This window comes from Vipera ursinii, assembly GCF_947247035.1.
Source record: "Vipera ursinii genome assembly, chromosome: 12".
NCBI classification, from domain to species: domain Eukaryota; kingdom Metazoa; phylum Chordata; class Lepidosauria; order Squamata; family Viperidae; genus Vipera; species Vipera ursinii.
The window spans coordinates 11250620-11322259 of record NC_139525.1 but is presented as its reverse complement, the minus strand read 5'-3'; the positions used below and the strand labels follow the sequence as shown (position 1 = coordinate 11322259).

General features: G+C 43.9%; 2 protein-coding genes across 3 annotated transcripts in view; both read right to left on the bottom strand.

Annotated features, from left to right (window-relative positions):
• LOC310646019 (syntaxin-3-like) overlaps positions 1-3325 on the bottom strand; it is a 4342-nt gene extending 1017 nt beyond the window's left edge. The window contains exon 1 of the mRNA XM_083372186.1: positions 1-3325. This exon is cut by the window's left edge and continues 1017 nt beyond it. Within this exon, the coding sequence (XP_083228312.1) occupies positions 873-1772 (900 nt within the window). The 5' untranslated portion in view covers positions 1773-3325 and the 3' untranslated portion in view covers positions 1-872.
• Positions 3326-23977: 20652 nt separating this feature from the next.
• BRWD3 (bromodomain and WD repeat domain containing 3) lies at positions 23978-71357 on the bottom strand. Of its 2 annotated transcripts, XR_014493628.1 has the most exons (41): positions 71117-71357; positions 70955-71013; positions 70816-70845; positions 69629-69688; positions 63026-63176; positions 62480-62578; positions 60496-60656; positions 59359-59580; positions 58026-58126; positions 56790-56860; positions 55433-55533; positions 54698-54738; positions 53955-54059; positions 53325-53478; positions 52394-52528; positions 51539-51667; positions 49079-49304; positions 47203-47370; positions 45930-46113; positions 45123-45216; positions 44493-44642; positions 43649-43725; positions 42877-43054; positions 42593-42709; positions 40569-40676; positions 39661-39785; positions 38332-38414; positions 37829-37940; positions 36861-36922; positions 35069-35224; positions 34040-34160; positions 32662-32787; positions 32284-32365; positions 31921-31977; positions 30262-30402; positions 29718-29870; positions 28576-28748; positions 27183-27280; positions 26146-26301; positions 25523-25718; positions 25156-25392 (listed from the first exon to the last, which is right to left on the bottom strand). XR_014493628.1 is itself a non-coding variant. In XM_083372175.1 (40 exons), the coding sequence occupies exons 1-40, from the start codon at positions 71145-71147 to the stop codon at positions 24650-24652; spliced, it is 5340 nt and encodes a 1779-aa protein (XP_083228301.1). In that variant the 5' UTR covers positions 71148-71357; the 3' UTR covers positions 23978-24649. The 2 variants fall into 2 exon arrangements, 1 of the variants encoding a protein (XP_083228301.1); XM_083372175.1 differs by lacking the exon at positions 25523-25718 and having other exon boundaries at positions 23978-25392.
• Positions 71358-71640: the final 283 nt, after the last annotated feature.

Below are 71640 nucleotides of genomic sequence, written 5' to 3'. Positions count from 1 at the left end.
TGTGTTAATCCTCAGCATTTCAGGGAAGTCAGAAATCAGCACAGTGTTGACACAGAACCTGTTTTGCAGCTCAAGGCATGTTCTTACTTCTCGGGTGTCCTTTGTCATCTGCTAAAAGCAGCACTCGTAAAATTTTGCTGAAGCATTTAGACTCCGTGAAATACGCTTGGTCTGAATGACACCCCTGAAGCAGCTTTCTTCAATCCTCGGCCTGTTCTGGAAACAAGGTCTTATTTTTGGAACACACAAAAGCATCCAAGATCGGAGAGTGCATCTGAGCTTGTGCAGAGGAACTTTTCTTTCACGTATCCAGCACTGTCAAAGGTTCTTCACAATAAATTTGGGCTTCTCACCTGCTGCAGCCCAAGTGAACCGTCCAGGAACTGATGAGACAACAGCTTTGTCGTTGCCCGGATGACTTAGTGACAAACCTCAGTCCTAAAACAGAAAACCAGAAGAACAGATCTGTTTGCTACAGTTCGCTACAGATGTAGCCCCAAAAAGAATCTCTTGGCGTAGAAGGCAGTTGAATCCTAGTAGTTAAAACCTACAACTGGAGCATGGGATCAGGACAGCCTCCAGTAATCCAGTAGCATAGTCAAATGCTGCTAGAAGCAAAAATGAAGCTGACCTCTGCTGAACTTATGGTCCTATTTCAGTAAGTCTTTTATTTTTTTCTGCTTTGCAAAAAAAAAAAAGCAAAATATTCCACTCAACTCAGGCCAAAAACTGCCTTTTTGGAAGCACCCATCAGCCCCCTTGATCCAGACTGACTTCTTCTCAGGTGTCCATCCAACGCTCTGTGATGTTCTTGGTCGTCAAGGGTTTCTCCTTCTCCTCGAAAGGAACAGTTTTCTCTCGCTTTTTTTTGTTCAGCGCAACACGCTTGGAGTTGCCATGCACGACAGGCATGTACAACAGGCACAAAGGCCTAGGAGTGCTGACAAGATGGCGGACAACCGGGAATGGCGCTCGTATTTGATGGCTTTCTTGACCTCCTCGTTGGACTGGGAAATGTAATCAATGGTGTGCAGGATGTTGTACTCAATACTGTCCAGGACCTCCTGTTGTTCCAGAACCAGGATCTCCAAGTGCAAGAAGAGGGAGTGGAGCTCACTGATCTGGGCCTCCAGGTCGAGCAGCTGCTGGTGGCGCACCTGGGCCATGGCGAGGTGCTGCTTGGCTTTGAGCACTTCCAGGTCTCTGCCCACGATGCGCGGCATTGTCAGGCTCTCCACCAGTTGCTTGATGTCCTCCTCTTGGAGATGCAAGCCTGCCAATTCCGTCTGTCTCTGGATTTGCTCCTTCAGCTTCTCCACATAGTGGATTTCCTTGGCATAATGGCGGTTGATGATCTCACGGTAGCGGTTGACCAACACCGAGAACTGGCTGTAGCGAATGCGGCTAATGGCCAGACTCTTAGGGCTGTCCTTGGCCAGGCTCTCCTGGATGCTATTGAGCCTTGGCTGGAGAGCCATAGCCTCCCGGGTGAAAATGTCCTTCATGGTGCTAAGCTCTTTTTTCTCCTCACCGATGCTTTCTTCCGTGGTGCAGCAGAGCACCTGTTGCTGCTTCTTATCGATGTCCTCAGATGATTGCTCCAAGTTATTCAGAGCCGAGGAGAGGCTGCTGATTTCCTGGAGAACTTTGCTCATCGGACTGCTCTCGTCTTCTTGAAAAGCAGGGTTGTCAAACGAGAAGGTCTCCTCCAGATCCAGAGAGTCCCCATTCTCATACATGCGTCTCCTCAGTTCCTCCAGCCTGTCCTTCATCTTCAGCTCTCTTTGATGCTCGAAACATTTGCAGGAAAGGAGCTGAGCAAGACCCACCCATCGGCTTTGAGAAACATTTTAAGCAACTCCAGAAACTTTTGCGTCAATCTGAGCTGCTGGGGCTGGGAAGCCGGGAGAAAAAGAAAATAATTTAAAAAAGAAAAAAGAAAAAAAAAGCTCTTCCCTCCCTCCAGGCTACTGCAAATATTGACCATGGCAAACAGCTTCTAAGCCAGCATTTACCCGGGATCACATGGCCAACTCCGACCGGCTAGACAACATTCCATGCCAAGGGTGGGTGGCACAAAGCCCAACAGTATAATAGGAGCTGCCAAAAGGAATCTTCGGAGAACGGTTGGGAGAAATGGTAACCGAAAGGAGATGTTTTGAAGCAGGGGAAGCCAACTCCAGAGGTGACCCTATTTAACTCCCCTTGTCCACATCAGATTTTGACCCTCCAGCTTGACTGGCATGTGCAGTGCATGCGACTGATTATGCCGAAGGGTGTTCCTTTTGGTTGAATATATCAGGTTTTTAAAACCGAATAGGCTTTGCTTGCTTTAAACCAAAACCCCAAAATCAAAACAAAGCAAAAATCCAACCCCAAACAAGTGGTTAGCTCTTAAGACCCTTTGGGAGAAAGAAACTAGATACAGGGGGGACATGATAGCAGTCTTCCAGTATTTGAGGGGCTGCCACCAAGAAGAGGGGGTCACGTTAGTCACCAAACCACCAGAAGGCAGGACAAGAAACAAAGGTTGGAAACTGACCAAACACAGAAGCAACCTGGAATTAACGAGAAACTTCCTAACGGTGAGGACAATTAACCAGTGGAATAATCTTGTCTCCAGAAATTGTGGGCGCTCCATCACTGGAGGTTTTTAAGAAGAGGCTAGACGGTCGCTTGTCTGAGATGGTATAGTTCTCCTGCTTGAGCGGAGGGCTGGACTAGAAGACCTCCAAGATCCCTTCCAGCTCTATTCTATTCCTTGCCCACATCTAAAATTTGTGCAACCTGCCCTCTCCCAATCAACTGGCAAATAGCTGGGCCTCATTCAACCAAGGGGTACAATGATTAAGATACAGAGAGTCCTCGACTTAACAATCACACCTGAGCCCAAAGCTTTGGCTGCCAAGTGAGATATTTGGTAAGTAAATTTTGCCCCATTTTACGACCTTTCTTGCCACAGTTGTTAAGTGAATCACAGCAGTTCTTAAGCTAGTGACAAGGTTGTTAAGTGAATCTGGTTTTCCCACTGACTTTGCTTGTCAGAAGGTCGCAAAACCCCGGGATGCACATAACCCCGGGATGCACAATGTGAGTTAGCTGCCTACCGTCTGAATTTTGATCAGATGGAGATGCTGCAACGGTCATAAGAGTGAAAAACGGTCATAAGTCCCTTTTTTCAGTGCCACTGTGACTTCAGTCACTAAAGGATCTGTTGTAACTCAAGGATTACCTGCACTAGATTAGGACTGGAAAGTTGTAATTTAGCCATGAAAACATGCTGGGTGACTTTGGGCCAGCTATTCTTCAAACCAGGATGGTTGCCCTAGGGCAGGGGTCGGCAACCTCGGCTCTTTTATGACTTGTGGACTTCAACTCCCAGAATTCCTGAGCCAGCTGCTCAGGAATTCTGGGAGTTGAAGTCCACGAGTCATAAAAGAGCCGAGGTTGCCGACCCCTGCCCTAGGGGTAACATGAAGGGGAAATCCCACACTGCCTTCTGCTAAAGGGGGAAAGATGGGATATACAGTACATCTTAATAGCAGTGTAAATGGAAGAGTGTCAACATCCAGCTGGAGGATTCAAATAAAGCTCCAGGTTCATTCCGTTTCTGAAAATCTTACTGTTTATTGAATACACGGCATAGTAATGTTGAAGCAAAATTAACTCTGAGGTTCCAGTTCATTTTTCCAGCCAAACCCTCACCCTCACACGTAGTCCATGTAAAGAATTTCACTGTGTTATGGGAACCGTCTGTTTTCCCTCCACACCTGCTGCAGTGTCCTTGGAAAGGTTTCAGGGTCTCAGGGTCTTCAGCGGAATCGTAGTTTCATTTCTCTATTTAAACCATTCTAAAGCAACACCTCTTACTCTAATGGCAAGTTAAAACAAAGAGGCAAGTAGCTGCTAAAGTTCCATTCCTGACAAAGAGCTTTTGAAAGGGTGTTGCTCCCTTAGTTTTGCTTTGACTTAGGGTGAAATGTACATGGAACCCCTGTGCTTTGTGAACAACGGTTTGTGGTGTAGCATTATGTGTGAACCCCCCCCTGCATGGCTTGTTCAAGAAGTCATCACCCAATCTCAACTCAGTGGAACAATCAATCTCATTCAAGGAATTCACAAAAGTGCAGTGCACGCCGGAAATGGGAAGATCGTTATTGCCCAAACAGGAAGCTTTTTCAAATATTCCTGGACAGCATGGTCCAATGGTAATGGTCAGTCTGTAAATACAGGACTGATGCAGAGTCACTATTGGGAAGAAATTGAAGATGGTGTCTCAATTACTTCCAGCAGCTGGCAATTGGCAAATTTAGCTCTGAAGGCTTCAGGCCCCTGGGCGACGTCTAGCACAGCTATGAGTAATATTCCACAATTAGCTTGCAACAATTCAGATTAGCCCCTGGTAGCACCAAGGAGGGAGCTCTGTAATCGTAATTGGAGGTGACCTTAGGAAAAAGGAAGAAGGGCTTCAGCCTAGACCTTGGCTCTTTTATGGTTTGTGGAATTCTGGGAGTTGAAGTCCACAAGTCATAAAAGAGCCAAGGTCCCCCACCCCTGGCCTAGACCATGGACAGATAAGAGGCAGCTGAGCCCTCAGTAGGAATGGAAGTGTGGCCAATGTCTCAGAAGGGACTCTCCTTGCTTGGATTGTAAAGGTGAAGCGGAAAGACATCTACTTTTAAATCTACTGGTGGTCCTTGACTTAGACCACAACTGAGCCCAAAATTTCAATTGCTAAGCAAGACCGCCATTAAGTGAGTTTTGCCCCATTTTACGGCCTTTCTTGCCACAGTTGTTAAGTGAATCACGGCAGTTGTTAACGTAGTCACACGGTGGCTAGCTGAATCCGGCTTCCCCCACTGAATTTGCTTGTCAGAAGGGTGCCAAAGGCGATCATGTGACCTCCCAGGGGGACACTGCGACCGTCATCAATGTCAACCAGTTGCCACATTTTGACCTTGATTTTTGACGACGTTTGGATTTTGAACGAAGCAAAAGTTCTAATTATAAAGTTAGAGCTTTTAATGGGGACTACTTGCCAGACCGACACATCAACCTGGGCTGTGAATTGTTGCAGCCTGACCGACGGGTCATCGGGAAACCACGCCCAACCCCATTGCCAGCAATGGCGAAAAAGCTCTGATACGTTGTGCGACGTCACATGATGTCACGAGTTTGACATGTCTGGTATAGGTTCTCGAGCAGGGGATTGGTCTAGATGACCTCCAAGGTCTCTTCTAACTATTCTTTTCTTTTCTATTCTATTCTGTTCTGTTCTATTCTTAAAAAAAAAAGATGAAAAAAGCCACTGTTGCTTTAAGAAGCTAAAAAGCTGAAAAGGGATTGTCAAGGATGGACTGATGGCCGATGAGATGTTTCCAAAAGGCCTTTTCTCGGGTCCAAAGGGAAGGGAGGAGGAGAACCTGGGGACGTCTGCTTTCTTTCAAAGGCTTCCGTGAAGAAAAAATCTGCCCATTCCCTTTTTCAACCCTAAGAGAGGTGGATTAGATTCCAAAAGGTCAGGTGTGAAGGCCATGCAGCCATTCAGATGTGACCAGGTGGCAACTCACGCCGGGCTCACCTCTGGCTGTGTTGGCTGGAGTGGCTGGACCCCTGGGTCCTCCCCGATTGGAACCTCGAAGGAATATATACAAACTGTCACCACAAAGCAAACAGGTTGCTTTTCCCACCTGACGTAAGATCGCATGACAGGAGCCAGCTTCCTCTTCGGAATTGGTTTCCTCTGCTTATCTAAATGTGCGTAATGGCCACAAGGAACAATGTGCAGCCATTCATTTCCAGAGTGCCACTAAGTCCCGGAACAAAATGTTGGCAGATTTCCAGTTGTTCAAACTCTTTAAATCCCAAACTGTGATTTCCTTTTAGGGCAAAGAGGGATTCTCTCCTTGTTAATGATGCAGTGGTGGAGCAGTGGGCTAATGCCTCCTTAAGTAACACCAGCTGCCTGCAATTAGTGCAGGTTCGCGTCCCACCAGGCTCAAGGTTGACTCAGCCTTCCATCCTTCCGAGGTAGGTAAAATGAGGACCCAGATTGTTGGGGGCAATTAAGCTGACTTTGTAATAATGCCACTTGGGTGGGGGGGGGGCGAAAGCCCTAATAAGCAGGCATAGACATAGAATGAAGGCTACTGCTAAGCTTGTAAGCCGCCCTGAGTCTTCGGAGAAGGGCGGGATATAAATGGAATTAAAATAAAATAAAAATAAAAATAAATTTAGCGCACCATAGGATTGCTCTCTCTTTCTCTCTCTCCTCCCTCCCAAGTGGTACAGGTACTCCTCGAGACCACAACTGAGCCCAAACTATAAGCGAGAAATGTGAGTTTTGCCCCATTTTATGACTTTTCTTCCCACATTTGTTAAGTGCCCCCCCACCTCAATAGCTATGGCCTGCTTAAAATGCTTTTGTGATAAAAAAAATATTCACAGCAAACTAAATCGGCCCTGAGTGTGTTTAGGGCCAGTAAATTTTCTTTCTGGTTTTTGCTTCGCGGTTTTCCTAAACCTTGCCGGATGCCTCTTTCAAACTCTGTAAAGTTTCTCTTTTCATTCCCCCTGTTGATTTCAACTATCAGTTCTACAGCCCGTTGTCCTCTTTTGGAACGTATAACTAATTCAAAGGGGAAAAAAATAATAATCCCAAAGCACTTGTAGTTTAATTAGGTCACCTGCTCTGGAAAAAGTGCAGGTAAATCATTGACAGGAACTCAGAATGACTGAGTCACGCTCTGACATCACTCGGAACAAGTGGGCAAGTGGAGAACTTACTGATCCGGAACACAAAGCATTTTGTCCGTCAGGTCTGGAATACATACAAGGAACAAGAATACCGAAACATTTGTTAAATGGCAAATCTTTAACGAGATGAAAGATTGAAATTCCTTCATGGTTGTATGCACTGTGCCTTCCACTGGCTTTTCCCCCAAGAGCAAATAGCTTTTAGTTCTGCTGACAGTGGTCCATTCTGGCTACTTTTGATTTCACTGCTGACTCTATGTGGCGACCGGTCCTTCTTGTATCCCTAAAAAATTCCTATAGAAGAAAGAAAGAAGGAAAGAGAGAGAGAGAGAGAGAGAGAGAGAGAGAGAGAGAGAAGACAGAAAGAAAGAAAAAGAAAGAAGAGAGAAGAAGAAAGAGAATGGGAAGGAAGGAAGGAAGGAAGGAAGGAAGGAAGGAAGGAAGGAAGGAAGGAAGGAAGGAAGGAAGGAAGGAAGGAAGGAAGGCTCACTTGCCTCGTAATGAAGCTGAGTGCAATTTTTCAGAATAAGCATTAGCTACAGAAGTACATAAGAAGTGAAAGATTGGAAGAATCGGGGGCCATTAAAAAGAATAATGGTGTCACGAATTGCATCTGAATTTGCCCACTGAACCTACGGAAGGGCTGAGAGGAGAAAACATGCTTAGCGGACAGGAGGGCTCAACAGTTCAGCTCTGAGCAAACCAGCGGTTGGAAAGGCCAGCCCTTAAATATGACTCTGTCTTTGTTACAAAGCAATTAGCTGGAGTGTTTATGGAAAGTAGCTTTTCAAGTCAAGGCCAGATGGAAGAGACAGGATGTCAGAGGTCCAGGAAATCGGCACTGGTTTCTGCCTTGGGGCTGCAGTTTCTGCCTTGGGGCTCAGGAAGATTCAGGCTTCACGGCAATGCAGCTATCTCCAGAATGAATCATATTCGGTAACACGCAGCCTGGGAAAGCTGATACGAGCAAAGGGTTTAGGCAGACTGCAGACGACGTAGGAAACCCCCGAGGGTAGCATGTGAAGGAGAAACTCAAACCAGCAATCTTCTCCATTTAATCTTCAGGGCCTGTTGGGCAACTGAATCTTCTCTCTGCGGTCCTCAGGAAAATGTGCAGAAAAGCCCTTCTGCCTCTTTCTCTCTTCCCCCCACCCCCCTTCTGTTTTTTCCTTCCACTTGACGAAAGGCAATTTGCTTTTGAAAATGTCTTTTGGAAGGAAATCCCAGTGAAATTCTTCTGGCCGGAGTTGCTTTGCATGTGTTGGGACGTAAATAGAATAAATAAATAGGACTGCCTTCTGTTTGGCTTTGGCCATTTGGTGATCCAGCCCAGTCCTGTTGATTTTATGAAACGGTGGCTTGACATCCAATAAATGATTAGGATTGCTAAGTCCTCAGAGTTAACTTGATGGTACGATAGGGATGGCCAATAAATTGTATAGAAAGGTAGATTAGAGATTGAGACTGCCAGACAGGCAGACAAAAATAAACCCACAACTGGGTAGATTTGCACCACTTGCAAAGTGCAAGGAAATCCTAGTAGGGCTTCATGAAATCTACTCACTGGGGAGGTCTCCGGGATTTCCACTGGAAATTGACATTTTTTTAGGATACCTCCTCTGAACAAAGGAGATATTCCAATTGGCATCCCTGCCATGTTTGTATAAGCTAATCAGACATCCAGATGGCCTTTCTGACGCACCCAAACTGCAGGGTGGAAAAACTGATTCCGATCAGTGTCAACCTTAAAAAGGTAAAGGTAAAGGTTCCCCCGCACATGCATGCTAGTCGTTTCCGACTCTAGGGGCCAGTGCTCATCTCCGTTTCAAAGCCGAAGAGCCAGCGCTTGTCTGAGGACGTCTCCGTGGTCATGTGGCCGGCATGACTAGACGCCAAAGGCGCACGGAACGCTGTTACCTTCCCACCAGAGTGATCCCTATTTTTCTACTTGCATTTTTACGTGCTTCCGAACTGCTAGGTTGGCAGAAGCTGGGACGAGTAACAGGCGCTCACTCTGTTACGCGGCACTCGGGATTCGACCTGCCAAACTGCTGACCTTCTGATCGACAAGCTCAGCATCCTAACCCACTGAGCCACCGCGTCCCTCTCAGTGTCAACCTTGTTCTTGGTTATTTCTGGATTTCTACTGCCTTGAAATCCAGAATATTTTTTTAAAAAGGTAAGGTTACCAATAATCATCCCTCTCCCATGTTCTCAGGCAAAATGGGAAGCCCTTGAACAAATATAAGCATTACATGGTGAGCCTGAAACTCACTTAAGGCAAGGACACTGAACAAGTAGTACTCAAAGGGAGGGAGGATGGATAGAAGGGCTGTGATGCTTCACAATATTTGTGTGTGTGTGTGTGTGTGTGTGTGTGTGTGTGTGTGTGTGTGTGTGTGTGTGTGAAGTTCTTTGGATGTCTATGGAAATTCTCAGTCATCCTGGTCATGGTTGTCCCAAAGATGCTGTCTTTCAAAAGCCAACTTGGACTTTCTTGTTTTGCTGCAAGATGTTTCGCTTCTCATCCAAGAAGCTTCTTCGGTTCTGACTGAATGGCGGAGAATGCAAGGGTTTATATTCCTTGCCAGTCATCTGATCATTAGAGCTCTTTTTCAGAGTCGCTGAGGCTTCGTTCTTTGGATGTCACGCAAAAGCAGCACTTCCCTGCCATTCAGCTACAGCTTCATTTTTGCATCTACTTTCCATCTGAGACAGACCTGAATCAAGCCCCTCTAATAGCACTTAGACTTATATACCGCTTCATAATCCTTTACAGCCCTAAGTGGTTTACAGAGTCAGCCTCTTGCCCCCAACAATCTGGTTCCTCATTTTACCGACCTCGGAAGGATGGAAGGCTGAGTCAACCTTGATCCCATCAGGATCGAACTGCTGGCAGTCAGCAGAATTAGCCTGCAGGAGTGCCTTGTAACCACTGCACATCTAATGGGTCTCCTCAGCTGATATGACAGCAGAGTTGCCAACAGGAAGGCCACCTCTGGGAGCACCATTTTAATCTCACACAATCCCCTTAGTCTAACAACATTTTAGAGAAAGACGAGGAAATCAAGGGATCAACTGGGAATCATCTGCCCGAGATCGATTGGGAGACCAGTTTGAGCCTTTTCTTTTTAAACTGGGCCCAGTGCAGGTTCTGAGATTTTAGGATGTATGACAGACACCAGCTCTGTCTTTGAGATTTGCAACTGCCTGGATAGAAAAAGACCCGTAGGCTGTGTACACGTGTGTGTTTTCCCCCAGAGGGTGTAGCCATCATCCTGACCTCAAGTGTGTGTGTGCCTGCGGAAAAGGTAGCCCGGTTCTATTTTTTAAACTTGAGTCTTGAGGTGTTGCTGATTTTGTTAAGTAGAAATTTTTCCTGCCCATCCGTTTCTCCCAACTGTTGCATGTCACGGTGTCATCAACAGGAATATAAATGGCTCCGTCCTAATCTCCTTGGATGCAGCCTGCGCAAGGGGTGGATTAGGTTTGAGGAAGCTCATTGTGTACCTAAAAAGCAACAAGAAAAACTTGCTATTCCCCTCCAGGCCCACCCTCTTCCCCATTAAGCCTTCTGAGAATCGGTAACGGGTGTCATGTTAACTGCGCTTCCAAAGTACATTCGCTTGAGGAGTTACGTCCTTTTAGTTTGCAGGCATATACATAGAATGAAGGCTACTGCTAAGCTTGTAAGCCGCCCTGAGTCTTCGGAGAAGGGCGGGATATAAATGGAATTAAAATAAATAAATAAAATAAAAATACAGGTGTTTGGTTGACTCTTTAAATGACCTTTCTCTGCTTCCCTTCTCTTGAGGTGGAGAAATATAGTCTGGCTTTGCGTACCTGCCGGGATGGGCTACGGAAATAGGGGGCTCATTTTTACAATGTCCTTGAGTGCTCAAATGCTAGATGCGTTTCACCAGTGAAAGTCAGTGTCAAATGAAGAGCACAGGCAGTCCTTGACTTACAACAGTACAATAGTGGCAAATATCTGTAGCTCAGGTGTAGGATGAGGGTGGAGGTGCGTTCTCCGAGCTTGAGGGTTGGTTTCTGAATGTTTTGTTACCAGGCTATGTAACATCTTCAGCAGAGTTTAGGGGATGTTTCCAAACTGGAAATTGGAAGCAACTCTTGTCTTAGAAGAAAGGTCCAGGTTAATGGCTTGGAATGTAGAAATGAAAATGCCGAAGGAGAAGCCAAAGAGGGTCTTCGAGAACAGTTAAAACATGTAGCAAAATTAATGGCCAATAACAAATTTGCATCCCTGTGAACATCCCTTGAACAGCTCAGATCTCTCTTAGGGATTAGCCTCTTTACCACCTCAAGCAACTGCAAGTCAAAATAGGTTGGCTGACTGCAAATCTTCAGGAGCTTGAATTGTCAAAGCTGAGTTCTCTTGAACTTTCAATCACAGGAGGAAATTGAGTCAATTCTGCATGGCCTGTCAGTAGAGGAAAAGGAACTCAGCAAAAGAGCACAGGGCCATGTTTGGAACCGCCACAAACACATCCTGAAAGTCTTCAGATTTATTTATTTATTTTTTTAGGTATGCACCCATCGCAGCTATGATTCAGCCACTCCTATGTGGAAAGATTGTCTTTGAAAAACAGCTCTCTCTCAGCCTCAGATCTGACTGCAAAGGAGACAGGTGCCCTGGGGTCATAATGGAGAGCTTGTGTAAAGTGACAGCTCAGGGGTAGAAAGACAAGAATAATAAATGGGGTGCCCCAAAGGTGCTTTTTCAAGAGGCAACTGAACTTCCTTGTTTTTTCTTTGAAAACGTTTCACGCCTCCTCATCCAAGAATTCTTTGGGACAACCTTGACCTGGATGACAGAGAATCTCCATAAACGATAAATGGGGTGGGAAGCGTAGAAACAAAGCTGAAACGACACAGCCACCCCCCAAAAAACATGGCTTGTTTTGACATTCGAAAGACATCTCCAAATGGAGCTCCAAATCTCAATGGCTAGCAGTAAAAAAGCAAGCAGGTACAAAGGAGGGAATTTTGTAATCACGAAATCAATAAAACAACAGGAAGAAAGCAGCACAGCACGGACCCAAGCAGATAAAAGCAGCAGTAGCAGAAATGACAACTCGATAATAGCAACATCAGTTTCACTGCAAATCTGTGAATAATGCGTACCCACTGAGATTAACAGACTCAACTCTACTAAGCTTCCTCTTAAGAGATCCTGCTAATAGGTAAACGCTGGAGAGACGGAACTAAGAGGAACAATTTCCACATTGTAGCTGGCATGCGCAAGTATTTAAACTGTTAGATCAGACATGTCAAACACAAGGCCCGGGGCCCAGATCCGGCTCGTGAAGTGGTTTCATGCGGCCCGCGAAGCCATCCTGGAAACAGTGAGGGAACGGCCCCCACTGCCTTGGCCCTGGCCCAGAGACCCTCCTTCCGCCAGAGACCCTCAGATCTGTCCCACTCCTGCCCGGGCCCCCATAGGCACCCTTGATGCGAACGATGTAGAGCTGGCCACACCCACCCAGTAGGCCATACACACTCTAGCCACGCCCACCCAGTAGGCCACGCCCACCCAGGCCACACCCACCCGGCCCCCTGAGGGCAACCGCAATGCTGATGCGGCCCTCAATGAAATTGAGTTTGACACCCCTGTGTTAGATTGTAAATGACTAAAATAATTGGTTCAGATCTGTTGTAGTGTTGAATCTGGTAGTTGAGACCCAGCTTCAAATCCCTGCCACCCATGAAGTCTCCATGACAGCCACTTCTCCCACCAGGGAATTGGGACTAGGGGACCTCCAAGGTCCCTTCCAACTGTGTTATTCAGCATTCTGTAGACTTTCCTAACCCTTAGGTTAAGCAGAAATCTGCCGCTCGCCTGGTATCACGGAAGCAAAGTCTTCTCTCTCTCTCTCATCTTGCCTGTGCAGCCAGCTGCAATTTAGCAGCCTCCTGATATTATGAAGCTCACCCTACCCTGACAGGATAACAGGTACGTGATTTCCTGAGCATCCCGAAGAATGGGTGGGACAAAGGTGTCTCCAAAATGGACGAGGAGAGTCTACCTCTTGTGGAAGTCAAGACAGTTGAGGTAGTACTTGATTCTTATGGCCCATCAAGTCATCCCTGAGGGCTAGTGAGACAGGACCAAGTTCCTGCACTTTTTCAGAAGCAGTTTATTCTTACCTTCTTCTTTCTAGGGACAAAGAGAAAGTAATCCAGCTGGCTTGCTCCCTAAGCCAAGATTGGCTCTCCCAGTTTCCGTCCCGGTGCCTTAACCATTACACCAAACTACCCTGGAACACATCTTTGAGTCAAGTCTTAACTCTTAGCAACTATGGCAGTTTGGTAGGCAAGGTTTTTCGGAAGTGGGTTTGCCCTTGCCTCCTTCTTGCTAGAGGCTGAGAGAGGGAGAATGGCCCAAACTCACCAAGCTGGTTTCTTGTCTAAGGCAGGATTAGAATTCATAAACTCTTGGTTTATAATCTTGGACTTTCAACCAGTAGAAGCCAGCTATCTCATGCAGTCTTGGACTTTAGCTATTAGGAGATGACTCAGAGTGAATCAGGAAGGGCACTCAGCAATAACGAGCTATCAAAGGGAGTGTATCCCTCGTTTAAAATAACCACACACACACACACACACAAAACAATGTACACCAAGCTAGTACATCGAGGAGAATGCCAGATTACAATTATTTCCTCTCTGTGTAGTAAACAAACATGTAAAACACTTACCTGTTTTGTTGGAAGAAACTGGAAATATTGTGCCTTATGATTTTTTTCTGCGAGTACTTGATTCACTCAGTATGTAAACGGAAATGTAACAGTAAGGGAAAAACACACAGAAGATACGGAGAACCGCGCACAGGGCGGAGGGGAGTCGACGCCGGCAGCAGGTGGTCCTCGAGGTATCGCGGACCCATGCCATGTAGGGACTTAAAGATCATAACCAAAACCTTGAACCTTACCCGGAAGACAACTGGCAACCAATGCAGCTCACGGAGCAAAGGTGTAACATGGGAGTACCGGGAAACTCCCAAGACAACTCTCGCGGCCGCATTCTGTACCAGTTGGAGCCTCCGAGTAGTCTTCAAGGGAAGTCCCATGTAGAGAGCGTTACAGTAGTCTAGGCGAGAGGTCACGAGCGCATGAGTGACCGTACACAAGGCCTCCCGATCCAGATAGGGCCGCAACTGGCGCACCAGGCGAACCTGGGCAAAAGCCCCCCTAGTCACGGCCACTATGTGATCCTCCAAAGTGAGTCGTGAATCTAGGAGGACTCCCAAGTTGCGAGCCCTATCCACAGGGGGTAAAAGCTCACCCCCCATAGAAAGAGGTGGAACATCCCAGGTGTCTCGGGAAGCCGGAATGTACAGCCACTCAGTCTTGTCAGGGTTGAGTTGAAGTCTGTTCCTCCCCATCCAGACCCGAACCGCCTCCAGGCAACGGGACATCACAGCGAGGGCATCACTGGGGTGGTTTGGGGTCGAAATAAAAAGTTGGGTATCATCAGCATATTGATGATACCCAACTCCAAAACCACGAATGATCTCACCCAGCGGCTTCATATAGATGTTGAACAGGAGAGGCGAGAGGACCGACCCCTGAGGAACTCCACAAGCGAGAGTCCTAGGGGTCGACCTCTGCCCCCCTGCCAACACCGACTGCGAGCGTCCCAGGAGATAGGAGGAGAACCACTGAAAAACCGTGCCTCCCACTCCCAATCCCCTGAGACGCTGCAGCAGGATACCATGGTCGATGGTATCAAAAGCCGCCGAGAGGTCTAATAGGACTAGGACAGAGGAATACCCCCTATCCCGAGCCCTCCAGAGATCATTCACCAGAGCGACCAATGCCGTCTCCGTGCTGTGCCCGGGCCTGAAACCCGATTGGTAAGGGTCCAGATAATCCGCTTCATCCAGGACCAGAGGGAGCTGATGCGCCACCACACTCTCAACAACCTTCGCAAGAAAGCGAAGGTTGGAGACTGGACGGAAGTTGTTCAATACAGCTGGGTCCAAGGCAGGCTTCTTGAGGAGAGGTCTCACCACCGCCTCCTTCAAGACGGTGGGGAAATAACCCTCACTCAAAGAAGCAGATATAACCGCCTGGAGCCAGCCTCGTGTCCTCTCCCTAGCTGCGTAAACCAGCCAAGAAGGGCACGGGTCCAATAAGCATGTGGTGGAACTCAGCTTCCCCATAATCCTGTCCACTTCATCAGGGGTCACAGAATCGAACTCCTCCCAGATAACATTGACAAGACCGCCCGTGTCCTGATCGTCAGACTCTGCCCAGCTGGAGTCCAAACCGGTCCGAATCCGAGCGATTTTATCCAACAGATGTTGACCAAACTCCTCGGCACGACCCTGCAAGGGATCCTCCCTCACCTCCTGATTAAGAAGGGAGCGAGTCACCCTAAACAAGGCGGCCGGGCGATTGTCTGCGGACGCGATGAGGGTAGAGAAGTAATTACACCTCGCCTCCCTCATCGCAGCGAGATAAGACCTAATATAGGTTCTTAACCGCAATCGGTCGGGTTCAGATCGGCTGGACCTCCAGCAGCTCTCTAGGCCCCGTTTCCGCCGCTTCATCTCCCGGAGCTCCGCGGAGAACCATGGAGCTCGCTGGGATCTGCGCCGGGTCAGGGGCCGCAAGGGTACAACCCGGTCGAGTGCCTCAGTGGCTGCCCTTTCCCAGGCTTCCACTAAGGCATCCGCCGAGCTGTGAGCAATGGAGGCAGGTGGAGACCCCAGCGCCGCTTGGAATCTCTCAGGATCCATTAGGCGTCTGGGGCGGTACCATCTAATTGGCTCCGTACCTCCACGGCGAGGGGTGGCAAAATGGAAGACCAGCCGCAGGAGGTGATGATCGGTCCATGACAGGGGCATAGTAAGTGGAAAGCCCCCACCAAGATCATCCAACCACCGTCCAGATAAGAAAATCAGGTCAAGGGTGTGGCCTCCCTCATGAGTTGGCTCAGAAATTACCTGCGTCAGGTCCATGGCCGTCATGGAAGCCATGAACTCCCGAGCAAGCTCAGATGAACCTCCCAGGGATGGTAGGTTGACGTCTCCCAAAACTATAAGTTTGGGGAACTCAACCACCAACCCTGAGAGGACATCGAGCAGCTCGGGCAGGGCTGCCGCTACGCGACTAGGCGAAATGTACACGAGCAGCAAGCCCAACTGCGCCCCAGAGCCAAATCTCATAAAGAGAGACTCACACCCGACTATCTGAGGAACGGTGGTCTCCCGCGGACATAAGGTCTCCCTAACGATCACCGCCACTCCCCCACCCCTACCCTGAGCTCGAGGCTGGTGTAGCACCCGGAAGCCTGGTGGGCAAAGGGTGCCTCCTGTCAAGGAATGTCGACTGGTGGCCCCCAGGGGGAGGGCCTTCTCTGTGGGTGCTCCGGCGTTATGGAATCAACTGCCGGTCGAGCTCCGGATGGCATCAGACCTCCGATCCTTCCGTCGCGGGTTGAAGACCCATTTATTTGAACTAGCGGGTCTGGCCTGATGGGGGTACTTGGGTTTTTTATTGGTTTGTTTTAGTATTCTGGTTTTAACTTGGGCATTAATTTAATTATTTTTTAATGTTTGTATTGGTGTTTATATTTATGCCCTGTGAACCGCCCTGAGTCCCTTTGGGAGAAGGGCGGTATAAAAATCTCAATAAATTAAATTAAATTAAATTAAACCTACATTAAAAATCAGGACCACCAATCATATAGTCTCAGAAATCCAAAATGATACCATTAAAAGGTCTGTCCGTTCGTCTGTCCATCCATCCATCCTTTATTTTCACTTCTTTAGCTACCTGTCTCCCTTAGAGTCCTTTGCTTCAAATATCCCCTTGTGTTTCCCATAAAACTCATTTTTTCCCCCGGAGAGAAAGTAGAGTATCCAAGGGGATGCAATTTGAGCTAAGACCCCTGGCTCACTTTAGCCCTTATTTCTAGTGAAAGCTGCTCTTGCAAATCATTCGTCTGAAATCAAAGCCCCTTTTGTGGGTCAAAGGACACATTTGGCTGTGATGCTACAGAAACCACTCCTCCGCTCCCAGCTTTTATACAAGCTTCCTGAATCACTAGCTGCTAAATCTAATTTCCTCTATTGTGCAGATTAATTAGAATATTGATTTCCCCCCCACACACACAAATTGAATGATTGTCCTCAGTTAAGAGTAAGGATTTCTGGTGGTTTCCTTTATTTCTGGGCAAAATGTTCCAAAGAAACACCTGAGGATTAGAGCAATTTACAGCAGGGGTCTTCAAACTTGGCCCTTTTATGACTTGTGGACTTCAACTCCCAGAATTCCTCAGCCAGCTTTGCTGGCTGAGGAATTCTGGGAGTTGAAGTCCACAAGTCATAAAAGGGCCAAGTTTGAAGACCCCTGATTTACAGGGTAAAAGCTCCAATCTCAACTGAGGTTGTAAATTGAGAACTCTCTGTAGGACTTTCTGTGTCTCCAAAAAAAAAAAAAAAAAAACCAGTTCTCACACTTTTTGGCTTTTTGTGAGATTCTCCCATACCCTGAACTGACCGCAAATAAGAGACATTTTCAGGAGTGGCATGTTTTAACGTAAATTACCATCATTACGAAGGGACGCGGTGGCTCAGTGGGTTAGGACGCTGAGCTTGTCGATCAGAAGGTCGGCAGTTTGGCGGGTCGAATCCCGAGTGCCGCGTAACAGAGTGAGCGCCTGTTACTCGTCCCAGCTTCTGCCAACCTAGTAGTTCGAAAGCACGTAAAAATGCAAGTAGAGAAATAGGGACCACTGCGGTGGGAAGGTAACAGCGTTCCGTGCGCCTTTGGCGTCTAGTCATGCCGGCCACAGGACCACGGAGACGTCCTCGGACAAGCGCTGGCTCTTCGGCTATGAAACGGAGATGAGCACTGGCCCCTAGAGTTGGAAACGACTAGCACGCATGTGCGGGGGAACCTTTACCTTTACCTTTTACCATCATTACCTTTCTTTTGTATTCTAGCGTAACAAAATACAAGAAAGCAAAATCCAAAGAATGAGATGATTTTTTTTTATTAAGGTAATCCCAGAGCTGGAAAAATGAAACATCCTAAATTACAATGTGACATTCCTCGCCCACCCAATTCATTCCCACCCCATCTTTTACCCACCCCCAGGGGGGGAAAAAAACTCTAGGGGAAAAAAATCTTTACAAATTTACATTTTTTACAATACAAAAAAAACAAAAACAAACCACCACTAATATTTCATTGCATATAAATATTACATTTGGTCTGCCATTCTCAAGTGGCATTAAAAATCCCTGAAGCGTTTATAATTTTAAAGGGACCTGAGATAGTGGATGTAAAGGTATGAACTTTTTAGGAACCAACCCCTAAAATCAAGACGGAAAAAAAGCAAACAGAATCCGTTTCAATCATGCGCACCTTCTATTTTTTTTTAGGGGGATTGGCAAAAATATTTCACAAAGTCAAGAACACAGCATCTACGCAGGAGATCCGTCCATACAAGTCAAAAGTCAACTGCAGAAAACGGCCATTTCAAAACAAAGCTTCCGTGATGCTTTAATTACAAAAAATAAAATAAAATAAAAATAAAAATAAAAAATGGGGAGGGCGATCGGCATGAAATTAAAACAAAATAGACCAAAGGATGGAAATAAGATTAATACCACTTCGTTAAAATTCACCTCTCCATACTGCCAACCATCACTGGAAAAGCACCCCAAGCAGAAATCCATGACAATTTGCTACGGCCAGCTCACCGCAGGACAGGAGTTACACTAATATCAAAGAAATGGTGGAAGAGAATCATTAAAGAAAGGATGCCAAAGGAGGGACAAAACAAAATGTCGAATGGCAAAAATTGTTGAATTGTCCCGCGGTGAATTGTCCTATTCCACCCCAAGTGCTCTAATCCTACTCTGACATAGTAACTTCCTTCATAACTGAGGAGGGAAAAATCAAGACAGGACGAGCCATTATTCAACCAAGGCAGAGATCTGCTAGCTATGCTATACCATTTGAGTTGGAAAACTTGGATTATCGAAATGTTTCTTTTCATCGGCTTAAGAGGCGATGTGCAGGATTATTAGTGTTTCCAGTTTCTTTTGTTTTAAATTCTCGGCTCGAGTAACAAAGGACAGACACATATTTTACGCATACACATATTTTTTTTAAAGCACCATATTCTACACTGTGAAGAAGTTAAGGCGGATTTAGCAGTTCTACTGAAAAACGAAGCGGAGGAAGTCGGCCGCTCGGGCATGTTCAAGATCAAGGGAGTGAGTGCTTTTGGTTCATCTTAAGAAGGGCTGGCGAGAGAACTGACCAATATAATTGCAATAATATTTCTTGGTGATCCATAATACATGGATGACATTGCTGCTGGACGACATTCAGAATTCAAAGCTATCTATCTATCTATCTATCTATCTATCTATCTATCTATCTATCTATCTATCTATGTTTGTGTTTGTTCTTTGCGTTTCAATGTTCTCAAGAAATATAATTGCCAAAAAAAATCTGGATTGATATATTACAACTTTTAAAAAAATAATATAACATCTGATCTAGCCAGAGTTGGGGAAAAATGATCTCTTGTCATTTATAATACATATTTTAAAAATAACATAAGTCTCTTTAGGAGTCTTCAACTATTTGATCACCTTTGGGTGTCAAACGGAGCCTTTTATCTATAAATATTAACACTATTTTTTTTAATTGAAAGAAAACATTCTCATAACATTTTATAGCATAACCTATGAAGCCAACACACAAATCTTTAAAAAGCATTTAGCATTATAATATACACTTAAGCAAAAGCAGTCCTCTATAAGTTGCTGATGCACTTAACCTAATTTATTCTTTAATTCATTCTTTTGTTCCAAAGTTATCAGCTGCGCTAAGATAAATTATTCAAGTTAACCTCTATTTTTCTGAATTCCCCACTGCCCCGCCCCAAAAAGGAACCAAAACATAGACATAAAAATTAAATCCCCATTAGTTTTGCATGATTTGGATTATTAAGAAATGTCTTGGAACTAGTTTCTAAGAACAGAGGCAGGATTTTATAGGCAATCATATTCCACTCTATATAAAATTATTAGAGCACATGAGTTGGCTGCTATTTAAGGATTTAGGACTACACGGGTGTAAGACGGAACCATCTTATTCAGCTTGAGCAAGAAGGCTCGACTAGCATCTAGAAATTAATAGCTACTTGAAAAGATTACGTCTCCACCCTTAACTCTTAAGGGTCTGCTTGCTAAACATTCATTTATATTTCTAAAGGGATTCTGGCTTTTGTGAAGATAATGCTTAGTTACATGGTGGGGCTCGTGAATTTGTGATGTGGCCCACCCTTCTTGTTAATTACCACACACACACACACACAGACACAGACACACACACACACACACAAACCCGCAAGCCCTTTTGTTTCCTGACAAAAAAGAACCAGAGAAGAAACTAGTTAAGACCTTAATAGATTTGACCACCCATTTCTAAGATGCTCTCCCAACTTCACAAGTTCAAGGAAGCATTATGCACATCAGAAGCATCTGTTATTGCTCGAGAGTAGCGCAAGATTTCATGTCATCACGGAAAGCACATATATAAAAAGTCAAAAGTATTCTTGCCTTAAAGCACGTAGGCAGTAATCAAATCTCTTTAATTATGGTATATATATATATATATATATATATATATATATATATATGTTTTCGTAGATTCTCGCGGGTGTCTGTATGTGTAGATCTAGAGTCTCGGGTTTCTTCCCGCGTTCCTTTCATCTTCAGAAAGTTGTGGCGACGTTTCGACGAAATCCCATCCGTCATCATCAGGCCGGAGTGTTCCTCCTGCTGCTTCCAGGAGCAATGCGTGGTCTGGCTGTTCCTTTCCTTCCAACTGCCGGTGGGGCTGTGTTCTGACTGGGTGGAGGCGTGGCTGCTTTCTGATTGGGTGGGGGTGTCCTCCGATTGGGTGGAGGCGTGGTTGTCTTCTGATTGAGTGGAGGCATGGCTGTCTTCTGATTGGGTGGATGCGTGGTTGTCTTCTGAATCAGAAGACAGCCACGCCTCCACTCAATCAGAAGACAACCACGCCTCCACCCAATCGGAGGACACCCCCACCCAATCAGAAAGCAGCCACGCCTCCACCCAGTCAGAACACAGCCCCACCGGCAGTTGGAAGGAAAGGAACAGCCAGACCACGCATTGCTCCTGGAAGCAGCAGGAGGAACACTCCGGCCTGATGATGACGGATGGGATTTCGTCGAAACGTCGCCACAACTTTCTGAAGATGAAAGGAACGCGGGAAGAAACCCGAGACTCTAGATCTACATATATATATATATATATATATATATATATATATATATATATATATATATATATATATATATATATATATATATATATATATATATATAATATATATATATATATACATATACATATATATATTCATGCTGGGGTTTGGTTTTTTTTCTCAAGACACCTAATCACCGTTCTCCCTAATGAAGGTAATTTCTAAAATGTACATGCCAAGTTGCAGTTCAGGGCCTGAAAACATTGGAAAATGACCACGCGTTAAGTAAAATACTCTTCGTACAACAGGCCAACCATATAAACCTATATCCCCAACAGAACCTCGAGTTTCTGTTTGGAAAAAAAGAACTTTCTCCAGATGTACTTTCTTCAGCCCAAGAGCCTATAAATAGGATTGTTCTTTCCTCACGCTTCGTGCCAAGCCCTTTCTCAGTTACGGATGCTCCACCTGGGCAATCCCCTGGATTCAGTTCCAAAAAGGGGCTTAGAAATGAGAACAATAAACCTGTCATCAACTCTTTTAGAGCAGGGTTGTCTGGGTTGCGGGAAGCTGCAGAACATGCTCCTATCATCTCAAGAAAAAGATGTGGCTGCTTTAAAGAGTTGTGAACAAGTGTTATGCTCGTGTTTTTGGTTGCTCCAAAATTAGCTTTTCCAAATTATTTCCAGAGCACTGCATTGTCCTAATTAACAGATCCAATTAATACTTCTCAATAAAGTATTCCTTTTTTTTTTACTGCCAACTACATCCTCCAAGGAGCTACATCGAAAGAAAGAGGCTGATTTGCCTAAATCTATTATCTGTGTTTTACAGAGGAATTAAACCAGTTTCTCTTATCACAGAAAAATTCTGCCTACTCAATACCGGTACGATTCAGTAAGAATTTGAACAATGAAAATGAAACATCTATCCTTAGACACAACTTTTTGTTATTTGGAACAACTTTTATAGTCCTGGGGTAATTGTAAGACTATGGGATTATGTCTGCTTGATACAATATCTTAAATTTAAAAAAAATAGAGATTTCTTGGAAACACACCTGCCAGCTATGTAAGAAACACATCCTGAGTTATTCCTCCTGTAGAGAAATATGTCCTTGGGATGAAGAACATTCTTCAATTTGAATAAACGGAGCAGATCCACATTAGCAGAAGATCAAATACTTCCAAACACCTACTGATGGAACTGCAGCAGTTGTTCAATTAAAATGGGCTCTAAGATGCTTTATTCTTCTTCACCTGTCACCTTTTACAAATTTGACCACACCACAGCAATTTGGTCAGTGCCTTCCCTCTTGTCTAAAATACAGCATGGATTTGCGTAGGTTGTGAGGTCTGTCCGTGCTTCGGTGTGATTTTAAATAAATGCTTCAGCCCTTGCAAGAACACATCACCTCTCTACTAATACCCTAAAGCAGCCACAGGCATTTGTGAAGCTTCCAAGGTGCTTTAAGGAGTCGATTCATTAAAGCAGCTCTAAAAAGCCAAGCCTCTGTTTGGAGGGTCATTTAAGGAAGAGTAAGGGATGCTAGACTCACATGAGTTCCAAAGCATTTTCTCCAAATCAGCTTTGAATTACCCAAAACCCAAGTATTGGAGTATATATTGCGTTACGAAAGATCTACGCTGCATCTGTGTGCAGACTTTTTATTACGTTATTGTAGATCCTACTCTTATTTCGTGAAGAGCAATCAACACCAATGATTGGGGCCAGGCCAGCCCCTCCCCCCAAGAAAGCACCTGATCACAAAACTGGAAGAAGGAAAAAAAAACTAACAAACCTCTTCCTCTTCCTACAGAATGATTGCTACTGGGAATTCTATATATGCACCTTGTCCATCTCAGAAGAGACAAATATACCTTAGGAACATTAAACATGCTACAGTTGCAAGGGAAATGAAACTTTTCTCTGACTGGGTGACATATACTGAATATACTTTTAAATGCAAACACAAGAGCCCCCTGTGCAAGACTTTTTCCCCTCCCAGAATTAAGTAAAACGTGATTATTTTCACTCCAAAAATCTCCAGCGAGCCAAAATTCATATTAGATGTTCCATTATTTGTGAACTTCCATCTATATGTCAATGGGAGGGGGGGAAAAGTACACAGCATGCAGAACGGAAGGAAGAGTGATTCCATCAGCTCCTTCATTGAAACAAACAGAGGAACTAAAGGAAGTTTTTTATCTTATAAATCTCTGGGTGAGGAGGTCTAAATTCTTTCCTGGAAGCATCACGAGTGACTTAAAACATTAAAGGAAAAACAAACAAAGAAAAAAAAAGATACAACAGTATGTGCATATTAAGTGAGCCAGCAAGGATACCTCAATGTCTTTAAATGGAGGTGTTAAGGTTTTTTTTTAAGAATCAAATAAAATGATTATAATAATGCTAGGGCTGCACGGGGGAAATGCACGCACAGGGCGGTCCACCTCCACGAGGTCTGTGAGAAGCATCTGATGACTTGATTGTCGGACTGGAGACCAACGACATTACTCTGTAGTTTATCAAATGATTTTGTTCCTGCCCCATCATCTATTACAATGTCATTATTTCAAGAAGGAAACAGACTAAACTCAGAAGTCGGGAAGTAGCTAAGCTACTGAAGGAGACATTTCTGGATGAGGAAACCATTCCGTATCGATGTCAACATCTTGAGACCATCTCAGTGTGTTATCATCCTGAGACCAACTCAACTGGATGTCATATAAAAATAAAAAGGGCAGCAGGAAAAGGAAAACACAGATGCAAGGGTATTATTTGCGTTTGGCACCTGGTGTATCTTAGATAATCCTAGTTCTCAAGTACGTTGTTCGTAATAACATTAATGTAGGTGTTAAAGAGATTTCACATCTTTGATTTGCTACATTATTTACAAGGCACCAACCCACCCACCCTCTCCCTTTTAAAACATAAATTAAATAATAAAAAACAATAGGGGGGGGAAGGGAACAAAGCATATCAGGACATCCCTATGGGAGCATATTTCAGTATCTATCACAAATTTGGGGACTTTTGGCCTGGAAAGGGGGGGGGGAGAGATCAAAAGTAATCTGGATCCTGCGCACAAGAGAGAAACTGTAAACATTTTATAGCTGCCTTTTAGGATCTGTGTATTGTGCAAAAGTTATTATGATCGGTAAGGAAGTTCATGGCAGACAATGTTTTAAAAATCTTGGTGAGAAGGTGCTGCTTCTATAATGCACAAACACACACAAAAGGGGGGGGGAGAGAAAAGAAAGCAACAAGGAGAGACTTTGTAAGCACAAATTTAACTGCCACAAGTCCTGTGTGACCAACTCAAGGTTTAGTGTGAATAAAAAGCATTTCTGCAGGTAATAGGATGTGCAAAGACTTTGGTAGCCCGCACCAGCCAGCAAGCAGAAGCCTTCAAACACATGAAAACCTTATGGAAAAAGCACCATGGGGAGGTGGGAGGGGGGGCAGGAATCAGCAGATTCCCTCCCCCAGAATTTGCTTAGCGGATTTTCTGGCGTGAAATTCCCTGCAGTAAAAAAAAAGCCTTGGAAGTCCTAACGTCGCAGTTCAGGTCTCCTCCTCTGCCCACGTCACCATCGCGCCATGTCGGTTTAATAATTCCATCCCATGAGATGGCTAACCCTGGCTTTCTCGGTCATTTTCCGTACCCTGCCCGACCTGGAAGTACCAAGGTTCAGGGGATCCTCGGTGTGCACGAAAGTGTCATTGTCCGAATCGTCGTTGTATAAAACCGTCCGCCGGCCTTCGTTCCTGGTTTTAATCCGAGGGGGCCGGCCGAAGCGGCTGCCAAAGGCGTTCTCGTTGAAGCGGCCGCCAAAAAGGTTCTCGAACTCGTCCTCGGCCATGCGGGGGCGCTTGGCCCGCGAGGCTCCTCTCCCACGGCCTCTTCTTCCTCCTCGGCCTCCTCTCCGTCCCTGGCCGCATCCTCTTCCTCCCCGGCTGCCTCGGCCCCCTCGGTTCCACCTTCCCCATCGGCCCCAGCGCCCTCGCCTTCCGGTCCCCCTGCCCTGCCAGTTCCTCCGCCCTCTGGGAAGGCTCCTTCGGAGTTTTCTTCTCGGCTTTGCTTGCAGGGATTTGCTGTAGTCGTGGTCTCCATCGACGTAGTCTTGATCTGTCCTAGAGCTGGATTCGGAATCGGAATCCGAGCCAGCTCTGCTTTCGGAACTGGAGCCCGAGTCTCCGCTCTCGGAGGACAAACCGGCTTTTTCTTTTGGCTCTCTCTTCTCTTGGCTCCCCTCGTCCTCCTCTTCGGAGGCACTGGAAATCTTCCTCTTGACCCCCGTTCGAGATTCTTTCCCGTCCCCGTTCGTCAGAGGCTTTTCGGAAGGCTGATCTAGAGAGACCCAAATCGATGCAGATATTGAATGCTAATACCGAGTTATCCTTAGTAGCCCAATGGTGAGAAGACCCTCGACCCCCCTCCCCAAACTAGGGGAACCGTTCTAAGGATTAAGTTCGCTAACTGGTTAAGTTCGTGTTGTCTGAATGGATCACCCCACAGTGTACAATGGGGAAGAGAAACACGAGCTGCTAATATCTCTGGAAGGCTGCGTTTTCCTACGAAGGCAAAATGGCACCACCATTGCAAACCATCTCAGTTGCTCAAGCATAGATGTAAGATGCCATTTGTGGATTCGCCTTCTTGGAACTGCTTCCGTGCTGATCGAAGGGGGGAAAAAGTCCCTGCTTATTTTGCTCTTCTCCACTCCCAAAGAGAACCAAGTCTCCCTCCCCCCACGCCCCCCACCCCACCCCACCCCCCAATAGGCTACCCCATTATTAAAGCAGAAAGAAACAAAGGAGAGGGAAAAAATGAGTCACTCCTAATTTAGGGCAGGGTTTCTCAAGCTTAACTTACAAGATGCGTGAACTTTTTAATTCCCCAGAATTCCCCGGCCAGCGGTACACAGAACTTTAAAAGCATGTGGCCTAGGGGAACTCTGGGAGTTACAAGTCCACACATCTTAAGGTTGCCAAAGGCGGATTCGTAAGAGGATAATCAACCAAAAGGAAAATCCCTTTCAAGGAGGGGAGGGGGGGCGGAGAAGGAAGGAAGGGACGAGTTTTGACGTCTGCAGTTTCCTACCTTGTTTCACTGGTGTGGATTTATTTCTCACCGGCTTATTTTTTCCTGCTTCGACATCACTTCCACTACGGGCCTGGCTGCTGTTGGAGCCAGACGAGGAGTGCCTTTCCATCTCTTCGGCAGTAGCCGAGCCGGGGGCTTCCTCTGTATCTGAAACTTAAGCAGATGCTCGGCAATGGGGGAAACAGATCAGATAAAAAAGGAAACCTCAGCCTAAATCCTAGAGATAGAAGGGTGTTTCCCCCCCCCCAAGCAAAAGCCATTTGCTGGTGGGGCCACTCTCTGATACTTAAGATCAGCCTGCAACAGATTATTGAATTGCTAACTTTCTTCTAATTGCAGGTAGCCCTTGCTTAATGGAGAGTTGTTTTACAGCCGCTCGTTCTTAATAATGGCCACAGAAGGACAGCTTTAAGGCCCTGGTCACTGTAAATGCGTTGTCTCCCTTCGGTCACGGGACTACATGCCGGGTGGATCGGTTTTATGACCGCTCGAGAGATTTCATGGTCACTATGATTCATGCTTTTTGCTGAGTTTTGGCCAAAAAAAAAAAAGGCCTATTTAAATGAATGGCCCCTGGGGGAGGTTATTATATGGCCACCCTGAAGCCTATTAAGCCCAAATACCTCTCCAATATCAATATCTAGGGCAGGAGTAGGCAACCTTGGCTCGTTGATGACTCGTGGACTTCAACTCCCAGAATTCCTGAGCCAGCACGGCTCAGCTCGGAAACCTCTGCCTTTCCCCTCAGCGTGGCTGGCTTAGGAATTCTGGGAGTTGAAGTCCATGAGTCATCAAAGAGCCAAGGTTGCCTACCCCTGGCCTAGGCTAACGCAGAACATTCTTGGAAAATGAGATATCTACTGACCTGAACTGAATCCAGCTTGCTGGAGTAAAAATTTATGGCACGGCCACTTGAAACGTGTTTTTAATTTATTAAGGTGCTTTGCCCTTCAGAGCCCCCTGGCCAAGGTGGGTGGCTGTACAAATTGACCTGACTGACTGAACGAATACATGAACCAACTAATCCTACTTACCATGAGATGAAACTGAAGAATTAGTCCTAGTTAAAGGCAGTGAGGTATTCAAGTTTGCTTTGGGCTGCATCTTCACTTGTTTTTGTTTTCCTTTTGGGCTGAAGGCATGGAAGAAGGAAAACAAATAATGATAACAACGATAACAAGGATAATAATAAAGTTGGAAGGGACCTTGGAGGTCATCTAGTCCAAATTGAACAAGAGATTTTAGTTAATCGTAGGGAGCTTGTTGCATGTTTTTTTTCTTCCCTAGTTAGACACTATTCTGGCCCTTCCTTTCCTTTTCCCACTTTACAAAGTCTGACCTAAGTCTGATCAGCAGATCTTACTCTCTGCTACGTCTTTCATTGTATCATGCACTGCAGGGTCTTTGAAAATTGCTTTTGACTTCCCTTCTAAAAATCTTCCCATTCATTTTCTTGTGGGCACAAAGGGCTGCAGTGGATTGATGGCCACAATTGAAAAAGCAGGAGGACACCTAGGATAGGATAGGATAGGATAGGATAGGATAGGATAGGATAGGATAAGAGAGAGAATAGAATAGAGAATAGAATAGAGAATAGAATAGAATAGAATAGAATAGAATAGAATAGAATAGAATAGAATAGGGAATGGGAATGGGAGTAGAGTAGAGTAGAGTAGAGTAGAGTAGAGTTGAATAGAATAGAATAGAATAGAATAGAATAGAATAGAATAGAATAGGGAATAGAATAGAGTAGAATAGAATAGAATAGAATAGAATAGAATAGAATAGAATAGAATAGAATAGAATAGAATAGGGAATGGGAATAGAGTAGAATAGAATAGAATAGAATAGAATAGAATAGAATAGAATAGAATATGGAAATAGGAATAGAATAGAATAGAATAGAATAGAATAGAATAGAATAGAATAGAATAGAATAGAATAATGGAACATAGAATGGAATAATGGAATACAGAATAGAACAACAGAATGGAGCAGAACAGAATACGGGTGTCAAACGCGCCGCATCACGTGACATGTTGCAACGTATCGTGACTTTTTCTGCATTGCCAGAGCTGGGGTGGGCGCAGCCTCCGTATAATGCAACCAGCCCACGGGCCGGCAGTTTGACACCTGTGGAATAGAATAATAGAACAGAACAAAACTGAACAGAACAGAAGAAGAATGGAGTGGAGTGGAGTGGAACAAGAATAACAGAACAGAATAGAACAGAATACTTTATTGGCCAAGTGTGATTAGACACACAAGAAATTTGTCTTTAGTGCAGAACCTCTCGGTATAAGCGCAAAACAACAGAGTAATAACAGTCATAATGATGATACCAATAAGAGGTTATAGTAGAGAGATGAGAAGAACAGTAATAACATAAGCACCATTTCACACACAACAAGCCCCTTCGGCTACTACCTTGGCTCTTTGCTGCTAGAGGAAGAACCGCTGCTACTACTTCGGAGCCGCTTTCGGTACCGCAACCGTGGCCTTCGCCTCTTCTGACACTGAACAGCTGACTTGTACTCAGAAATGATGGTTTTGATGTGGTTTTCGAATAAGGCAGAGAGTCGGAGTGTCATGCTATAGATCTGTGGAAGGAAGGGAAGAAATATTTGCATTCAAGAGCGATGTGGACCAGAAAGTTTTCCAACCTTACATTGGTTTGCTTGTTACCCACGTTCCAGCAGAAGCTAATTCCTCAAGCATATCCAAAGTGTTTCATAGATTCGGCCAAAAAACTAGCTGCACAGAGGTGTTTTCAGTGGGGCAAAAAAAAGCTTTAACAAGAAAGGAGTCCTTTAGCTGATATTGGCAATGCGGTTTTTTTTTCCAGATTTATTACAGGTAATCCTCAACTTACGACCAAAATTTCTGTCATAAAGCACGTTGCCACGTGACTGGACCAGAATCTATGACCATTTTTACCATGGTTGTTAAGCTTCCCCAGCCGATCGATATGTCAGAAACTGGCTGGGTTAAGTTGCAAATCACAATCACATGACAGCAGGACACCGTAACAGGTGCATAAATGCAAGATGGTTGACAACCACTTGAATTGTGAACGCATGACAATGGGGGGGGGGCAGTGCGACAGTTGCAAATCCAAATGGTGGTTGTAAATCATTTTTTTCTGAAACCATCGTAACTTTGATCTGTCATTTAATGAACAGTTGTGTAAGTTGAGGATCTGTATAATAGTTTATTGGCAAACATTGCTAAGCACATTGGTTTGTGCTTAAATTGTAAGCCGCCCTGAGTCTTCGGAGAAGGGCGGGATATAAATGGGATTAAAAAAACAAACATGACTTTGCCAACAGGGCATCCCTATCGGAAGCGAAGGTGCTAATGTAAAGAAGAGAATTAAGAGGAGTGGTTAAAAACAACTTTGACTGGAATGAGAGAAAACAGTTAATTTTCAGTTAATTATTTTCAGTTAACTATTTTCAGTTAATTTCTTAATTTTAAAACATGACAGTATTTAAAAGCTGCAGGGGGGGAATATGCATCTTAGGCAGGAGATATATAGAATAGCTACTGATTACATGTTCATATCTTACCCTTGATTTCTTATTGGGAGTGTACGCTTTGGAGTTGTAGAATATCAAGCGGATGTCTTTGTAGAATTCGAGAGGATTCATATAATTACCCGCCTCCAAAGTTTCTTTCACAGTGCTGAAGTCCATGGGAGTGTCCACAATGTCTCGATAATCCTGAGAAGAATATTTTTTGCACCTATGAAAACTTCAAAATCTAATCAAAGTGATCGGAAGGAGACGTTTATTAACCCGGTGTCAATTTATTCACCCCCGTCTGACTGAGGAGAGTTAAGACTGCCCCCAATTTTCCCCCATCCCTGATGTTAAAGGGAAGATATTAACACTCCCTTTCCCTAAGTCTCATGGAACATTCTTACTCCAAAATGTACTTCAAGCCCAAGAATCAACTGGAGTGCGCCAGATGATTTCCCACCCTGGGTTAGTGGCTGGAAATGCTAGAGCTCTGGGTGTGAAGAGCCTCAGAGACAAGACTGCATGGTCTCGGGCGATTTGTTGTTCCTGTCCTCCCAAACTCAGGAAAAGAAAAAAAAAAAGCAAAACTCACAGGGTAGGAAAAGAGATCAACAGGTTGACGAAATGGCTCGGAGTCTTCACGCTCATAGATCAGACTTAGTAATTGCTTGCACTGGTCTTTCCAGGCATCCACGTGTCCCTTTGAGGGTTGCCTTTTCATTTGACGTTTGACCTTGAGATTTTTAAAAAAAAACACAGAACATATAAGCTGAATAATCGTTTAACACAGGCACCAGGTATCCAGAATCACAGTAGTACAAATGAGTTCCCTTTTTAAAACAAAAAACAAAAAAACAAGACTGCGTCTTATATTAATTTTTGCTCCAAAAGATGCATTAGGGCTTATTTTCCGATTAGGGCTTATATTCGGGAAAATACGGTACCAAATGCATCCGTCTGGCTGGTGATCTTAATTGGGGCTTATTTTTGGGGAAACACATTATGTCCATAAAATAGCTAACTTTTAATGGAGTTTTTTTTTACAGGGAAAAAAACAACACCTCTAGTTAGGACATCTCAAGTTGATTTCTATTGCTCATTAAGTTACCTGTACATAATTTTATGTATGTTAGTCAAAATCACGAAACTTTTATTATGGGCTTTAATAATACAAAATGAGAGGATATAGAAGGGCATAAAACTATAATATAAATTGCAAAGAGGGTACCGAAGTATAAAACTATAATATAAAATATGGGTATAACAGGCACACAAGACTCATCATAGGGGATCCATTTCTAATAAAGAATAAGATTAAAATATGGTAAAAATGTATATTTTACAAATACATGCATATACATGTATACATATAAATGCCCACCCACAAACACACACACACATGCATAAACATGAACATTAATACAAGTAGGTCTTATTTAGTGAATATTCAGAGTTACGACTATCATGAAAAAGCAATTTTATAACCAGTTATGACCGCCACGGGTCTATAAAAGAAAGGAAAAGATTAGAACAGTCACAGTTTCACGTAATGACCACTCTGTGTAATGAGTTGCTGGTCCAAACTGTGGTCGCTAAATGAGGACTGAATGTATAGAAAGCAAGTAAAGATAATTATTAGTCAAACAGCCCTCACAGTGCTCAGGACAAAGTGTGTTGCATCCATAGGATGAAGGCTCTTCAATCAATATCTGTTCACAAATTTAACACTCTGTCTCAAGCAAGCAGTTATTACAGTCGCGCACAAAGTTCCCTCTTCTGCATCCCATAATCCTAATCCAATCCAAGATTCCCTTTGCTGCATTACTGACAAGCAATAAAACTGATGTTCCAATCAGTTAAATAGTGGCTGGCAAGCCATGTTCTGACCTTATAGTATTCATCAGGGGAAGAAGGACAGGGAGATTTATTCTAGACAGGAAACAGGAGCATTTTATTTTTATTTTTTTTAACCTGGCTTCTGTCTCCACCTTTTTTTGATACTTAATTCTGAATGCTGCTTCTACTTCTATCAATATTTGGGGAAAATCCTGCAATGGCAGGGGGAACGCGAATGCCTTTGTTCATGAGAACCGGACTTTTGACTTTCTTTAAAGGAAGAGAAAGTAGCTTGGTTTTTCTAACTTAAGAAGCATTACATCACAAAGAGAAATCAAGGGGCACCAGAGGGCCACACAACAATCCCAAGTATTTTTGGAGTAAATAGGCTTGAAAGAGAACTTAGGTTGCTTACTGTTAGTTTTCCAGAGGAGGTTCCTGGACCTTCTGAATCAGCGGATGCTTCTGCCACCTACAGCAAAATGTGATTACTACATGCGAGAGAACAGCTAAAATAAATTAATTCAAAATACACGCACACATGTACACCACACTCCTGAAAATTATGGCCTCGGGCAATATCTTAATATTTGATGAGATGACAAATCAACCATGGGCTTTTTGAGGGGGAAGAGAAAAGCTAGTTCTGCAATTTTCATGGACAGGTTTATCAGAAGGGGTTTGACACTGCCTCCTTCCTAGAACCCTAACTTTTGGGTCCCCCCCCCAAATTCACTTCCGGTCCAAACCAATTCCCCAAAGAACCTTTGCTTTTTACCTGTTCTTCTTCATCTGTGCTACTCAAGTCTTCTGCTTTCACTTTGTTGTAGATCTCCAGAATATCCGTACAACTCTGATCCCTAAAGAGTAGTAAGAGCATTAGGGCATTAGGGCTAAATAAGAAATTTTGAAACAAAATAAATACCCCTCCCCAAAGGACATTATGCTCGCTGATTCCTAGAGCAAAAGATTCCATTAAATGTTCACGGATCACACAGCAGAATTTCTATGGTGGGAGGAAATTTGACGTGTGCCTTTTAAAAAAAATTTGGTCAACAGACATGCACACAGAAGGAGACCAGAGGAGGAAAACATCTGATCCAGGCAAGTTTTCAGAAAAATATTCCCTTCAACCACAAGGAAACTGACTGCTTACCCAATGTAGTGCAGCAAAACATCGGTGACGATTTTGGCTGCTTTGACAATAGGGCTCTCAGGCTCATTAAAAGTCCTTGCGTTATGTTCAATGTACCGTACCTCCCACATTAATGCCGATATTCGCCTGAAAAAGGAAAGAAGACAAGACACTTTTTCTCATTATCTAGCCCCAACCCCCACGGCCTGTGGACAAGTACCGGGCTGCGGCACACCAGCAACCGGGCCGCACAAACAAGCGAAGCCCCATCCACGGGATGCAGGCAGCACACAAAACCAGGCCTCCTCCGGTCCGCAGAAAAACCTCTCCCCACGGAACCGGTCCCTGGTGCCCAAAAGGTTGGGGACCTCTGATCTAGGCAACTGAAAAGGGTTTGGACAAGACACACCATACATGGGCTCTGCATACGGTGTTTTAAGAGCAAGTCCAGTTTTTTGAAAGTTAATAAGAAAAACTATGGGTGCCCTGGGCACCATTCCTTTAAAGAAAGCCCTGAACTTCAGAATGGCATGCAAAAGTTGTTAACCGTTTACTGAAGATACTCACTGTTGTTAGTTAATTAAAATAGTTTTGTTTTAAATCAACTTTGGTGGACTGCAAAACCTACTTATAAATACAGAAGACACCTAGCTTCTCAAGATCACACATCCCAAGTCCAGACTTGAAAAATAAATAAAATAAATAAAAAAGACCTTTGTGTTTGCTAGGAAATTACTTGACCCAATCAGAAGAACTTACAGTTCTCTTAATTAAGAAGTTGCAACAGATTTAATTTAGCATAATATTAAACAATGATAAGAAACTCTTTTTATTGGGTATTGTTGTAGACTGTGATGTTAAAGAAACTAACTTGATGTTGAACATGATAACAGCAGCACGGTTACTGGTGGGACAATATTGGAAGAAGGATAGTTTGCCCACTATAGAAGAATGGGTGTTTAAAGTTTCGAATCTTGCAGAAATGTCTAAGATTTCTGCTTACTTGAAAGATCATTCACAGGAAAGATATATTTCAGTTTGGAGGAGATGGATAAATTATATTCAGAACAAATATGGGACTAAAAAGTTCCATTTAGCTTATGAGTAGATTTTAGTGGGATATTGTTATTGGTACTTTGTTTGTAGTTATGTTAAAGGGGAGTTAAAGCACATCATGAATTTGGTTAATTGTATATTATGCATAATTTTTATTTAGAATATGATTATTGTAACTATAATCCTGTATTTAGCTCTGGGAAGTGGGGGGGGGGAAGTGGGCGGGTTTGGGGTGGGAGGGATTTGGGGATATATTGTAAAATTTTGTTTTTGTAAAACTCTTTAATAAAAAAAAGAAAAAGAAACTCTTTTATACATTACTGAGAGCAAACATTAATCCAACCTGTAAAATCTGTTTTCAAGTCTTCTCCTTATTGTGGTGAGGTCAGTTGGATAAGCAACAACAGTGCAATACAGAGGATAGGCACTAAGGTCAACTGGAACTGCAAAGGGATTGGAAATCTCTGCAGAAAAATAAAATACAGCAAAGGTGAACTAAATAAAACTTTTAAGAAAAATAGTAGAAGCATTACGTGTTTTTAGGGGGGGTGGGGCACCTCTCTGAAAATGAAGTTTGACTTTAGATAAATATTACTCTAAGCCCTAATACCAGGAAATGTTCCCAAGATATTCTCCTAATTCCAATGTTGACAAGAAACAATTAGATTTCTTCTGTTCGTGTTATGATGTTTCAGCCAGCCTCGCAGGCCTAGAAAGTTCATCATTTAGATTATTTAGATGGATTATTACAAGGAATTACGAACAAGGAGAACAGATGCTTCTTTGTTGTTGTTGTTAGTTGTGAAGTCGTGTCCGACCCATCGCGACCCCATGGACAACGTTCCTCCAGGCCTTCCTGACCTCTACCATCTTCTGGAGTCCATTTAAGCTCACGCCTACTGCTTCAGTGACTCCATCCAGCCACCTCATTCTCTGTCGTCCCCTTCTTCTCTTGCCCTCAATCTTTCCCAGCATTAGGCTCTTCTCCCGTGAGTCCTTCCTTCTCATTAAGTGGCCAAAGGATGTAAGTTTTAGCTTCAGGATCTGGCCTTCTCAAGAGCAGTCAGGGTTGATCTCCTCTAGGACTGACCAGTTTGATCGCCTTGCAGTCCAAGGGACTTGCAGGAGTCTTCTCCAGCAGATGCCTCTTTAACGTATTGCAATTGATAATTTTCTTTATCTTCCTCCCTCTTTCTTTTCTTCCTTCCTTCTTTTCTTTCTGTCCTTTTCCCCTCTCTTTTCTTTTTTTTTCTTTTCTCTTTTTCCCAGCAACTCTGGGTAGCTTAACAATTAAGAATTAACAATTCTGCTGATTCTATCCCAACAGGGGCAATGGGACAAATCCAGACCTTATGAATTAAGGTTGCCATACCTAGGGAAAGCAGCTGATCGATGCCTCGGAGAACCCGCACGCATTCTTCATCTCGGGAATGGGAGCCCCATTCTCCTTCCTGGGGCTTGTATAGCAGAGATGCCAGCTCCTCGGTGGTCACGGGGACTCCAGCCCCCACCTCATCTGGATAAGCCGCTGCAGGGGGGGAGGAGGGAGGGGGAAAGAGTGAGTTACCTGGATGCATCAGCTTGCTGCATTATGGTAATGATATATAAAGTGTCTAAAACAACACTATCCATCTTTCACTTAAGGCAACCTCTGCAAACGCGCCACAAAACAAAATCTGGGTAGGGCTGAAATTATGCTCCAGTTTTAGATGCAACTCATGATTATGGTAACAAATTCAAAGGCAAGCGATGTTCTTATAAAACTCATATGACAATACAGGTAATCCTAGACTTAACAAGCACAACTAAGCCCCAAATTTCTGTGGCTAAGCGAGACATTTGTTCAATGAATTTTGCCCCATTTTACAACCTTTCCTGCCACTGTTAAGTGAATCAATGCAGCTGTTACATTAAGGACACGGCTGTCAGCGAGTCTGGCTTCCCCTTTGACTTTGCTTGTCAGAAGGTCACAAAAGGGGACCACATGGCCCCGGGACACTGCAACCGTCATAAAACGTGAACCAGTTGCCAAGCGTCTGAATTCTGATCACAGGACCACGAGGATGCTACAAAGGTCGCAGGTGTGAAAAATAAGTCACTTTTTTCAGTGTTGTGGTAACTTTGAACCGTCACTAAACCTGTAATGCCTCTAACCCCATCAGTCAACATCATCTGCCTATCCCAGGGGTAGGCAACCTTGGCTCTTTCATGATTCGTGGACTTCAACTCCCAGAATTCCGGAGCCAGCATGGCTCAGCTTGGAAACCTCTCCCTTTCCCCTCAGAGTGGCTGGTTCAGGAATTCTGGGAGTTGAAGTCCACGAGTCATAAAGCGGCCTAGGCCTAGGCCAGGGGTAGGCAACCTTGGCTCTTTTATGACTCGTGGACTTCAACTCCCAGGCTGGCTCAGGAATTCTGGGAGCTGAAGTCCACGAGTCATAAAAGAGCCAAGGTTGCCTACCCCTGACCTATCCCAAACCCAAATTTAAATTTATAGGCCATCCGAGTCCACCTTATGTGGTGTGATCCTCATCTGAGAAATACATTACTCGAACTTCCCTCCCTCCTTCCCCAAAGGAAAATACCCCATCATTTTTGTATAAGAAAACCCTCTGTTATGCAATTAAAAAGTTGATACGTTGACTTTCTCCTGTATTCTTCAAATATATCCTGTAGAGCAGTAGTTCCCAACCTTTTCTATACCGTGCCCCTAGAACGTTTCTGATGTATTCGCGCACCCCCCCTTACAAAAGTCTTAAATAACGGCAACAAATTATGCACATACACTATGATTTTGAAAACCCAAATTTTCGCACCCCCTGGAATATCGTCTCGCACCTCTGACTGGGAACCCCTGCTGTAGAGTAATTGTTTGAAAGGGCTTTCATTTTAATTTCACTATGCTGCTGTAAAAACTGTGTGTAAACTGAAGGCAGCCCATGAGGTCAAATTAAATATTGTTATTTTAATTTGCACCCTATTTCTGTATTACTTTAGATTACTTAAAACTAGTCACTGAATGAAAAAAAAAGAATAGAATTCTTTTTTAATGTAAAGGCTTGGCAAACCTAAATCTAATTTGATCTAAAATGCTGCGGTAATATTTTGCCATTGTAAAAAACGTAAACTCTATGAAAATGGAGGTAGAAAACAAGCATTATTTACTTCCTTCTGGAATTGATTCCATGTCCCAGGGGCTCATATTTTCTCTTTCATTGTTGTCCCAGCTATAAAATAACAACAATAACAACCACAATAAAACATCTCAGAAATAGCTTAGTCAAGTTAAGACATGCACGGAGAGACTTTTAGGAAAATTTTCTTGCAAATCTTAGGCAAGATCCAGTCCATATTTCAACACAATCTTTTTCTTTTTCTTATCAGTTTGTCCTCCCTACCTCCACCCCACCAAATTTGTTCCCATTTTGTCTATTCTGCCAATAACATCCTAACCCAGTGTACACAATTTATTTCCAGCGTTCTGCCGGGTGGCAGAAATTAAAACAAAACGTAAAAAAACAGCTTTTCATGGCAATTGAGCGGAAATCTTGTATTCTAAGAAATTGGGATGTCAATGCTGTGACGATGGATGTTCCCGCTCTTGACAACTGAGGGAAATGGCAGCCATTTTTTACTTTGCTTTCTGCGTGCTTTCTCTGTTGCTTAGGAATTAAATGTAGAAAAGGGGATGGGGTGAGTGCTTGAGCTCAGCTAGCCATAATAATAATGCCGATCCGTGGGAACTCAAGGACACAAGCCGATAACGTTTTGGTGGGCTGAGAAACTGGAGAGGGAGCCCGTGCTTCAGGTTAATTGAAAAATGTGATTTAGGACTGCTTCACGGGGGGGGGGGTTCAACTTGTTACTTTGTATCTGGGGGAAGGGAATTTAGTTTTGGGTTCAACTATGTAGTGGCAATACTGTGTATCCTAACAAAATGTTCTTTGAAGAAGAATTCTTGCCTTGAAGTTCTTTTGATGGGTTCATTTATCGGAACCATGACATTGGATACAAATATTTCAAAACCAGCGGATTATCAACACTTTAATTTATGTACAAATTTATGTTTTTTCTGGGAATTTGTGTTTGGTTTTTTTTTGCACTAAAATTCCAACACTTAGATTCATCCTTACTGAACACTATAGCACTGGAAGGAACTGTCTGGATATTCCGCTTGGAATGGCTGTTGACTCTCTACGGTTCCAAACCACCAGGCATCATCAATTATGCTACGAAATCTATCCCCTGCAATAAGAAAATCAGAGAAAACTAAGTAATATCCGCAGAGGCTTGTAAAATAACAGAATACCAAAGATGAAAGGCACCTTGGAAGGTCTTCCTAGTCCAACCCCCACCCCCCATGTCAAGCCCTCCATGTCCTCTATCATTTTGGACAAATGGCTGTCCAGCCTCTACTTAAAAAACTCCAGTGATGGAGCACCTGAAGGCAACCTATATCAGGATCCATGTTTTTTGAATGGTGGCAGAGATTTTGGAATGATTGATTCTAAAAGCGTTGATCTGCTTACCCAAGTGAATGCAGAATATACATCTTGCTGCAGAATAATGTTAAAGCAAGCCTTCTTTTAGGGACCAGGAAAAGCTCAAAGGTTCCACAGTAAACAGGTAAACATACCGATCTGCCAGTTTCTTTCTTTGGCTTCATTGTAAAATTGATGCAACACAAGGAAGTCAATAACATCAGGCATGTCATGATACCTGTGAGACAAAAGCAAAACGACTCAGCCAAGAAGACGGAGGGGGTGATAATAATAATACCGTAATAATAATAATAATAATAATAATAATAATAATAATAATAATAATAATAATAATAATAATAATAATAATAATTAAAAAAAGCCAGTTGGGTGGAATGGTTAAGACAGTGGTCTTCAAACTTGGCCCTTTTATGACTCGTGGACTTCAACTCCCAGAATTCCTCAGCAAGCATGCCTGGCTGAGGGATTCTGGGAGTTGAAATCCACAAGTCATAAAAGGGCCAAGTTTGAAGACCCCTGGGTTAAGACATCAGGTGAGAAACTAGGGGACTGTGAGTTCTAGTTCCACTTTAGGTATGGTCTAAGGTTGCTATGTATGGTTGGTGAGCAGTAAAAAAAAAAAGAAAAAAAAGAAAGAGATCTCCATCACACGTTTTTGGGAAGAACGAAAGGCACACGTAGCATCTCCCAAAATGCATAATTTTATTAAAATACTGTGGCTGAGACAGCCAGTTTGGTGTAGTGGTTCAGACGCCAGGCTAAAAACTGGGAAATCTAGTCTTGCCACAGGTACAGAACCAACTGAGTGACATTTGGCCAGGAAGAATGGAAGAAAACCACAGGGAACAGTCCAGGAAATTGCAGGAGCCAAAAACTGTTTTGAAGGCACCGCCATAAAAAGAATAACAAAAGCAGTCGTCGCTTACGGACTGTCTCATTCAGCAACCGTTCACAGTTACGATGGTGGTAAAAAAAGTAACTTGGACTAATCCTCGCATTTAAGACCTTCACAGGTCCCTAAAGCCAAGGAAGTAAGCGCTTATGGAGAAAGATCACTTAGCAACTGCTTTGCTTGGTGACTTAGTTGCCAGTCCCAATTGTGGTTGTTAAATGATAAAAAAATAAATAAATTGAAATAACTGTGGTGCCCGATGACTCTGGGTGGTTCATAACAATCCAGAGACATTACAAGAGCCAGGCCTGTCTGAACATAACATTTTTGAATTTATTAAAGTATCACTTAGGCCTTCAATTATTGTTCCATATGTGGAATTTTGCATGGATGTCAACATGACAGAATGATTGCGATACTCCTCCACCGGCAACTTTTTGGGGAATCCTTGGCAAAAAAAATAAATAATGACTGGAAATAGAATGGGAGGGGAGGGGAGGGGAGGGGAGGGAAGTCAACGGCTCAAAAGCATCACCAGGAAGATTAACTAGAGCTTTAGTGAGCTACTCACTTTATGGAAAACGATTCCCCTGTCATTTTGCCCGAGACGGGGTCAAGAAAGGCAAGCTTCAAGCAGCACAGCGTAGGCGGTCCAACTTCATACTTAATTCCTACAATCTTCACAAACTCTTGTTCCTGTTTGTCAAAGAGAAGAGTTCAAGAGCTAAGGGCTGCTTCCGGTTTTAAATTTTAAACCACAGCTAGGCAAGGAGCATTTAAAGGGAACCGCGCCTTTGAACGTCTTCTTACTTCAATTCTAGAAATAACGAGAATAAAACGTGGATGCCATCACTGCATCCTTAGAATCAGAGTCAAATCAGGACAAGGTTATACAGAACCACTTTGCTGGTGGCTTAATAAACAAGGGACATCCCCCCACCCCACCAACCCCGGTCACAGCTGTTATAAGCTGAGTTCTTTATTGTGTGAAATAATAAAGAACTCGGCTTGGAAGAATTGCCACATGTCATTCTTGTTTTGGGACCTGATATACACAGTGGCCTATTTTCCTTATAGCACGCTATACCTACTTGGCTCAAACTTATTTATATTTTATATTCATCCATCTATCCGTTAATTCATTGGTTCAGAAGGCAATCAGGTAGAAACGTTCATGTCCTATCAAACTCCTCCATCAAAGACAGGACTGTGAGCTCTTTGTGCCAGATTCAAATCATGGCATCCGCAGACGGGACTGGGGCGGGGGGGGGAGAACCCTTACCTGGAAACTATTACCTAAAAGCTACTTCTGAATAGAACACAGCTGGGTGGGGAATTCTGGGAGTTGACATCCACCCATCTTAAAGTTACCAAGGTTTCTCAGTGCTGGGCTAAACTAACGGTTGGACATTAGTTTATCAAGTGCATTCTGGCCACCATCAATAACCCACCAAAAAAAAAATATTCTCGGCCGCTTACCCTGAGTTCCATTTTATTCCATGGCTGCTTTTGCAGGTTAACACTATAAATTTTTGCTTTCCGAACTGCACGCACGTAAGCTTCGTGCCCCTGCCTGAAATAGATGATCTGGAAGAAAGGAAGGTGAGAAAACAGGGCTGTTTATACAATGGCTTCAGAAAGCAACTTCCGTTAAAATGTTTCAAACACGGCCTCGTAAAAATAAACCCTGGGACGCGGTGGCTCAGTGGGTTAGGACGCTGAGCTTGTCGATCAGAAGGTCGGTAGTTTGGCGGGTCAAATCCCGAGTGCCGCATAACAGAGTGAGCGCCTGTTACGCGTCCCAGCTTCTGCCAACCTAGCAGTTCGAAAGCACGTAAAAATGCAAGTAGAAAAATAGGGACCACACGGTGGGAAGGTAACAGTGTTCCGTGCGCCTTTGGCATCTAGTCATGCCGGCCACATGACCACGGAGACGTCCTCGGGCAAGCGCTGGCTCTTCGGCTTTGAAACAGAGATGAGCAACGGCCCCTAGAGTCGGAAACGACCAGCACGCAAGTGCGGGGGAACCTTTACCCTTAAAAATAAACCCTATTTATTTGTTAATTACTGCTCATCTTTGGAACTCTGGAAAGTATATCAATTTGCATATTACAAGATAGAAAGAAGGGGCCCCGGAGTACATCTGCTAATGAATCCTAACTTCACATGTTTCAGAGTCCATTTGCTTGTTTCATCAAATCATAGGGAAAAGAAAAAAAAGAGAGAAAGAAATGGTTTTTCACGGTGTCCAAACCTAGAGACATAGTCTGTTGCATAAAGTAGATGATAAGTTGTCTTTTGATCAAAAGAACCGACAGCTGCCTGAGCAGATGAGCTGCTTAGGTATCTTGAACACACAAAGGGGCACCGGACTGAGACGGCAGCATAACTGACACTGAATTCTAGTCCTTGGGGACAATTTAGGGTTCCACTTGAGACAACTTCTGCAAATGTGTTTGTAAGCCGAATCAAGAATATCAACAAGCCTGGAGTGTTTTCCAGTTTTACTTGCAATTCATAAAAAGGACAACAAACTCAAAAGGTCGATGTGGCAGAGAATAGAATAGAATAGAATAGAATAGAATAGAAAATATGGAATAGAATAGAATAGAATAGAATAGAATAGAATAGAATAGAATAGAATAAAAAATAGAATAGAATAGAACAGAATAGAGTAGAATAGAGAATAGAATAAAATAGAAAATAGAATAGAACAGAATAGAGAATAGAATAGAATAGAATTAGAATACTGCTATTTCTTCTTTTCTTTAGACTAGCCATTCTTCACGTTTTAGCAAATTCATAACACCAAATGCTATAATTTTATTAAACAAATTTAGATAGCCACCCAACTCACACATAGGTGACTCTGAGCAGCTTACAAAATGTAAAAAATAAAATAAAAATAAAAGCTCAACATGTAAATAAATAACTTCTTCAAAGTTCCACCCTTGCACCCACCAGAAGTACTTAAATATTTTTGGTATAAATACTTTATTCCAAATAGCATAATTCTTACGATACTTTGAATCTACTGTAGTCATTCCCCAAGGTAAATTCTGACATGAATTGGGATTGTCCCAGCATGTCTGAAAAAAGTTTATCCCTTCAAGTTTTATTATGTGTGGCTAAAATTGTGCAAATTTCACTGGGGTCTCATCCATCCATCCATCCATTTTTATTACGGTTGCAGACCAGCACTAGACATAAAAGCATTGAAAAAAACAACAATAATAATACAAAATAATATATTACGGTTAGTGGTGGATTATCAGTGGGCAGTTACAAGTCTGCCTAATTTTCCTTACAGCATAATGAAATTTGGCCACATTCAAAGAAACTGCTTCGCGCTGATCTGATAAAAGAAACTGTACATTAAAAGAGATCAGAATTTCCCGGGTTATTAGGTGAGGTATTATGAAATGAGTCAGTAAGCCCTTTAGAGAAGGTGCGGTGTAGTCGCTGGAAATTAAGTTGAGCCAAACACTGCAATCTGTGAGTACCTCATCTCCCATCTGTGGGACAAAAGGAGAACGCCGTGGGATGGTGTCTAAGATCCAGTGAGGAGCAAACCATTCTTCCGTAGGTTCAGCATCCATTGACAGCAATCCACTGGGTTTCTTAAAAAAAAAACACACCAGAAACATTTCTAGGTTCAAAGACAAGCAGAAGGACCGAATAACTGATGCACAGATCTTAAGGCGATGGGGAAGGACCTTGCCTTAAACGAACACCTTTTGTTTTGTGTGTTGGGGTTTTTTTTGGGGGGGGGGGGAGATTCGCTTACCTTTTTCCGAGTCTGCTTGGATTTCTTGCGCTTCTCTTCCTGCCCTTTTGTCTCTTTGACATGCTCATCTTCAGAGCTGCTGCAGATCTGGCGAGCCGCTTGTCTCGTCTGTCTTTTTGGGGGCTGGAGATTGATCCCAGCGTCGGCGGTCCAGTCAGAGTATTCGCTGGACGAATCGCTGGAATTGTCACGTTAGGAAAGAATGAGAAACAAATGAATGGGATGAAAGGCAATTCCAAGGGCTTCAAAGGGACGTTAAGAGCTTGTCGCCTGCCTAAAAGAAGTCACAGAAAGTTTATTCCTTCCTAGTTTAATAGTGGTTATTTTTTTTCTAGTTTAATTCTAGTTAAATTTTCATTTGCCACTAAATTCTTCTTTCTCTCTCTCTCTCTCTCTGTCTCTCTCTTTCCATTCAACCCTGCCAATTCTCGGAGACTGCCTGGACGAGACCCTGCAATTTTCTTGGCAAGGTTTTCCAAACGTGGTTTGTCATTATTTCCTGCCTGGGTCTGAGAGTAAGTGACTGGCCCAAGGACACCAAGGTGTCTTTTCATTCAAGGCAGGATTAGCCTGGTGCCTTAACCACTAAACCAAATTGTCTAAATTCTAATAATTCATCTTCCACATATTCTTGATGCAATTTCATTCATTCAATCATTCACTCGTTCATTCATTCATTCATTCCAGGGCCTCAGAAGAGCATCGAGAAGCAGTGTGCTTTTTGTATAATTAAAATATTCTCTTTTCTGTGAAGGGTAATAATCAAAAACACCTGGAGCTGCTTTCGCTTTGCCACGCAGCTACGTTGTCATCGCCAGAGCCATCACTGGTTCCCACGGAATCATCTTCCTGAATTGGAGACAAAAAACCACAAACGTTCTTCGTTCCTTTTCCTTTGGGTGAGGTCCTCCTAAGTTAAGCTTAGCAATGGAAATTCTGGTTCCCAACAGCGGTCGTTAAGTCAAGGACTACCTGTATATATTTTTTTATTTTTATTTTTAAATGAAAGGGAAACAGCAAGGCAAAAGGCCATCACACCCTAAAGCAAACCAATGAAACAAGCCTGGGGTGTCTTCCCACCCCAGAAAGGCTGTCATAAACCAATAATTCTAAAACACGATTCTCATACAGCTGCAATTTTTTTATTTTTTATTTTAATTCCATTTATATCCCGCCCTTCTCCGAAGACTCAGGGCGGCTTACAAGCTTAGCAGTAGCCTTCATTCTATGTATATGCCTGCTTATTAGGGCTTTCACACACACACCCCCAGCGGCATTATTACAAAGTCAGCTTAATTGCGCCCCAACAATCTGGGTCCTCATTTTACCTACCTGGGAAGGATGGAAGGCTGAGTCAACCTTGAGCCTGGTGGGACTCGAACCTGCACTAATTGCAGGCAGCTGGTGTTACTTAAGGAGGCATTAGCCCACTGCTCCACCAAGGCTCTTGCCTTGGTTAATTGTTAATTGTTATGGCTAACTGAAACAACTCAAGCTTTCCCCCCTTCTCCATCTGAAAATACCAAATAATAATAATATTTTTTTTAAAAAACCCAACGAAGACAAAAGGTAAAATGGCTACAGCTTCTCAGTTGTCGCAGCGCTGACACACTTACCTCAGAGGAGCTCTCCGAGTCTTCCTGGGTGTGGGAACTTTTCCTTGCACTTTGTGAGGGATGTTCAATGGTGGAACGTGTCTGGTAAGCGTGTTGCCGCCTGCGCTGGTTTCTGCGCAAAGACCGCCCGCTGCCGGGTTGATAATCGCTCTTTTATGATAACCAGGGGGGGGGGAAAAAGGAGATAGAAATTTAAATTTGAAGGGGGAAGCGTTTGCCGCAAGAAATGTTTTAAAGTGAACCAAGTTTTTATGTTCTTGAATGTAGCTATGAATGTAGCATCTCAAATTCTAGGCACACATGCCTGCCTGCCTGGCTGGCCTTTTTTTTTTCTTGTACAAACGTAAACCGCAATTACAAATTTGGAAACAGTCCGGTTCATTTTTATTTTATTTTAATTCAGGTAATTCGGTTATTTGAAAGTTTTAGAATTAGAAAACAGAATCGTGTTCAAATACAATGCTCTTCTCCATCGGCTTCGCTTCTACCAAGAATTCCCCTAGGTCTAAACCTTCCTTTCAATGCATCCTATCATCCATCCGTATACAGAGTGGCTAAATTTCCAACTAGTTGGTGAAGAGGGTCCGTGCCTAGAAAAAAATAAATCCCATTTTTGACAACGTTTCTCACCCTCTGCAAAGTGTAGGATGGCTTTCTCTTCTTTTCAAGAGTATACAGGTGGATTTCCAATTCACCTTTGGCTGCTCGGCATTCTTCCTGAACTCTTGAGGGGAAAAAAGAAGCAATTTGGGTTATTGTCCAAATATTTTCAAAGATCTCCCATTACTTGCTTTTAAACTTTTTTTTTTTAAAAAATTCTTCTGAGGAGGAAAAGCGACTAGCGGTTTTACCTACTCTTTGCAGCTGAGGCATTCTGCTAGGTCCTTAAATTGCTTAGACTTGTGTTTCTCAAGCTTGGCCATTTTTCAGGTATGTGGACTTCAACTCCCAGAATTCCCCAGCCAGCATGATGGGCTAATTTCCCAAGATGCTAAAGAGAACTATAAAGGTAGTCCTGGACTTAGGACCACAAGTGGGACGCAGAACTTCATTAAGTCAGGTGGGGGTCATCACATCACTAGGGTCTTACAACCTTTTTGGGGCACAGTTGTTAAGCGAATCTGGCTTTCCCTCCCCCAGAAGTCCCCTGGGAAGATCGTGCGTGGCGGTCACGTGACCCCGGGATGCTGCAATGCAACCCTTGTAAATACACATGCCGGTTGCCAAGCCCCCCAATTGTCATCACGTGACCAAGGGGACACTGTGATGGTTACATTTGCAAGAATTGCTGGCCATGTTTTTCAGCACCATCACAACAGTCGCTAGAAAGACGGTTGTAAATTGAGGACGGTGTCTCTAATGGGAAACTCCCAAGGGTCATTTTCAGCGACCCCCGACCCGCGTGTCCTTGACAAAGCCTTTTTTTTCTTTTTTTACCTGCTAAGTCCAGCAGGCAGCTCGTTTACTACTACCCTCCTACTCCATGCCATGAGATCTCTCTCTGTGGCCATCTGGCTTCTCGGAGCGTTGTGGTGCATCTGACGGACCCCTTCAATCTGACCGCTCCGTCTGAGCCCGACATTTGTGGGGGAAGCCATATCCAAGCTTGGGCTCCTCAGAACTACCAAAATGAGCAAAACAAAATCAGATCAATAAAAGAGAATATTTGTAGCTCAGGGCTGAAATGAGGGGTTTCTTGGGGCTTTCTAAGCTTGGTGGTTTTCTTGCAGACGTTTCATTACCCAACTAGGTAACATCGTCAGTGCTAGGAGGGAGAGGGGTTTGTGGAAAGGAGGAGGAGGAGGAGGAGGAGGAGGAGGAGGAGGACAACGACTGTGGGGTCCTTGTTGCTCTGACCTTGGTTGTTTTCTTGCAGACATTTCATTACCCAACTAGGTAACATCATCAGTGCTAGAAGGTTTGTGGAAAGGAGGAGGAGGACTGTGGGGCCCTTGGTGCTCTCTGAGCTTGGTTGTTTTCTTGCAAACGTTTCATTACCCAACTAGGTAACATCGTCAGTGCTAGGAGGGAGAGGGGTTTGTGGAAAGGAGGAGGAGGAAGACTGTGGGGTCCTTGTTGCTCTAAGCTTGGTTGTTTTCTTGCAGACATGTCATTACCCAAATAGGTAACATCATCAGTGCTAGTGGTTACTTAGTTTGGGCAATGAAACATCTGCAAGAAAACAGCCACGCTAAGAAAGCACCAAGGGCCTCTCAAAATCGGAACACCCTTGTGTTAAGCAAAAAAAACCACAACAAACTGCCAGCATTTTTGCTTCATCAAAAGGACAGCGGAGACAAGTTGTGATTTTCTAAAAGGTAAAGGTTCCCCTGCACATGCGTGCTAGTCATTTCCGACCCTAGGGGCCGGTGCTCATCTCCGTTTCAAATCCAAAGAGCCAGCGCTTGTCCGAGGACGTCTCCGTGGTCATGTGGCCAGCATGACTAGATGCCAAAGGGGCACAGAACGCTGTTACCTTCCCACCGTAGTGGTCCCTATTTTTCTACTTGCATTTTTACGTGCTTTCGAACTGCTAGGTTGGCAGAAGCTGGGACGAGTAACAGGCGCTCACTCTGTTACATGGCACTCGGGATTCGACCCGCCAAACTGCCGATCTTCTGATTGACAAGCTCAGCATCCTAAACCACTGAGCCACCGCGTCCCTCTTTTTCTACACTCTTGCAGATGAACGAGAGGAGGGGACTCTTACTGTGCACAGACTGCGATCTACTCTGCGGAGGGTTTGGGGGCGGTTCGCCTTCGCCCAGCCTTCTCAGATCTTGCTCCCGCTGCAGCTCTCTAATCATCCCATCAAGGATGCTCTCGTCTTGATCGTTGGTCTGTTGCCCGATCACCTGCTCCACCACTTCACCGTCACCTTTGTGAGATCAAAGAGAGTGTCAGGACTGTTGCATTTTCGGAGGGGCAGGAGCACTGGAAGGGGGAGAGCTTTGGAGATTTCGGGGGGGGGGGGGGAAACAGCTTCCTTAGCATGTCCAGGCTTCAAGCATCAGTCCTGCCCCTAATAGCTCCCCTCACCATCATAGAGAACGTGGCTTGATTTCAGGGTCCTAAAAAAAAAAAGAGAGCCCCATTCTACCCCTTAAACATCCTTGCAACACTAAAAATGTTGGTCCTACTGTGTTTCCCTGGAAGTAAGACCTATGCTGAAAATAAGCCCTAGCTTGATTTTTTTGGTGTGTGTGTGTGTGTTAATATAAGCCCTACCCCCAAAAATAAACCCTAGTTTGGGGACAAGCGCACACCTAAAAATCAAGCTAGGGCAGGGGTGGGGAGGTGGAACTGCCCCACATGCCCCACACCTGCTTACCTTGCAGCCAGGACTCTCCTCACCGGCCCACTTCTTCTGCGGTGTGCCCCAGCCTGCATTTTGCTGCCAGAGTTCTTTCCGGAAGGCCTCTGCAGCCGAGTACCGAGCTATGGATTCAGTCTGTAGCTCGGAACTCGGCTGCAGAGGCCTTCCGGAAAGGCCTATGACTGCAAAATGCAGGCCGGAGCTCCATTCTCATCTGCAGGATGAAGCTGCTGCTTCAGCCCCAGAAGAAGTGGGGTGGCTGGACGGGGTTGTCTGTGCCAGAGGGGAGTGGAAAAGACACACACACGTCCCCAGAATAAAACCTGGTGCCTCTTTTGGAGGCAAAAATAAAAAAAGTCCGGCTCTTATTTTTGGGGAAATACGGCACCTGCTTATTAGTTGCTCTGTTCTTGTGTTTGTGATGCCAAGACTCTGATGCTTCCCCCCCACATCTTCTTTTTTTAGAAACAGAGATCCCCGTTAGATCTAACCCACAAAAGACAGACCAGGTGCAAACAAACACTCTCTGTTTGCATCTACGCCATTCTGGAAGAGATTAACACTATTGCTCTTCTGTAAAATTGTGGCAAAAGTGCTGTTTCCTGGCCAAAAAATGGGGCAGACTGCAAACAGCTGTAAATATGGACAGGCTGTCAATTGTCCAAAATGTGGTCAAGTGAACCACGGGGTGGGGGGCAGCCATTGCAACTAGGCCGTAAGTACCTATTTTTTTTTGGGGGGGGGTGTTTCTATCATTAACTTTAAATGGCCAAGAAGCCATCGATCCTAAGTCCTCCACTTATCACCATACGTATAGTGACAAGTTACGACAACACTGAGGACCGTTTTCTCATACTTGCTACCGTTGTGGCATTCCCCCATGGTCATGTGATCAAAATTCAGATGCTTAGCCACTGACGCATATTTACGACCGTTGGTGTGTCCCAAGGTCACGCGGTCCCCTTCTGTGACCTTCTGACAAGCAGAGTCAATGGGGCAGAACTCATTAACCCATGCCTCGCTTAGGAAGATACATTTGGGGCTCAATTTTGGTCGTACGTTGAGGATTACCTCTATTACATTCCAAAGGTGCCAAGTGTACAGGCATTTTTCAAGGAATTACCGTACCATAACTGGACCCCGACTAGCAATATCCATGTTACCCTCTCTGGGCCCTTTTCACAGACTGTACCACAAACGAGGCCTAGGTGATGCCTCTAAGGATCCCCACCACCTCCGGTCACTTCAGCTCTTGTTAGAAATTCTGTACCGTTTGCAACGTAGCCCAGTTGAGGGATAAGTTGTTCATCTTTGCAATTTTCCCGCCCTGGCACCAGTCGCTGGTATCTTGTGGGGTGGGGGTTCCCATCCACATCTACCAAGAAGGGGGGAGGCATGAGATGTGGGGCTTGTTGGGTTTGTTCATCTAGCACATAATTGTTAGCGTCACGGATCAGCGGCCGATAATCGGTATGGAAGAACATCTGATCTGGAATCTACATGAATCACAAAGAACACACACACACGGACACACACACACACACAAATAATTATTATTATAAATACAAAAAACAGGCTACTTGGAGCAATAGTCTTCCCTATAATGGTGTATGGGTGTGCGAGCTGTAGACACCAAGAATGGCTGATCAAAGAGGAACTGGCCTCTTTGAACTTGTAGTGCTGGTGTAAATTACTGCATGTACCGTGGACAGCCAGAGTAACTAAGAGAGTTTGTTGTTATTGTTGTTGTTAGCTGCGAAGTCGTGTCTGACCCATTGCGACCCCCTGGACAACGTTCCTCCAGGTCTTCCTGTCCTCTACCATCTTCTGGAGTCCATTTAGGCTCACGCCTACTGCTTCAGTGACTCCAGCCAGCCACCTCATTCTCTGTCGTCCAATAGAGGTGCTGAATGGTATAATACCAGATACATCACTAGAAGCTAAAACCACAGGACTACGTCTGATTTGCTTCGTCTATGTCGTCCGTGCAAATTCATGAGAGAAGGCAGCAATGCCAGGAATGGTTAGTGGAACAAGAAGAAGGGGGCAAGCAAAGAGCACGCTGGCTTGATAACATCAAAGCCGATACAAAAATGAACATCCAACAACTGAAAAAGCTGTGCATAACAACAACAAGAGTTGGAAGGGACCTTGGAGGTCTCCTAATCCAGCCTCCTGCTCAAGCAGGAAACCCTATACCATTTCAGACAAATGCTATCCTTAACAGGATGTTGTTAGCTGCGAAGTCGTGTCCGACTCATCGCGACCCTATGGACAACGTTCCTCCAGGCCTTCCTGTCTTCCACCATCTTCTGGAGTCCATTTAAGCTCACGCCTACTGCTTCAGTGACTCCATCCAGCCACCTCATTCTCTGTCGTCCCCTTCTTCTATTGCCCTCGATCTTTCCCAGCATTAGGCTCTTCTCCAGTGAGTCCTTCTTTCTCATTAGGTGGCCAAAGTATTTGAGTTTTAGCTTCAAGATCTGGCCTTCTAAAGAGCAGTCAGGATTGATCTCCTCTAGGACTGACCGGTTTGATCGCCTTGCAGTCCAAGGGACTCGCAGGAGTCTTCTCCAGCACCAGAGTTCAAAGGCCTCAATTCTTTGGCGCTCAGCCTTTCTTATGGTCCAACTTTCACTGCCATACATTGCAACTGGGAAGACCATAGCCTTGACTATACGCACTTTTGTCGACATGGTGATGTCTCTGCTTTTTAGTGTGCTGTCTAGATTTGCCATGGCTTTCCTTCCCAGGAGCAAGCGTCTTTTAATTTCTTGGCTACAGTCCCCATCTGCAGTGATCTTGGAGCCCAGGAAAACAAAATCTGTCACTACCTCCATTTCTTCCCCATCTATTCGCCAGGAATTGAGAGGGCCAGATGCCATGATCTTGGTTTTCTTAATGTTAAGTTTCAACCCAACTTTTGCACTCTCCTTTTTCACCCGCAACAAGAGGCTTAACAGGATAGCATGGAGAAAACCAGCCTATAAGGTCACCAGGGTTGGACACGAGCGAACAATTAAAATGAACTCTTGATACAACTCAAAGATTGCATTAACGCTCTAATCTTAATATCTTTTTATGGAGAGAAACTGTCTGGAAGTTGGAAAGTTTCAGCATGGCCTCATCCAAGCATTCAAATTTATTTACCGGTACTTATAACTTCGATGCTGCTTTAAGGATAAAGCGGCTCTTTCCAAAGGAGCAGATTGAATCAAAATCACACATCTGATGGGTATGCAGAACAGAAAAGGTTTTGATGATTTGTTGTTTTGATTAAACAAGCCTAACGTTTGCTCTTGTCAATGCAAACAGACGTTCTGAAACATGGGACTAGTGGTGTATATAATTTCAAAAATCACAGGGATTGGGATAACTCCCAGTTTCTTAGGAGAGTGAATTATATATATATATGGCACTTATTTTCCCTAATCCATTTATTTCCAAGACCAATTCAAGGTATGATGGGCAGAGATTATGGGACCTGTTATCCAACATATCCCAAATACACCATTGGAAGGAATCTGCATTAACTATTACAAATATCACAGAGCAGAAACAACAAAAGGTAATTTATCGGAAGCCTGCATTGGCTTGAACAGAACCCAAACCACATCTTTAAGCTTACCCGTACATTGACAATATTGATGACAGTTTAATCTGAATTATGTAATGCACATACTAAGCTTATTTCCAAGGCCAATTCAGTTTTAGGAATTGTCAACCTTACCTTTTCAAAGTGCTTATTGCATCCAAAACCAAACAGCAAGAGGTGGCCGTGTGAATCTGTGCAAGCAAAATGCTGACCATCTGGGGAGAATTTGCAGTCAAATACTGCACCATGGCCCTGGCCCTCGATCTGTTAAAAGAGAGAGAGAGAAAGAGAGAGAGAAGGAAAGAGAAAGACTTCATGTATATAACTGTTTGACTCAGCATTCCCGTGCCTTTAAGAGGCTGAGTATAAAAAGAAAGTTTTTTTCCTGGAGTTAATAATAATAATAAGTTGGAAGGGACCTTGGAGGTCATCTAGTCCAAACCCCTGCTCAGGCAGGAAACCCTATACCATTTCAGACAAGTGGCTGGCCAGTCTCTTCTCATCCATTTTCTCTCTCATCCATTTGACTGCTGTAACTGCTATGTTTTGGACTTTGCTGTTTCACCATGGGTATGTATGCATTTTATTTCTTGTGTATATTTGTAGGTAGCGTGTTATAAACCACCATTTAATACAAACCACTGTGTACTGCATTTACTTCTGGGCTACCTCAGCGCAGTAAGACTGTGCATGCTCTGACACACTCTCAATAGTTATGCGAGTACATCTGTGCGCATTTGAGAAATAAAGACATGCTCAAGGAAGTCACGTTATTTCTCTCAGGTGAAAAAGCCAAACGGAATAGAACGTATTTTCACCTTGTATATGATCATGATTACCACTATTACTTGTATGTACACTGAGACCTTATACATCAGAAACAAATTCCTTGTGTGTCCAACCAAACTTGGCCAATAAAGAATTCTGTTCTGTTCTCTATTCTGTTTTGTTCTGTTCTATTCCATTCCAATGTTCCAGGCCAGGTCTTACCATGTTGAAGTAATTGCGAATTTTTGTCCCTTTCTCAAGGTCCCAAATGAAAATGTTCCCATCGTGGCCCGCAGAAAGCATAATCCTTTGGTCAAACGGGTGAGCTTCTAAAACAAACACTTCATCATCGTGGCCCTGTAACAAATATAAAAATAAAGATAAAGATACAAAGTCTGTCCGCAGGTGGATGGTAGTTTTCATACTTACATGAAGACGGTAAGATTCTCATAGCATGGTGCTGATAAGCCAGGCTGAGTTCAAAATACTTGGAAAGCCAGATAACAATAACAATAATAATAAAGTTGGAAGGGACCTTGGAGTTCTTTTAGTCCAGGGGTCAGCAACCTGAAACAGTGAAAGAGCCACTCGGAACCGGTTCCCTCACAAAAGGAAAAACTGGGAGCCACAAAATATGTGTGCGCATGTGCGTAGATGCGTGCATGTGCAGAACAGGGTTTGACTGAAGAGTGGAGCCAAGGCAAGATATGCACCTACCCTGCATATTTGAATTGATTGGTTGAACTTTTTTAGTCCCACTTTTTTTTTGGGGGGGGGGACTGCACATGGCAGAGGACTGGGAGCCGCAGGAGACTCCTGAAAGAGCCGCATGCGGCTCTGGAGCCGCGGGTTGCAGACCTGCCTGCATCCCACAGAGGGGGCTTTGCTTGTTTGCATGAACCAGTTGCTGGCATGGGACCCCTGCTTTAAAGTGCTGCTATCTTAGATGTCTTATTCGAAAGCAGCTCCAGCCTTGTTGGCCAACATCCCTTGGGGCTCCACGTTTTTCGCAAGCCTGATCCAAATTCGGATTTGAAGAAATGCAAACTGGAGGCATCCGGGTTTCAAAGTCTGAAAGACCTACAGAACTTTAAAATGCTGATCTCTGCAACAAACCCAACTTGGGTAGTTTTTTTTTTCTCCTTAAACTTACAGATAAAGTATGGAGAAGCTGTCCAGTCGAAGAATTCCACACTTTCAGAAGGAAGTTGTTCACTGCTGTAATAACAGTGGCATCGTAACGATCCCAGGCTACCATTGTCACCTTCAGCTTCGACACTTTGTCTTCTCCAGACAGGACGTTGTTCCTGGGGAAATTAAAGCAACAGCAGCCTAGCAAATGATCAATAATGACAAATTGATCGATACTGAACTACAATACCAACAGAAGGGAATAGTTGTAGCTCAGGGTTGAACTGTGGGCTCCTTGGTGCTCTCTGAGCTTGATGGGCTTCTTTCAGACGTGTCATTACCCAAACGAGTGCTAGAAAGAAGTGGGGTTGGTTCTTATCCGTGTTGGTGGGAGTGCTCTTGGCAGTTCCTTGATTAAATTGTTATTTAGTGTTAACTTGGTGGAGCATGGTGAAGGCTACTGCTAAGCTTGTAAGCCGCCCTGAGTCTTCGGAGAAGGGCGGGATATAAATGGAATTAAAATAAATAAAATAAAATAAAACTTGTCTGCATTGGTGTTTCTTGATCAGGGTATTGCTTACTTGATTGTTAGTCTAGTGTTAATCTCTGCTCAGCTAAAACAAAAAGCTTTTTGATTTTTATTTTTTTTTACCCGGTCATTTTAGTGGCCATATCCAGGACTATGTTCTTCCATTCTTGCTGCTGGTATTGCCAAACTCTGGCCGTGCCATCTCTGCTTCCGCTGACAAATCTTAACCTGCATTTCAGAGTTAAAGGAACAATTACTCCATGCTGTTTGGATCAGGCCCTGCTTTATCTGTGTCCATTTCAGCCTCCGGTCTTCTTCCTGCTCAAAGCCTGCTCAATAATCTTCCCATCAGTCTTCAACCAGTAACTATGTACAAGCTAATATCAAAGAACATTAGCTTTTCAGATGCATATATAACACACACACAAACACCTACAACTACACTGAAAGACACACACACACACACACACACAAACAAACACACACAGAGAGAGACAGAGACAGACTTCATCCAATGAAATGCTGTTTGATGCAGCCGGTTCACATTCAACTTTCATTGCATATTTAATAACTATGTACTATAAAATTGAGAAGCTACCCATAACCTATTACTAGCTTACATTTTAATTTAGAGATTATTCAACAGCTCATGCATTTAATGAATGTACTTTCACGGAGGGTTAATATTTACAGAACGTGTAACGTGTTAACAATAGGCAGGGACGATATGTATACCATCAAAAGTTTAGAACTGGACCTTCTAGTTGTGTCTCTTTCTTAATCACCCATTTAAGTTTGTTTTTTTTAAATAAAGCATTTGAGAAAAAACAGCATTCTAGTAGAAGAACATCTTAAGAAATCCTTACCTGTCTCCATTGTTGCAGAACTGAATGGCAACAACCTTGTCCTTTGGAATAATAGAACAATGGTTGGAATCAACATCTTTACAAAAAACATATTTCATTCAGGCAGCTGTTTGATATTTCTTCCCCTCTGCTCCATTCCTCCCACAGGTATTTGTCAGAGTTGATGCAACCCAATTAAGGGTATCCTGAACTGCATTAGGCCTGTTAGGCCCCCCAAAACCAGGGAAGACATGTGACCAATCTTCCAATCAAGTTTCTTTATTGTTCCATGCCTACAGACAGAATCTTGCCAAACTGAAGCAGGCTACTACCTACATCAAGCAGAGAACTCTTATAAAGCATCTGAATTCCAGGTATTGGAAGGTTGTCAGATCACAAAAAGTTGCTCTGCACTGTCAAATTACAAGACATTGCATCTCTGTGAAATTATACTTGTATTTTCTTATTCGCTAAATCATCAGTGTGCTGGTGTACATTACAACTATTGCAATGGCTCACAATGAAGATTCTAGTTCTTTGAAGAAATATTACACACAAGGATTGGTAAGCAAATACTATCTATTTATTGGAAACAGTTTCCTATAAGATTTCCAAACGAACCAGTAAAATTGCCTCTTCCATTTGGGAAAAAAATGTAGGCCACCCATGAGTTCTTCTCTAGACTTGTGTGTAGGGGTTAGAACACCAAAATTTTCTCTTCAAATTTAATCCAAGTTTCTCCTGTTTAACCCTTACCATGTGAGATTCTAGCTCTGCTATTTTTTCAGGAGATTCAGAGCCCGAATAATATATTCGGATCACGTGGTCTGTGCTTCCTGTTGCAATAAACATGCCGCCTTAAAAAAAAACATCGGGAGAAAAAGAAATTGAAAATTATCTTTAATATTTCAATCCCCAGAACAGTTCGCGCAGTCATGACAGATTCCACAATTAAGTTTTTCAAAGGAGCGACACATTTGATGAATTTTAAGCATTCTGTACATGCCACTAAAACCTTTTCCTAAAATTGCCGCATCTTTATTACAATTTGAGGAAAGTGGGTCTGAAATGCAACCAATCGGCCTAGTGTTTAGAATGATGCTACCACGGAGCTAAAGAGAGCCACCTGCATACTTCGTTAATTTGTTTTTAAAAGGGAAATAACAAGAGAACATATTATAGCAGTTGTCTCCCTTAGGTTTCAAGAGAAGCATTCAAGGATGAAGATCCTTCTAAGATAGTTTTGCATATAAAGTAAACTGTTAGCAGAACCGGTTTGTCCCAAAGCTGAACATAAATCCGATGCTTGTTTGTTTTATCACAAGCTACAATTTCCCTTTATACATGTACAAAACTTTACATGGTCAAATTTTTTAACCAGAGAGCAGTTAGTGCAGGACTAAGAATCAGAATAGTTATTTACTTTATTTATTTATAAAATGTATTGCCCCCCCCCCAAAATCCCATCTTAACATAGGGTAAAACTCTGGGCGACTTACAGTCACATATACTGTTAAAACATAAAGAGTTAAAATCAGACATTGAAACCAAAGACACATGGGCGGGAATGGATGGAATGGAGAAGTGGGATATGTCAATCAACCACCTCCATGGCGCTGTTTTCCCACGGGGTCCCCCACATCTTTAGGTCTTTATGAAAAGATGGGAGGGTTGGGGCCAACCTCACATCAGAAGGCAAGATGTTCCAGAAAGCAGGAGCAACAGCAGAGAAGGCCCTCCTCTGCTGCCTCCTCTGCTCAGAGGAAGCATGCCTCCTCTGCTGGCACTAATGTTCTGAGCCAATCCCAGTGGGGCTGAGGCAGTCCCTCAAATAACCTGGACCCATGCCGAGAAGGGCTATTTCAGTAACAAACTGCTTTACACGCATGTATAAATAATCGTCTCTGAACGAAAGTAAACTCATTTCCTAGTAGCAAAATGCTTGCTGGAGATTTTGGTCAGTGAAGAATGGAAATAGTTAGAAAGCTTTCCTGTGTATTCCAATGGTAAAAAAAACAACACCCTGTACAATGCTTCCCCCCCTTTTTTAAAAAAATATATATATTCCTGATATAAAGCTGCAAATTGCTATTTGATTTCTATTTATACATACCAGAACTAAAAGATGAACAAGATATTTGAACGCCAGGTCTGGATCTCTCTGCAAATTTCACCGGCCGTTCCCTGAAGTTAAGAGACGACGTTTCAATTAGTTTATATTAGATAATGCAGAGAGACTAAGCCTGCAATTCTACATTCAACTTGCTAGGAATCTGTATCAACAAACCCAAACACCATTACTTTTCAGCATTCCTAGATAGTACTGTACTGTTGGCTAGATTCCGTAAGACATCAAGATTTCGTTAATTTTTGGAGTCTCATTCAGTATGATCGTACATTAGTTGATCAGATTTACTTTCCAAGAATTTAGCTGGTCTTTTTCGTAACTTTCTTAACTTCCCCTCAAAAACACCACATTCTGCCTAACGTTTGGATGTGGCACGCCTGGGAGAAAAAAAGATTTGAAACTTTTGTTTGAAACAGGGATCAGTGTGGAAACTTGCTTTGCATGGGAAAAGCCCAAAGGCAAATCTTTATCACCCTCAGTAAGATCCTGCTATGAAGAAATATACAAATGGGATCAAGGCAGTCAAGTTAAAAGGATTTTAGGGTACAGGAGTGTGAAATCTGTCAAGAGTTTTGAGAGCAGGTTGGTTCACATGCTGCATTAAGCCAAGGTTTTTCAACTATGGCAATTTTAAAGATCCATGGACTTCAATTTCCAGAATTCCCAGATAGCATGCTTGCTGGGGAAATTCTGGGCGTTTTAGTCCACCCAACTGAAAATTGGATTGAGAAACACTGAGCGAAACCAAAAACTCAGGACAAACAGATGGTCCAATGTATGTAATGCCAGCCAACTGAACTGGCTCCTTGTAAAGGCAGACATCAATTTTAATCCAAAAATACATAAAGAGATAAACTGGGATTTTTTTCATTTCCTCAAACAATGTTCTCCATTTCCATATTCTTCCAATTTATCCCAGAAAAATCCTGTATCCTTCAGGCATCTGGAATTTTAACATCTACATGCCTTACCCAGCAAATTCAGCCGGGAGGTTTATACGAGTCATTATCAGAAAGACCCAGAAGAATTCAGATTGTTTGTCCGTCTTCATTCTCAGCTGATGCTACACTGAATTATAATGTACAGTTGTTTCATCTTTATATCTCTGTTCTGCATCATTCTAGGGATTCTAATAAATGCTACTATCCCCCTCCTGAAATTTATCCAGCATTGCTGCTCAATCGTGAAGGCTAAGAGAATAAATTGAATAAAACAACGTACTTGAATTTCATTGTGTTTAAATGCCATTGCCAGAAACAAATTGTTCCATCAGCACCAGTAGAAGTGAGGTATCGAGTTGTTCCTTTTCTTGCAGGGGAAAACTAAAAATCAAAAGAACGAAAGTTCTAATAAACAGGCAAAATACTTTTTTCGTATGCTTCTATAAAAATGTAACGGCCGCCCTCTGCTACACAAAAAGTTACTGTGTACACTTTTTTTTTTAATATGGGCCGTATTCACTTTATGTTAAGAAAACTGACAGATCAGACAAGAATGTTCAAAGAGCAAGCAAGCGATCTGACGAAGTCAAAAATTGTTTGAAAATTACTAGCCCAGATTTAGCAAGGAAATGCAGTTTTAATTCTTGCCGTTTAGCAAAAAAGTTTTGATTCTCGCCATTTAGCAAAAAAAGTTTTAATTCTCACTGTTTAGAAAAAAGTTTTGATTCTCGCTGTTTAGCAAAAAAAGTTTTGATTCTCGCCGTTTAGCAGTTTTGATTCTCGCTGTTTAGCAAAAAAAGTTTTAATTCTCGCCGTTTAGCAAAAAGTTTTGATTCTCGCCGTTTAGCAGTTTTGATTCTCGCTGTTTAGCAAAAAAAAGTTTTAATTCTCGCTGTTTAGCAAAAAAAAGTTTTAATTCTCGCTGTTTAGCAAAAAAAAGGTTTAATTCTCGCTGTTTAGCAAAGAAAGTTTTAATTCTCGCTGCTTAGCAAAAAAAGTTTTAATTCTCGCTGCTTAGCAAAAAAAGTTTTAATTCTCGCTGCTTAGCAAAAAGTTTTAATTCTCGCTGCTTAGCAAAAAAAGTTTTAATTCTCGTTGCTTAGCAAAAAAAGTTTTAATTCTCGTTGCTTAGCAAAAAAAGTTTTAATTCTCGCTGCTTAGCAAAAAAAGTTTTAATTCTCGCTGCTTAGCAAAAAGTTTTAATTCTCGCTGCTTAGCAAAAAAAGTTTTAATTCTCGTTGCTTAGCAAAAAAAGTTTTAATTCTCGTTGCTTAGCAAAAAAAGTTTTAATTCTCGCTGCTTAGCAAAAAAAGTTTTAATTCTCGCTGCTTAGCAAAAAGTTTTAATTCTCGCTGCTTAGCAAAAAAAGTTTTAATTCTCGCTGCTTAGCAAAAAAAGTTTTAATTCTCGCTGCTTAGCAAAAAAAGTTTTAATTCTCGCTGCTTAGCAAAAAAAGTTTTAATTCTCGCTGCTTAGCAAAAAAAGTTTTAATTCTCGCTGCTTAGCAAAAAAAGTTTTAATTCTCGCTGCTTAGCAAAAAAAGTTTTAATTCTCACTGCTTAGCAAAAAAGTAAAGGCATGGGGAAAGCAGAGGAAGCCCTTTTTTCCCTTACCTGTATGGAAGTAATGGAAGCCGAGTGGCCCAACAGCACCGCCACCGGTGCACACGTTCGAAGGCACCAAACTCTGACGACCTTGTCACAGCTGCCTGCGGCAAGGAGGGTGTTCTCATAACTGACCGCCATGTCCGAAATTTCAGCTGAATGTCCTCGGAGGGTTGAAAGCAAGCGTCCGTTATCGGTAGCCCAGATTTTCACCAAGCAGTCATCTGAACCCTAATGTTTCGTACGAAAAACAACAACCACCGAAAAACAGAGTTTGGAAGGGATCTTGGAGATCTTCCAGTACAGGGCTCCCCAACCTTTTGGGCACCAGGGACCGGTTCCGTGGAGAGAGGTTTTTCCGCGAACCGGAGGGGGCGTGGTTTTGTGTGCTGCCTGCATCCCGCGGATGGGGCTTCGCTTGTTTGTGCGGCCCGGTTGCTGGCGTGCCGCGGCCCAGTACTTGTCCACGGACCAGGGGTTTCTAGTCCAACCCCCTGCTGAAACAGGAAACCCTATACCAGGGGTAGGCAACCTTGGCTCTTTTATGACTCGTGGACTTCAACTCCCAGAATTCCTGAGTCCACAAGTCACAAAAGAGCCAAGGTTGCCTACCCTTGCCCTATACCATTTCAGACCATTTCAAACCCCAAAGTCTAACATGCAGAAAAATACCACTCTTTCCCCTAAGACTCTGTATCAGGGGTAGGCAACCTTGGCTTTTTTTATGACTTGTGGACTTCAACTCTCAGAATTCCTGAGCCAGCCATGCTGGCTCAGGAATTCTGGGAGTTGAAGTCCACAAGTCATAAAGGGGCCATAGTTCCCCATGCTGGTTCAGGAATTCTGGGAGTTGAAGTCCATGAGTCATAAAAGAGCCAAGGTTGCCTACCCCTACTCTATATGGTAGAGTTTCTCAATTTTGGCAACAGTAACTAACAAATAAATAACATTTATTTGTAGGATTCAGTAGTTGAAACATTTTAATGGAAGTTGCTTTCTGAAGCCAATAATGATACAGTAATACCACCCAGTTTCAGAAAACGTATTTCACAAATTGAGTATACAATCCACAGTACAAGCTATTAAAAAAGAGCATAGCAAAATTATTCAACGTTATGGAATATTTCAGTTCCATTCCATACTCACAGTGAAAATTCGTCTCCCAGTACGATCAAATGCTACACAATACACAGATGATAAATGACCCAGAATTCTCTTGTGCATCTTGATGTGTTGATAAAAAGACGTTGGGAACAAATGGCTGAAACGTCCATATCCAGTCAACTGTCTGGCTCCTATTAGCTTCGCTGCAAAAAGGAAAAAAAATGCTGTTATCCTCCTGATTATACTTTTCTTTAATTGGCCTCATTTTAATGGTCTATTCCTGTCCACCAATAAGAGAGAGTATTATCCTGGGTAAGAATTAGCACTGAGTTAAATATCTGCTCTATGAACATTTTGGGAAAGAGGTGACATAGGAAAAAATAATAATAATTATCTTCGGCGACTTCCAACGTGGGACTATCTAAAACTTTTGCCACTGCTTTTAACAAACGATGAAAGGCCAATTTAGAACGGGACAGCCCGACGACACACCACCAATTTAGGGAGTTATCCAGAGAGGAAGACATGCCTAACGTGGACCTTCTCTGTGTTTGTTTCTCAGTCAGTCACAGTAATGTTTATTCGCTCAACGATCGGCAAATTATTTGAGCTTGAGTTTGGGTATCTAGCTGAAGTCACAATGAAGCCCTGTCCCAATTTAATCATTCTGTTCCTGGTTGCATTCCTAAAATTACGATGGATCCTTTTGGCTTAAAACAGCAGCCCTGCTTTTGTTATTAGGGGAGTAGAGAGAAAGAAATCCCCTCTATTTTAGCTTTGCGACGGTAGGCCACCATTTCCAAACTGACCCACTGAACGGTTGCTTGCTGTGGTTAAGGTACCAAGCTAGAAAGCCAGAGGTCTTGAGGACAAGTCCCGCCTCAGCCACAAAAGCCAGCTGGGTGACTATGGGCCAGTCCCTCTCTCTCAATCCAACCCACCTCACAAGGTTGCTGTTGTGGGGAAAACAGGAGATAGAGGCGGCTACATTGGATAGGTTCGCCGCCTTGAGTGATTTGTAAAAATAATAAAGGCAGGATACAGATAAATGGTCTTCCCAGTTGCAATGTATGGCAGTGAAAGCTGGACCATAAGAAAGGCTGAGCGCCAAAGAATGGAGGCCTTTGAACTCTGGTGCTGGAGAAGACTCCTGCGAGTCCCTTGGACTGCAAGGCGATCAAACCGGTCAGTCCTAGAGGAGATCAACCCTGACTGCTCTTTAGAAGGCCAGATCCTGAAGCTAATACTCAAATCCTTTGGCCACCTAATGAGAAGGAAGGACTCACTGGAGAAGAGCCTAATGCTGGGAAAGATTGAGGGCAAGAGAAGAAGGGGACGACAGAGAATGAGGTGGCTGGATGGAGTCACTGAAGCAGTAGGTGTGAGCTTAAATGGACTCCAGAAGATGGTAGAGGACAGGAAGGCCTGGAGGAACATTGTCCATAGGGTCGCGATGGGTCGGACACGACTTCGCAACTAACAACAACAACAACAGATAAATAGCAAGAGCAAGAGCCCTTAAGACTTCTTTACTGCTTCACAGTGCTTTACGGGCCTCTCTAAGCGGTTTACAGAGTCAGCTTCTTGCCCCCAACAATCTGGGTCCTCATTTTACCCACCTCGGAAGGATGGAAGGCTGAGTCAACCTTGAGCCGGTCAGTGTCAAACTGCTGGCAGTTAGGCAGAGTTAGCCTGCAATACTGCACTTTAACCACTGTGCTACCATGGCAGAGATATCAATAGCAATAGCACTTAGACTTATATACTGCTTCACAGTGTTTTACAGCCCTCTCTAAGCGGTTTACAGAGTTGGCCTCTTGCCCCCAGCAATCTGGGTCCTCTTTTTACCAATCTCGGAAGGATGGAAGGCTGAGTCAATCTTGAGCCTGTGAGAATCGAACCGCCAAACTGCAGGCAGCCAGCAGGCAGCAAATGTAGCCTGCAGTACGGCGCTCTAACCACTGAGCCAGCACAGCTCATAAAACACTGGGACATAACATTAGTGCGTAACAAAATGATTCCTTACCCACATTTGGTGGCTTCCAGGAGTTGATGGGGACTTCGGGAGGTCTGCCCCGATGCAGTGCTGCCAACGCGGAGCCCTTCCAGGCCGTATGCCTGCATTCTGTGCAAAGGGGATTCAGAGGGGATCAAAAGCCTGACCCGAGGCCTCTGCGGTTCCAGTCGTTATTATTATTTTTTCCCCGCTCAAAACCTATCAGCGTCAGTATCCCCTTTCTGCTCCTTTCCTTCTCTGCCAAGCAGTTTGCAGGAAAGGGTTTTAGTTAACTTGTTTCAAAAAAAAAAAAAAAAAGAAGAAGACATGGCACAAAATCCTTCCAGGAGAATCTGTGTTTCCAAAAGCCCCTTTGGACGCTTTTAAGGTTTTTAATTGACTCGTTTTAAGTTACGCTGCTATTAACTAAGAGGGATGTGGTTAAAAAAAATCAAACAAAAAAACGCTTCAACTGTTTTGTCTGTGGTTCTGGTTCTATTGTTACGTGGACGTTGGCCCGGGGTCGCCTTCCTTGCCTCCGCAAGGGGGAATAGAAATAAAAGAACAGTGTCTCACCTTTGGCTGCCCTTAGTAAAGACTGCCGTCCCACTCCTAGCAAAGTCTGCACTCCGAGGACACTTTGTGGGATCTCCTTATCCAGCAGGGGCCCAATTCGCTCACAAATTTTGAGGAGGTAATCCGGGGGGATGTGGGCGTTGGCTGCTACCTGAATATTTACAAACAGAAACAAAGAAACATGAGGGGGCGTTGCTTACATCCAACCTTGAGAGAGGCAAGCAGAAATCAAGGTAAAAAAACATTTCAGGTAGTCCTTGACTTATGACCACAGCCAGGACCACAATTGCCATGGCTAAGCAAGGCAGTTAAGAAGACAGCCGTCTCGGATTTTATGAACATTCCGGGACACGGTTGTTAAGCGAATCGCTGCCGGATGGAAACTAACCAAGGAAAGAAGCAACCTGGAACTAAGGAGAAACTTCCTGACAGTTAGAACAATTAACCAGTGGAACCACCTGCCTCCAGAAGTTGTGAATGCTCCAACACTGGAAGTTTTTTAGAAGAGACTGGACAGCCATTTGTCCGAAATGGTATAGGGCAGGGGTAGGCAACCTCGGCTCTTTTATGACTCATGGACTTCAACTCCCAGAATTCCTGAGTCAGCTAAGCTGACTCAGGAATTCTGGGAGTTGAAGTCCATGAGTCATAAAAGAGCCGAGGTTGCCTACCCCTGGTATAGGGTCTCCTGACTGAGCAGGGGGTTGGACTAGATGACCTCCAAGGTCCCTCCCAACTTTATTATTATTATTATTATTATTATTATTATTATTATTATTATTATTATTATTATTATTAAACTGTTAAAAGAAATCAGGTTTCCCCCGTTGATTTTTCTTGATGGAAGCCCCCCCCCCAAGGGAAGGTTAGAAATAGGGATCACATGACCCGCAGAATGCTGCAATTGTTTGCGAATATGGCTGCCGGTTGCCAGGTACGTATGTTTTGATCATGTGACTGCAAGGGGGGGGGGAAAGAATGATGAAGTGCAATGGCGCAAAGATTGGACCGCGTTCCAGGAGATCAATGAGCAAATCTGCCTTCAGTCCTCATGGAGACTTGAACCGGTTCCTTTCTCTCAACTGGAGGTGCAGGTGGTGGTTCTTCTGGAAAAATTTGTAGGAGGAGGTGCTACAGACACTACGGTGAGAAAAGGCAGATGTAAATAAAAGGAAACAAACTGCTCCACCAGTGAAGTCGTAGAATGGTACATAAAGGGAAAGGTCCCGCCTTGTCCGGTTGAGTTTGTCTTTAAGGGAATGTGCTCATCTCTGTTTCTTAGCCGAAGGAACCAATATTGTCTGAAGACTCTTCTGCGGTCATGCGGCTAGCAAGACTACATGCCAAAGGTGCGTGGAACGCTATTAACCTTCCCAACAAAGTGGTAACTATTTATCTACTCGCATGCTTTCAAACTGCCAGGTGGGCAGGAGCTGGGGCAAGTAACGGGGGGCTCCCGCTTGCAGGATGCTTGTGTCTCAAGCCCTGGCTGTCAGCTTTCTAGCTGACAAGCTCAGCCTCTTTAACCGCTGCATGCTCGATAAATTAAGAAAATCATATCAGAATAACAGAATAAGAAAGCTGGAAGGGACCCTGGAGGTCTTCTAGTCCAACACCCTGCTTAGGCAGGAAACCCTATACCATTTTCAGACAAATGTTTGTCCAATCTCTTCTCAAAAACTTCCAATGTTGGAGCATTCACAACTTGAAGGCAAGTTGTTCCACTGATTTAATTGTTCTAATTGTCAGGAAATTTCTTCTTAGTTCAAAGTTGCTTCTCTCCTTGATTAGTCTCTCCCCCCCCCCCCCCCCAGCTGCTTCTTGTCCTGCTCTTCAGGCGCTTTGGAGAATAGTTTGGCTCCTTCTTCTTTGGGGCAGCCTCTGAGATATTAAAACACTGCTATCATGTCACCCCCTCGCCCTTCTCTTCATTAAACTAGGCATACCCAATTCCAGCAATATCAGAAAAACTGGAGATCTAAATGCCCCGAGTAATGCTTACTAAGAGGTCCAGTTTCCCACAAAAGCCAAATGCAAGCAGTCTGCAAAACCCGTAAGCGTGAAAAGAAGAAACCTTAAATCTAAGAACTGAAGAGCAGAGAGGTGTCAGTCTACCCCTGACAACACATTTAACTATTATTTTAATTACAGGTTTAGAAAATAAACTCTGATTCATGCAACATGCTACTCTATAAAGCATGGTTTATATAATTCCATAGCTGCTTCCCACATTTCATTTAGCCAAAATCAAAGAGGACCCATTAAGGCTTAGCAAAATGCATTAATTCAGACGCTGTCTGAATTGAGAAGTTTGTTCTAGCTAAGAATGGTTAACTTTGCCTATGCCTGTTTCACGGTAATTTCACCTAGGGATTATTACCATATTTTGGGAAGAATACCGTTTGTTCATTACATTTATACAACCATAAACATTAAGAAAAATACTTGGGTTTTTTAAATTCGTTTTTAATTAAATTGTCAAGAATGCTGCCTTAGGTGGTCAGAAATAAGCACAATTCAATCACTGCCAGAAAAACCAATACCAGTTGTTCAATGTAATGGATGTTAACATTGCAGTTGGGATACCTAATGAACTGTACAGCCTAAAAACATAATCAGTTTTCACCCTTAGAATTTTATACGCAATAAACTTCTAAACACACAATGTCAAAATGTTCCCTGCATTTTGGAGAAATGGATTTGGATTTGAGCAGCCCCGGGTCATATGGACAACACTGAACTGAACATCACACTGGTCATGATAAGATGAACAGATGCCCTCTATGAATGGGACAAAATACCATCACCGAATTGTGATTGGGGGGGCTGAAAAACAAACTATCTAACACACAGTGACAGAGCCTATAATGGAGACTTCGCTGATTTCCTAGCCGCGACAAATGAAGTAAAAAATTATATTTGCAGCTTAGATGTACGTTTGCAATCTTCCTGCTAAAAGAGTTCAGATTTTATATTCTGTGTTTTGTATTTTAGCCCCGTGCTCCTTTTTACTGAAATATGAATAAATAAATAAAAATAAATAAATAAGCTCCTAAACAGACCGGGACAGTCAAATGTTATAGATGCAATTCATTTGTAAATTAAGAACTATTTGATGCTGGCAGACAGGTGTTAATGGAGGAACATTAAGATAGCTGGAGAGCTGGAGGTGGCAAAGTATCTTGGCTAAAGTGGGGGGGGGGGTTAACAAAACAATAAAGCCCCTTTGTGTTGTAAAAACAGCTGCAAACACAAAGAAGGGGAGGGGACATTTTCACACCTCTTAGGAACAGTGTCCTTTATTATTCAGCTGGTGACCAGAGTGCATAGCACAGTGCTTTCTCAGGCCATCTACATTTTCATAAGCAATGCCCCATCATTGCTTTGTGGCAGTTTTATTTCTAATTTCTGCTGCCGGCATCAAGCTCCCTGCGCCCTGTGCGTTCCCACAGAGAGGGCCTCCTCAGGGTGCCACCGGTCAGAGAATGTCGATTGGTGGCCCCCATGGGGAGATCCTTCTCTGTGGGCGCTCCGGAGCTGTGGAACCAGTTACCGGTTGAGCTCCGGACGGCGCCCGATCTGCGCTCCTTTCGCCGCGATCTGAAAACATACTTGTTCGATCAAGCCGGCCTGGCCTGAGGGGGGATTGGTGGGGTTTTTATCATTTTTATTGGGGTTTTTACTATGTATCAATTGTATTTTAATCGGGCATGTATTTAATCATCTTTTAGTTTTTGTAAATTTCTGTGTTTTATTCTTGCCCTGTACACCGCCCTGAGTCCTCCGGGAGAAGGGCGGTATAGAAATATTAATAAATTAAATTAAATTAATTTAACTGAGCTGGGAAGCAGGCTGGCATGTGCAGCGAATTGGATTTGCTTTTTGGTGTTCAAATTGTTCAGACTCAAAAGTTACTCTGTTTGTCAAGGTTCTTTAAGATTATAAGATGGAAGTGTGGATGGAATTGGGAGTGACATTTTAACTCCCATTTGCCACAGCTAGCATGCCAGTGATGTGGACTTTGGGAATGTTAATACAAGCCAGGAAAAGAAACACACACACAAAGGAATCATGAGTGGTCATACTGAAGAATAACACTATGTACTTTTCCAAGTAGTTTCTTGTACTTAATGGGACTCCCTCATAGCTACATGTATCAAGGGCTACAGTCCTAAAAGCTATAATTCATTTTAAGATGTATTCAAAATCATTCCAGTCTTAGCTGATTAAAACAAGAATAAAGAGGATAAGCAGTTCTCAGTATGAGGGGGAAAACCTGCAGTTCTTTATGCATTTTCACGAATCTTACCTTTATCTTCAAACTATGCTAGCTTATTTCAATTATTTGATACTGGTATGACATATTAAAACAGAGGAAAAGGAGTATCTGTTACAATTAAACAAATCAAGTTTTAAATAAGGTTCCATCTTCCGATTCACACAGATGATTTCTTAGGAACTGTATCCATTATTATTCCAACTTTCCTCCCTGTTTAAACAGCAGTAATGTAAAAAAAAACACCCAAAAAACCCCCCTGCCATAAACATGCTGGAAACTTCCCAAAACCTAGGGGGGGGGGGAAGGCAAATTGATCTTGGCTTTCTAAGAAATTATCAGTTGCAGGGTAAAACTGGGATTATTCTGAGTGACTAATTTCACTCTGCTCTCCACTGTATTTACTCTTTGAGATAAAGGAAATTACTTCAGAGAAGGCATATCTTCTAGCCTATGACAATAAAACTGAAAGTTAAAGCGTATAAATGTAAATATTTTGCTAAGGAAAATCAACACTGAAAATTGCAAAATCTCTAACCCAGTTCACAAACATTCCTCAGGAGGATCTCTAGTATGCTGGTTTACCATTGATCTGAACTTATAAATGCTTGCACTCAAAATACAAAAATTCTGTTTTTTGAACTAGTTCCTTACAAGTGTTGTAAACAAGCCAACGCTATGGAATCAACGGAGGCAGACAATGTGCCAATAGTATTTAGAAAAATTTGCTACTAATACTTTCTCCTACTCTCAGGTGTTCCCAATTTATATAAAAGTACCAGATATAGTGAAATAACGATTCATAGTTCCAAAAAAAAGGGAAGGTCAGTATGGTGTAGTGTTCAAGGTGTCAGGCTAGAAATTGGGAGGCTGTGAATTCCAGTCCTGCTTTAAGCCCAAACCCTGCTGGATGACCTTGGGCCAGTCCCTGTCTCTCAGCCTTGGGAACCCACTTCTGAAAAACCTTGCCAAGAAAACTTCAGGGACTTGTCCAGGAAATTTCTAAGTATCAACATTGACTTGAAGACACACACACTATCAAAAAGCTACAATAGAAGGTATATTTGAACTGAAGTAACCATAACATGCAAGCATAAACAACTTCGGTATGTTGATTATGTCGTATCAAATATGGTATTCACCTACTGTGCAAACGATTTTCAAATCAGAACTGAAAAGGTGATCCCAAGAGCCTTGGTGGAGCAGTGGGCTAATGCCTCCTTAAGTAACACCAGCTGCCTGCAATTAGTGCAGGTTCGCATCCCACCAGGCTCAAGGTTGACTCAGCCTTCCATCCTTCCCAGGTAGGTAAAATGAGGACCCAGATTGTTGGGGGGCAATTAAGCTGACTTTGTAATAATGCCGCTTGGGGTGTGTGTGAAAGCCCTAATAAGCAGGCATATACATAGAATGAAGGCTACTGCTAAGCTTGTAAGCCGCCCTGAGTCTTCGGAGAAGGGCGGGATATAAATGGAATTAAAATTAAAAAAAAAATAAAAATAATACTTTGCATCGAGCAAAATTAATTTGCACCAATGCATTAGTGGCCCACGGTCAGGGAACCGCTGCCTCTGAACTCCATTTCTGCATTATTCTTTTATCAGAATAAAGAGCTATAATGAACAAGTTCCGTGAAAACTTCCTATCAAAGACCTATTTTTTTTTTGCTATTACCACTTTGTATAAATTGGGGCAACAGCTCTTTTATTTCACAAGGAAATGTAGGGATTTTCTTCATTTAAGATTTTATACATGTTCCTCGCCTCCGCAAGCAAAATATAATTGTTACGTTAAAAAATTCATTTACATTTACATTTTGTCATCTGGGTCCTAAAGGGACTAAATGACACCAACTCTCAATAATTTTTTTCTTTGTAACATGACAGGAGAAAAGGCGTAACATTTTTTCTTACTAATCCAGAAAGATGAGGGAGGAAAAAACACCCTCCTTCCCTGGGTTCCTGTATTGAAAGGTACAACCAATCAGCTGGCACCTCTCATCACCCACAAGGAAGTCCTATCTAATAGACGCAGCACTATTGGTCTGGGTTGAAACTTCTTTTACGTGCCCTTAAATAACCCTCCCCTGCTTTCTGGATGGTAGATTTTCTTAGGAGGGAAAAAAAAATCACGCAGAAAAAATTCCACAAGCCAGTCAACAAGTGACTCCTAACATCCACACTTTTCCTTTTTCCAGATTTTCTACTGCAACTGTGAAAAAAAACAACAAAAAACCCAACAACAACCCGAAGAGGCTTCACAACCCAAGCCAGCCCCCATGACTAAAATAAATGCTGAAATTTAAAAGCCAATATTCACTCACTCACCAGATCCTCAAAACTTCTTCGGTGTTCCTTTCCCTGCCAATCCAAGCGCCTCGGGATCAACTAGCAAAGAGGAGGGGGAAAACAGTCGGCTCACCTTGAAATACTGGGTGAAGTGGAAGGTCAAACAGCTCGTTCCCCCTCCCCATTAAGGCATGATATGCAGGGGAGGGTTGCACTTACCCACTGGATGCAGCTGCGCTTTCTTAAAACTATGGTTTAGTGTCCATAAGCTGCAAACAAGCCAAGCTAGGAACTGCAGCTCACAAAGGAAGGGTCCTACGCCACACCATCAAAACCAAACCACATTTTGGCTTACGGTAGTTCAGAAATGGGAATGTTTGCCCTGGAGCACCTGTGCCTGACTTCTGAATGGGGTACTCCCTATCCAAAGCAGACATCTAGGAACCATTTCTGGATGGGGACACACAGACACACACACAGACACACAGACACACAGACACACAGACACACACACACACCCTCCCCAAAGGCTGCATTTGCACTTCCTGTGTCAGGCAAATTTGGTCTTCTATTCATATGGAGCCGGTCCCTTGTCAGCTTAAGGCTTTGCCCTGCCAGGACCAACACAAAGGCTGTCCCAACCAACCAACTCTGATTAAAAGAAAAGAAAAACGGGGTGTGTTTTTTTCCCTCTCTATCCCCTTGCTGCCCCCCCCAAAAAAAATCCCATAGTAGAAATGAGCAGGGCCTCGGTCCAGAAAATCTAGGGGGGAAAAAAATCCACCAAGCGGAAGATGGTCCAAATGCTTTGGATCAAACCCAAAAAGCTTGGAAAAAAAAAAGCTTTCTCAGTCCGTCTAGCTATCAAACTCACACATGTGCGTGCCTCAAACTCACGCCTGTGCGTGCCTGTTTGCAGGCGTTGTGCATCTTGTATACAGGGAGAGAAAAAGAGAGATGCACGAACATTTTTATAAAGGGAGAAAGTGAAAAGAAGAAAAAAGAAAAAAAAGAGAGAATGGATGGGGGGACCCTTCCCACTAGGAATAAAAGCCTCGAGTTCAGGGGTCCCGCAGCAGGATGGCTCCCGAGGGGCTCTCCCATTAGCCTTAGGCCAGGGGGTCCCACATCGGGACGACCCCCCCCAGCCCCCTCTCCTTTAAAAAGAGGCAGGGGGCAAAGTGGGGGACCTTCCCCTCCCCCATTTTTAACCCCCCTCCCCTTACCTGGTGCTCCTCCAGCTCGGCCACCAGCACCTGCGGAGGGGAGAGAGAGAGAGAGACAAAGGGGTGAGGAGGGGGCGTCCCCGACCCCCTCCCCAACTGGCAGCCCCCCTTTCCTCCCCCCCTCCGGACCCCTCCTCACCTGGGCCGATTTCTTGCAGGGTCCGGACTGGAGGAAGCGGGCGATCAGGTAGTAGAGCTCTGCGGACGAGGCAGGGAGAAAGGCTGCGGTCAGAGCAGGCCGGGCAGACCCCCCCAGGACCCCCCCAGCCCCGGCCCGGCCCCAGCCGGCCCCCTTCCTCACCGGCTTCCAGCTGGGTCGGGGCCGCCGCCATCCTCCGTCCGGCCCGGAGGCGCAGGCCCGTCGGCGGGCTCGAAGCGGGCGGCGCTCCTCTCTCTCTCTCTCTCCCTCCGTCTCACGGCCGCCGCCGGCGAGCGGGGCGAGGAGTCTGGGCGGCCGCCTTCGCCCTCCGCCGCCGCCGCGCCGCCGGCCCCATGGAGCTGCGCCGGCCGCGGGACGGCCCTCCGCCCGGCGCCGCGCTCCCACCGGCCGAGGCAGGAAGCGGCGGCGGCAGCGGCGGCGTCGCGAGGGAGGGAGAAGCCGGGCGAGGGGAGCGGCGGGGCGGACGAGACCCGGCAGCCCCGGGGAGCCTCCGGCCGCGCGGGGGCGACGAGCCGGCCTGGCGGGCGAGCGGGCGGGCGAGCGAGCCTGACGGACGGGCGGGCAGGCCGCTCTCGGAAGAGGCGGGGAAAGAGGCCGCGGCCTGCGCCCGAGCGACGCCCGGCCCTGCCCTGCCCAGCCCTGCCGCGGCCTGAAGGGGAGGGACG

Bases quoted from the DNA above. Each gene is read 5' to 3' on its own strand.
- BRWD3 (XM_083372175.1), bottom strand. From the start codon at position 71,147: ATGGCGGCGGCCCCGACCCAGCTGGAAGCCG. The intron at 71,014-71,116 runs GTGAGGAAGGGG...CCTCGTCCGCAG, and splicing joins CCCGACCCAGCTGGAAGCCG to AGCTCTACTACCTGATCGCC. The intron at 56,861-58,025 runs GTACGTTGTTTT...TCTTAACTTCAG, and splicing joins TTAAACACAATGAAATTCAA to GGAACGGCCGGTGAAATTTG.